The sequence below is a fragment of the Homalodisca vitripennis genome, chromosome 5 (genome assembly GCF_021130785.1).
Source record: "Homalodisca vitripennis isolate AUS2020 chromosome 5, UT_GWSS_2.1, whole genome shotgun sequence".
Classification (NCBI taxonomy): domain Eukaryota; kingdom Metazoa; phylum Arthropoda; class Insecta; order Hemiptera; family Cicadellidae; genus Homalodisca; species Homalodisca vitripennis.
Genome location: NC_060211.1, coordinates 27,574,081 through 27,635,028, shown reverse-complemented (window position 1 = coordinate 27,635,028; position 60,948 = coordinate 27,574,081). Strand labels below are relative to the sequence as shown.

The following is a 60,948-nucleotide window of genomic DNA, read 5'->3' as shown; positions in this document are numbered from 1 at the left end:
CTGATAAGGACTGGTTATACAATAAATTACATGTAACACAGGTATAATAAACATTCAGCCTGTGCTATGAAATCTTCCAATTAAGTTGCATTAAGCCAATAATTATTGCAATAAAGCTATAAGGCAGACTGAGAAGCAAGCTGAAATTTTTGTAGCCTCATGTTGTAGTTACTATACAAAAGTGGTTGCAAACATGTTCTTTTTTAATGGAAAGAATAATAAATGATTATTTATTGTATCTATTATAACTAATTATTATTTTACTTTACGTCCACTCCCCAGTGGATTAAAACTGTTTTAGGTTTATTTCATTAAGACTTTCATGTAAGATAATAAACCACAAGGCATATAAGGATTTGGTTTGGATTTCCAGCTTAGTAAAATAGACTTATCGTTATTTACTTAACAATTCAGCATAAAAAGTATAGCTTTAACAAAAAAAACATATTTGGTTAATAAAATAAAGTTTAAATTGTTTTTGGTTCAAATAATAAAAAAATATACTTCAAATTGTATTGTTTTATTTCAAATTCAGTTTACTGTTTGATAAATATGAACCAAAACTTTTTGAACCAGTTCTCAAACATACTTTTAAGAATTACAAATAAGACAATATTTTGAAAAAAACATCTTCTGAGTGTGTTTATTTTTGTGTGTTAAATTTCAATTTTTTTTAATATTGACTAAACCTAATTGGTTTAATAAGTTATAATAGTTTACTTAACATTTCTGAATATTCATAAAAAATTCAAATCTGCTGTCTATTTCTTCATAAAACACTGAGTCAGTTGACCGATTTGTGCTGGAAAACTGATGTTAGTCAACTCAACCGCCATTTTACAGTTTGTAGCAGAATGAAAATTTTTCAGGTTAACTTCACCAAATACCAGGTTATTATTGTGCAATATTTCTTTATGACTCTTCACTCTGATGGCAGTGGGGATAATAATAATTACTTAAACAAAGTACAAGCCTTAGGATCTATAATCAAGGGTATAAGTAATCAACCTATGAACAATCATGTTGTAATGACCTTTGTCAATATACTACTTCTCTAATAAATATCGTACATGATGGATAGACACATTTAATGTGTGGGGTTAAGAAATACAGTAATCGTATGAAACTTATTAAGTACTCATTCAGTAATTTGAAATAGTTTTACATTTTAAGTCTTAAAATGATTTATTTTAAAATTATATGTATTAACAAGAATGTAGTTTTTGTAGTTGGTAATAAATTATAATGTTTTTTTGTTTTGTTGGTTTGATGAAATTATAGTTAATACTATAATTTCCAAGGTCTTCCTCCATTTCCATATATAGGTGCAGCTAATCTATTTTCTTACTAAGGACATTAAATGCTTACTAGGGGTTAACTCCTATAGTGTACTATGATATATAGAAAGATTTAAGTAGAAAAGCAGCTATTATTTTAAATTAATAATTTTGTAGTTTGTTGAAGATATGAACAAATATTAAACAAAAGTATAGTGTAGACCACTATAAGTTAATTGACCTTTTTAATTAACATTAGTAACAAAATCAAAAACTAGTAGAATCAAAAACAGTTTAAAATTCACAAAACAAATTTTGCACACAGTGAGTGAGAGTGTTGTTTAAATTTGTTATTTTTTGACTAAAATTCGTCAACTTTAATTAATTAGTATATTAATTAGTAATTAATTTAATTAGTCAACTTTAAATATCATCTTTAAAGTTAATAGTAACAGTTTTCATTGAATTTTGAGATGGAAAAAGGTTGGGTGTTTTAAAATTCAACATTATTTTATTAAATTGTTTGTGATCCTCAATTTGAAATTTGTAATAAACACCACATGTGGACTCCTTGTGTTGTGTCTCTTTAACCTTGATTGTTCTCATATTTGGAACAAAGGATGAGAGGTTTATTGTTTTGGTTGAGTTGACAAAAATTGCTGGAATAGCTGAAGACTTGGGGGTGGTATTCTGCAGACGTAGCACTTGATCGGTGTCAGTTGTCAGCTTGACAAGTCGGTCAGTGGGTGGTTCTCACGTCCAGAGCCTGTGGGATAGTTTTAGTCTCCTTGTGATTATGTATTTACTGTTTATAAAATCTTCTTGCTACTTATGAGTTAAAAGGTAAAGTATTTTTTTGTTTCAAAAATGTCATTCCTTCAGTGTGGAAACAATTTAAGATTGATGTTAGTTTATATTAAAAATTACTAATGAGGTTATTTCTTATACTACCTTTAAAAAGCTTAAGCTTTAAAAAATTAAAATGTTTTACTGACAGTCTATTATTGATATGTATAATGTTCTTTGCCCAGTTCCTTTTAACTGAGTGCTAAGCTAAACATTATTACCTCTCTGATAAATTTTTAAATGTTTATTTACAGAAGAATTTAATGTTAATAGAAATTTATGTTTATACTTTGACTTCAAACCAATTTATTTACTCACATTGTCTATAATGAAAAAACCCATTTTCTGTTAAATTATCGATCTGTTTACTAAAAAAATTATACATTTTTCTTTGTAGTAAGAAAATCTGTTCTCAAATTTGTATTCTAATTCTCTATTGTAAAAAGACTCTGCCATTGGATTATAATAAGAATAAGAACTTTTTATTGTCTCTTAACGATTATAAATAATTGTAATCGACATTGTAAATTTACAAGATAACTTAATTCTAAAGTAGGCATGTTATATCAGTGGTAATTTAGTAAATTTGAGGTCAGATGTCAAAGAAATAAATGTATAAAACAAGTATATACAGATATACACAGATACATATTAATAGTTAAACTAGGTACTGATGTATACAATATATCTTTACAATTAGAACGCTTGACACAACAGCCACTCATGCAGTGAACTTTTCAATTTATCTTTAGACAGGGTCTTAAAACTTTCAGGTAGTAAATTAAAAAACATCAAGCTAATTTGTGTAGTGATTTTGATTTTTGTATAGTCTGACATGGAGAATATTTAATTCATTTTTAGTTTTGTTAGAGTGAATCTTATCTCTAGTTGTACAGTCATTTAAGTTGTCTAAAGTTTGGCATTTTAAAATGTACATACTAGGAATTGTTAACACGGACAGGTCAACAAAATGTGATTTCCAAGACGTGAGTCTTTTTTTCGCCCCAGGATGGTTCTAATTACACGTTTTTGCAGTATAAGAACTTGTTTGCACTTGAATTGCCCCATAAAATGACTCCATAGTTGATGTGAGAACAAGCATAGTGCAATGTTAATAATTAAAAAGTCCTGATCTTCTGCAACATAAAAATCACTCTGGATAGTTTTTCCTTTTTATATTTTTACAAATAGAGTTTGTGTGATGTTTCCAACTTAGCTTATTGTCAAGAGTTACTCCAAGGGGAGTAACACAATCTGAATTTGTTTGTTCACAAGATTGAACAAATATTAATTTTAAGAGAATTTCCAAAGAATCAATTAGTTGAGGCCCCATTCATTGATACTGATATAGTTTAAAGCTCTTGGGCATTTTTATTTAATTTTAATAAAGTAGTGTTATATGGATTTGAAAGGGAGTGCTTTTGGCAGATCAATTATGTAAACAATGAACTTAAAATGGTTAAGACTGATCCTAGAGGGATGCCATTTGAACCCATAACTGATCTTTTGTTGTTGAATCTCCTATAATATATTTGAGAGGAAGTCAGTAAAAGTATTTAAAATACAAGTTGTTTCAAATCAGGTTATCTTTTAGATTACAATAGCTTACATAAATTCAAATGCAAATTGAAAATGCCTCAATTTAAAATAAAAGTGTCCTGTAAGAATTGCAAATTTATTATTTTTGTCACCCCTTGGTTGAATAATTGTCATAATACTTTCAAACAAGTATTTCAGGGAGTCACAAGTTTCTTTGGGCCTATAAATATATCAACTTAGACAGATTGTTGGCCAGCTGAATATGCTATTTAGTTTCAATATGGCATCCTTCTTACAGAGTTTGTCAACATGTGTGGTCCATTTGAAGTCTTTGTCAATTGTAATACACAGGTACTTAGCTTCATTCAAAGTTTCAAGGTATGGTAGCAATCATACCTCTTCTTTTGTGCATTTCACGACAAGCTACTTAAATTTGGTTTACAACGAGGTTGTTGCTTTGGCAGTACCAAACCGCCACCTCTGTTGCACTGTGACTTGAAAGTTCCAGGGTATTAGGTGTGCTGTCACTGAGAATTAGAGCTGTATCGTCTGCATACATGATGGTCATTGCATATTCATCTAAATAAGTGAGCATGCCATTTGTAAATAAGTTAAAAAGAACAGGGCCCAGCACAGATCCCTGTTGTACACCTACAATTGGAAGAGGTCTGGACCTCATATATCAAACTAATCCTTTTTCTGCATGTAGCAGTTTATCCACCTGTTGCTTGTCTGACAGATAACTCAAACCATCTGGCTGTAATTCCTCTGATACCAACTGCTTCCAATTTTACTAAAAGTTGAGCATGGTCCAGAGAATCAAATGCCTCTGTGAAATGCAATAGAATAGAAATGGTAGTTTTGCCAGCCTCTAGTTGATTGATTATAAACTTCATTACAGTTATAATAGCAGTAGTCGTGGGTTGGCCGTGCTGAATTTTTGTGAGAAAGTCGTTTTCAGACAATTAGTTCATGAAACTTACCAATTTTGATTACAGAACTTAAAATTCCATTCAGAATTTGAAAATTCTGCAGATAATGATGCATCCGGAATCATTTTCAAGTGATAAAGCAAATTTGGACTTTTACCAACCACATTATGAACACTTCACCAATCCTGGAGATAGTACAAGTAAGTTTGAAATAATTTATCATTTGCACACCTAAGCTATCGCCAATAAAGAATAACCCATATTAAGTGAGTAAGATAATGGAAGTACAAGTTCCCAGCTATTAGTAGGAATTCTCCAAGGATCTCCGTTAAGACCAATATTTTTCTAAATGTTATTGAGTTACCTTAATGTAATTTCTCTGCCTTCGTTACATTTCTTTTTACAGATTGCTTTCCTTATAAATCACCACAAAAATATGGATTATCTTTATTTTTTTTCTTACAGCAGCTAATAAAGGATGTTTGATGCAAATGATTTTTTTAAATAAAGCTAATGCCCAAAAGTTTATTTTATACAGTATTCATAAGAGCTAACAGTTTACAAGATAGTAAAAGTGTAGTTACTTTGTTTGTTAGTAATATAATTCTTTTTAGTCTATAATAAAAGAATTTATGATAAGAACGTATAAAATACTAACTACAATCATACAAAATACAAGTAAGGAAACTTAATGATAGGAAACCATGAGTAATTAGAGATAGCTTACTTCTAATGAGTATTGCTAGGTATTCGTTTAGTTTGAGTACAGTGTAATAAAAATCTTAAGGTATATAATGGTGTTTTACTAACAGAGTAATATATTAATACAGCCTGCACATTAAAATCATACATTTTCAGGTTGTCTTCAGCGGCTTTGTTGTTTCAAAATGCGATCACGGTTCTGTCCGAAATGTGGTACATATCACAAGAAGTCTGGAAAATACTGTTTGAGCCTCACAATAGCAGCACTCATGGCTCTTGTGTTCTTTGTTACTCTGACGGTTTCCTTAACCTACCACATCAACGGTGAGATATGTATGTATATTTAACTATTATTAGATTGGTCCTGGTGGATGTCATATACACCTGCATGGTGTTTTCTTAAATAGTAATATAATATGCAAGGTGATGATATAGGTTATATAAGAATTTAAGTAGCAGTCTTCTAGGAGATATATGTACTATACTGGTTTTTGGCAACTCCAGGCCATAGAAGTATCTACAGAGGCCAACGTCAAAGTAGACTTTATTAAGTATGATAAAGTGTAGGCGAAGAGTGTTAAATTGTTTATTAGATTTCATACACAGTCTCGTAAATTTAAAATTCAACTTAGTCAGCAGCATACGGTATTGTGTGTATAAAGGGAGATTCCCTCAAAATGTAACTGTTTATGGCTAAAATTAATTCTGCGCTACTGAAAATCAATAAGGCCACATATTTGTACAAGTTTTTTAAAATAAGATTTCAGTTTTTTTTGTATTATTACTTTTAAGAGTTTTCTAGCTCCAAATATAGTATATGTTTTGGAAAACAAACATTGTAATTCTTATTGTTATCTCTAAAGTAGACCTTAAAAGTTTGTCACTTGGGTCCATGCAATAACAGATTAAAAATTTAGGAAAAGGGTCTAAAATGTATTGAAACTGCTGCTATGCCAAAATACATAGAATTGTACCATTACACAGCAGATGGTTGGTACCATATCAGTTTAACAATCCCCTAATATTTGTAGAACATTATTGCATTAATCTAATAAGGGCTGGCTAAAAAGGTTTCATCCATAAATTAATCTAAGATATCCTGACTCTTTTGGTACGTATGTTGCATTTTCTCAGACTGACTATTTTGGCACTTGTGTTGTATTTTCTCCAACAAACGTGTAATCAATACTTTCCAAATTTTTCATATTTAGAGATAATTTAATAATTTGAATTAATTACTTTAGTGTAATGGTATTAAATTAATATAAACAAACATTTTTAACCCAGCCTTTATAAATGTATGTTTTGATCTTGATTAAAGATAACATAAACATTGTGACTAAAAGTAAATAGCTAAGACATTCAAAACTATACTTAAACAGTGTCTGTTTGGAACGGTGTAGTCTTGAAAGGAGTGTAATATTCAGATCTGCCAACTGGCTGATGTCACTTCCCTCCAGTGACTCCACACCTGCACAAGACCACACACTTGTTTTTTTACACCAAGCTTTTTATCAGTACTGTCAACTATGTATTGTAGGTACTCACCACACTTTTTGTCAGTACTGTCCACTTTATACTACAATTACCACACTTTTTGTCAGTTCTGACCACTATGTATTGTAGGTACTCACCACGCTTTTCATCAATACTGTCCACTATGTACTATAATTACCACACTTTTGTCAGTACTGTCCACTATGTATTGTAGGGACTCACCACACCTTTTGTCAGTACTGTCCACTATGTATTGTAGGGACTCACCACACTTTTTGTCAGTTCTGTCCACTATGTATTGTAGGTACTCACCACACCTTTTGTCAGTACTGTCCACTATGTATTGTAGGTACTCACCACACTTTTTGTCAGTACTGTCCACTATGTATTGTAGGTACTCACCACACTTTTTGTCAGTACTGTCCACTATGTATTGTAGGTACTCACCACACTTTTTGTCAGTTCTGTCAACTATGTATTGTAGGTACTCACCATACTTTTTGTCAGTTCTGTCCACTATGTATTGTAGGTACTCACCACGCTTTTCATCAATGCTGTCCACTATGTACTATAATTACCACACTTTTTGTCAGTCCTGTCCACTATGTACTATAATTACAACACTTTTTGTCAGTACTGTCCACTATGTACTGTAGGTACTCACCACGCTTTTTATCAGTACTGTCCACTATGTACTATAATTACAACACTTTTTGTCAGTACTATCCACCATTTACTATAATTACCATACTTTTTGTCAGTACTGTCCACTATGTATTGTAGGTACTCACCACACTTTTTGTTAGTTCTGTCCACTATGTATTGTAGGTACTCACCACACTTTTTCACAGTTCTGTCCACTATGTATTGTAGGTACTCACCACACCTTTTGTCAGTACTGTCCACTATGTATTGTAGGTACTCACCACACTTTTTGTCAGTACTGTCCACTATGTATTGTAGGTACTCACCACACTTTTTGTCAGTACTGTCCACTATGTATTGTAGGTACTCACCACACTTTTTGTCAGTTCTGTCAACTATGTATTGTAGGTACTCACCATACTTTTTGTCAGTTCTGTCCACTATGTACTATAAGTGTTGTATGATTACAACACTTTTTGTTAGTACTATCCACCATTTACTATAATTACCATACTTTTTGTCAGTACTGTCCACTATGTATTGTAGGTACTCACCACACTTTTTGTCAGTACTGTCCACTATGTATTGTAGGTACTCACCACACTTTTTGTCAGTACTGTCCACTATGTATTGTAGGTACTCACCACACCTTTTGTCAGTACTGTCCACTATGTATTGTAGGTACTCACCACACTTTTTGTCAGTTCTGTCAACTATGTATTGTAGGTACTCACCATACTTTTTGTCAGTTCTGTCCACTATGTATTGTAGGTACTCACCACGCTTTTCATCAATGCTGTCCACTATGTACTATAATTTCAACACTTTTTATCAGTACTGTCTTCTATGTAGGGTACTCACCATGCTCTATATCAGTACTGTTCACTATGTACTGTACTCACAATGCTTTTTATCAGTACTGTCTACTATGTAGTGCACTCATCATGCTCTATATCAGTACAGCATGCTACAAATCACTATAAATAAATAAACAGTTGATTAACAGGCAAGTATAATTCAGTAAGAAAAATATATAATAAACAATTAACATCAAATCTACTCTCTGCTATGTACTGTATTTGCCATACTTTTTATCAGTACTGTCTACTATGTACTGTACTAATTATACTAACTCTTCCTCTTAAATATGCTTGTTAAGTTGCCTGTAGAGATCTATAAATAGTCATAGGGGAATGGGCAGATTACGATAGGCTCCCCCTTTTGTGGAAAAGAATGAAGAGAGTCACTGCTAAACTTTTATTCCATGACAAAAAATTAATTTTTACTGAAATTGTCACTTGAAACATGTTTGAAGGTCCAATTGCATGTAATAAATATATGTTATAATAAAAGTAGCAACACTACAAAGACTATGTGTATATATAGACTTCTCACTTCAGCCAGTAATCACGACTAGTCAAGACATTCAGTAACGCTGTGTATTACAATTTCAACAATAGTAATATTAAAATTTATTGGTAATTTGATAGCAGTATGACGTTGCCTCTGAGACGTATTTATTTTTGTCTTTAAAGACATGTAGAAGTTAGTTGAATATAACTTGTTGTTTCTGTGTTTATTAATATTGTAGGATAAGACTTTTTGAATAAATCTGATTTTTTTCTTTCCAGACTTCAAAAGTGGGTCTGAAGCACTCCAGCATTTCCTTTCTCTAATTAATTTCGGTAAAGAAATAAAAAATCCAGCCAACTACAATACTTCACAATTTTCAGTGTTTATAAACAATACAAATAATACAAGTGTTGACTCAAACTTAGTATTGAGTGACATAGTTGAGGATATGATGAGCTCTGAATATTCAAATTTCCAGAACTTTGAGGATGAATTGACAATCTACCCTGGAGATATCCATAACAGAATAAAGAGAAGTATTAATTCATCAGAATCCAAACATGAACACATAAATAATCTTTCTAATGCAGAGATTGACTGCTCAACAATTTTATCCCAAAATTATGCAAACAAATTCTTACCAAAACAAAATTCTCTAACCCTAACTAATCAAGTACAATTCAATAAAATTTATGATAATTGCCAAAGAAAGCTAGTAAGAAAAGATGTTACAGAAGTAAAAAATAATAAAGTGACTCTCTACAATTTGTCTAAATCTGAGTTAATGCTTGAACCTAACATGAAACAAATCACACATTCAGATCCCACAAGGAAATCACAAGTATCAAAAAGTACACAAAAAATTACCCTTGAAGACTTTGATGATTTGGAAGAAGATAAGTATACAAGGAAACGCAGTCCCGATTATGGGAATATTCCTCAGTATGATTTTTTGCATTACAATCCCAATTATTTGAAGCCAACTGACCATGAAGAGGAAGACCGTTTTTCTTCAAAAACTACAAGTCACATTTTAAGTGAGAGTGAACCTGTCAGGAAAAAGTTGTCGTATCCTCCTACAGGCCCAGACGGTTCAAACTTTGCGGAAAGTGTCAAGACAAGTCAACAACTTACGGTTGCCAATAACCGGATTTGGAAACCTGTTTGTTTCCAAACACATAACACTGGTTCACATGTCCCTCCTGGATTTGTGTGTCTACCAATCCCAGTACTTCAGAGTCTCACTGGCCATAACCCTGCCTTCTATGACTCCAGAGGAGATAAAGGAGTGGATACAAAACCACCCTTACCAACAGTGATCACACCTAATGATGACACTCCTAGTTTGGCGCCCACTGCTGCTGAACGAATATTATCACCTACAAAATCACCAAGCATACACGTTCCAACTGCTATATCTTCACCCAACCCGTATTTTTTCCCAACATTCAACGGTGCACCAATAATGTCACAATTTCCTTACGATTCTCGTCAGCTACCTCCATTTACTCCTGGTTGGCCTCACAGAGACGGACTTTCCAATTTCCACGGCATTCCCCCTCCTGTTCGAACTTATCCCCCGTACTTTGGACAATCACAAATACAAAGTGTTTCCCCCATATTATTTCCTCAACAAAATTCCCCAGCCTTTCCACCCCAACCCCTGTATAACTACCATAACCCTCATAATCCCGTGCTCTGCATGTATGTTCCAACTCAGACCCACCAGTTTCCGGTGGTTCATGGCGTAACTGAAGCAAGAAATATAAAGATTGGAGGTGACTCTGGAAATCTGAACCCACCATCTATTTATCATACCAACAGCTCGGGTGGAGCACAGTTTAAATCAGGTATTAGAAAAACTTTATTATTACAGTAATATCTATACTATTTTAAAATATATTGCAGAAATGCTTTTATAAGAAAAAACTAGTCAATGTTTTACTCATCACAAGTGAAAAATTATTTCTTTATTTGATTGGAAATGTTGTAATTTGAATTTCGTATCAATTCAGTTTTTATGAATACAAATTTTATACACTCCTGGAGGCAAAATGTATGACATTTACTGATAAACAGCAGAATATGTTAAAAGAAAAAGTACAATTAGTGTGTTTAAAAAAAATGTTATTTAGATACAATATGCTGTTATTTCTAAGTTAATTTTTCGGGTGACCCGTTATGTATAATGTTTAATAAGTTAAAAAAAAAAACTATTACTCTTGTATTCAAAAAGTACTTAGGTTTTATGCATATTGTTTTAGAAAGTTACATGAATTACATAAGTACATTGTGAAAGTAATTTAACAATTTAAAAGGAACTGAATATTTCTTGAATATTTATTGTATTAATTTATTGTTATTTTGTGACCAATGATTATTAGGATAGTAGCAATAAGTACATACTACAAAATCATTTTTTGGAAGAAAGAAAACTATATTTTTACTACAGCTAATCTGTAGCTAATCTGTGTTGTCATGTTCACAACAACGTCTTATTTCCTGACTTTTATTTGCCCTCAAATTTTTCAATAATAATTGTAAACCGTAATCGTATATTTACGTTAAACGTCTAAGTATAACGAGAAATGTATGTAGGCTTCGCAGTTTTGCACACAAAAAATGATTTAAGTTTTTTTTTTATCAATGTTTCTCCGTGTACCCCAAGGGGTATTTAAAAAATTAATTTACCTTAAAAATTAAGCAATTGTGCACCTGACAGGGTACACAACAGTCTGAGGTACTTATTAAAGTACAGGGTCATATTTAGCAAATCACCAAGACAGGCAAACAATAAAAATGCAATAAAGAAGTGCATAGCAACATGTACCCCATCAGATGCATGTTGCGCTTTATGAAAGCACGGTGCGTACCCTATCAGGCAGTTGTAAAAGATTGTGTGTACCCATTGGGGTACTTGTTGTCGTAAAAATGTTAACCAGTTTTGCTGTCAAGTGTACCTACATTTTATGATATTTAATTATTGAAATAAATCCACTTATTCTGATTCAGGTGTAATAAGACATCGTTATTTTTGGATTTAATACAAAATATTCTTCACGATCAGCTGTTTTGTGTGTTGAAACCAAGCAACTTGTTTCAGACGAGAACAGTTGCGATGCTGATGAGTTTGCCTGCTTAAAACCTGAAGCTTGTATCCCCTTAAGCTCTTGGTGTGATGGTAAAGTTGACTGTCTGGATGCCAGCGATGAGACACTATGTTCCTGCAAACACAGAGTTGATGAACACCGTCTCTGCGATGGTTTCTTTGACTGTCCTTCAGGAGAAGACGAACTTGGATGCTTTGGTGATTATTTATTGCTATAAAATCATTTCTTCAGAATCGTCTAAATAATTTTTGAAACATTGTATTTTTTGTGTTAAAATTTAAAAAAAATTTAAACATTTTAAAGATGAATAAAATGTTTTGTAAAACATCCACGGATAACTGTGTGCCAAATGTGGTTGAAATTGGCCCTTCAGTTTGGTTATGGTCTTTATTTTTTTATGTGAGGAAAGAGTCTAGGCTCTACACTTAGTCCTAAAACGACCTCTCATTTGGTCAATATTTACTTAAACACACACTTTAGTAAACAATGTTTTTAACCTAAAGTTACATTTTTGGACTATGATATGTTTCGTCTTATGTTTTGTACTGCAGAAAAAGTCTCAATAAAGTTGACATTTTAATGTTAAAATTACTTGAAATTATATAATTGAAATCTAATAATATTTGTAACTCCATTTAAATTTATAGTCATAGTCATACACAAACCACTTTATTCCACAATGTGTACAAGGTACAAAGAATAGCGTCACTACAATAAAACTAAATACTAATATTAATGTAAAAATATAGATTTAAAAAAATGGCAGCATTAGTTCATTTAAATGATAAAACTTATATTTTATCAATTTATCTTCAGTTCTTCTTAAAATGAATTAATTGGTTTTTTGTATTGAAATATTCCTCAAAAGAATATAGAGAGAAATTAGTTAAATAATCCTTTACTTCTTTTTTAAATTTTAACAGATCTGTTTCCATTATAAATTTTGTTGGTAAATTATGTAAATATCTTACACCTATGAAAGAAAATATGTTTTCTTTTTGTAAAATTTCGAGATTGTGTTGATCGATATGTCTATTAAAATGATTATTATATGTATGTTCATTAGTTTTTAGTATAGAATCAAAAAATTGTATTTACATAAATTATTGATTCAAATATGTGTAAACCATATACTGTCAGAATTCCAAGTTAAATGTTTCATGACACTCAAAGATTAGTTTTGTAGGACCAATAGCCTATCTAAATTGCTTATCATCGTTGCTCCATAAATGCTTATTCCGTAAGCTAAATATGAGTGGATCAATGAGAAATATATATAAATTTCAATGTATTTAAATTACTAAGTTTTGCTGTTTGTCGCAATTTTTCATCACCTAGAGACCTTATTCAAAAAGAAATTGTGATCCAAAGCGCATTGTAAATGTAACTCAATCTGTTCTCAGGATGTGAAGCTGATTCATTCAACTGTTTTGATGTGAGTGGAGACAATGGGAAGTCTACTTGTGTTCCTCTGTCCAAGAGATGTGACAACGTTGTGGACTGCCAGAATCAAAGAGACGAAGACGAATGTGCCCTACTTGCCGATTCCATCTCTTCCCACAAGGTGAGCTATATACAGGGTGTTTTAGAACTCTTGTCGGATATTGTAGGGCATCATTCTTATGTTTATTGTAAACTCCTTTATATAATTATAGTTGAGTTTTTAACCCTTTACAAGACGGTAATATCATCCATTGATTTCCCTATAACGCCTAGACATCTAAAAAATATGTATATTTTTCTTTAAGTTCAAAGCTAGTTTTTACTAAAAATAATTTTTTAGATATAATGAAAGTAACACATTCTTGCTAGTCTATACTGAGTGAGTTTGAGTATTCAGCATTTCTATGCCTGACGAAGTGCATCCGTCACACGTGATAACGAAACCCCTGCTTAATTTAATTCACTGTTAAATTTTCTCCCTTATCAACTGATCTGGAATTTTTATTGTTTAGTAAAGGTAATGTTTTGAGCAACTTCACACCTTGTTAACCCTTTGAGTGCCAAGTGTTTATTGAGTGGGTGTACTGAAAAGTGCCAGGTATTTTTCTAGTGGGTGCACCTAAAAGTGCCAGCACTTTTAAAGGCATTTTGCAAGGCTTCAGTAAAAAATTCACAGCTTGATTATTTAATAAGCTATCAACATAATTTTGATTTTAATTTTTCTCTGAAAACTCTGCCTAATTAACATAAAATAACAAAGTTACCATAAAATTAAATTTAGGAATATCAAAAATGGACTTACGTAAAAATATTCCAGAATTTATTTAAATTTTATTTTTCAACCTAATTATCATTACCAAAATATTCATATCCTTTGCTTTGTCCGTATAACTGGAAAGGGTATTAAATTGTCTATAAATCTTAACAAATTTATATCATTATCTTCAATAATGAGTAAGTTATACAACATTTTAAGAAACTAATGTCACATTGTTTCCAATAGCCATGTAAACAAAAAATGGTTATATGTGAGTTCTAGATTGATTTTTGTTAAAGTCAGTTGAACGGAAGTGTACTATAAAATTTATTTTTAAAAGAACATTTCTTCACGAACAATTTAATATGATATTAGTTTTAAAATATAAAGTTTTCGATTTTTAGTGATTTTTTTTCCTGAATGTCCGGTAAAATCGGACGTTGGCACTTTTCGGCCGACTTTTGACATCCACTACAATTGGACGTTAGCATTCAAAAAGTAACTTTTCCCCCAATATATTTGTATTTTATCCCTAGGTCAATATTACTCATAGATTTGGTTAATTGCCATTAAGAGCCTTGGATGGTAGTTCTCAGCCAGCCATGAGGTGATATGAGCTGATTTCTCCTCAGTTCTTAACAAGTTAAGTATCATCAAACATTAGATACCAAAAGTGTTTAAAATGTGGTTTTATCTGTTGACAGACCCATTTTGTGTCATATACGAAGGGTCTACTTCACCGCAACTGGCAAGGACGCTGGTATCCAGCCTGCACTGGCACCGTTGTTACAGAATGGGCCCAGCAGGCTTGTCTCGCAGATGTGGGAATGTTGCTCAGGTCAGTCCTTTGTTGTCTCTAGAGGAAAATCATTCCGTTTTTCTAAGATTTTATCTCAAAAACTTTGTTTGCTGGAAAACAAAGTATATTGATGATTAACAAGTACGAATATTTCTTATTTGTACTGTTTTATAGTGATAAAAATACCAAAATGTACCAAAGTTTTAAAGAATTATTTTGTACTAGAGACATAACTTATTAAACTATTATTACCTGACTATTAAAGTTCTTGGGTTTGGAAAGTTTTTCTTGAATATTGGGTTTGGAAAATATATTTTAATCTTAAATCATACCTATACACAAAAGATAGGGGATAGTTCAGGGAAACAAAAAATGTTGAAATTTTTGTATTACTACATGTAAAATTTCAGGCACTTAACGAAGGAAATTTTGCCGATTTTGTAGTTAGGTCCAAATAAAAATAACTATTGAAGAAAAATGTGAAATGTTTCCAGAAATTGCACATGAGTTATGGGTTCAGAGATTGATGTGTTTTTAATTTATAAGGAAATTATATTTTTTAATTGAATATATTTGTAAAAATTACATGTTAAAAATTGTTTTTCTTAACAAAATTAAGTTTGTTTATAAATAAAAAAACATTCAACTCCCTATAGCTATAAGTAATGTGCACGCTCTGAATCTATTTTATCTTCAACCGTTTTGATTTGGGCCTGTCATTTATTGAAGCTATTTATATAGTAAATTTAATTTTTTCAGCGAACCTTACATAGAGATGATACCAACGGATTATCCTGGACCATTCATAATCCCTAATGGACCAGACAAGTACACTCTGAGCCAAATGTGTCAGGAGGAGAAGGTGGTCACCCACGTCACTTGTTCCCCCGTTGTATGTGGGACGAGACTGTTAAGATCCATAGACAACCCTGCGGTAATCACTCAGAGAGTACGTCTCCACAACTTGAGCATAATGACAAATCAAAGGAAGTCTGATTATTTGCCCGAAAATAATGAACGTCACAATGAAGAAGATATAAACTCTTACCCTGAAAATGATCAAACAGGGCAGAAGGAAGACTCTTATCCTCTGAAGGCTGTTAATGAGATTAATGATGAGGAGGGTGAAGACTACGTGCAGCGGGCAAGCAACTTGGAAGAGTTTCAAACACAATATGAACCTTTAAAGAATGACTATCTAGACCAGGTTTGGCATTAAACCTTCTCTATCCTCATATTTATATTATTAGTTAATAAGGATGATGACAGTAATTATAAACAGGATGATAGTAAAATATTATCCTGTGCCACAAGCACAGGACTTATGTGAATAGAAACTTACTTAAGTATGTTCTGAAGTATGATATGCCCAAACGTAGTTGGCAAAAACTTGTCTGCCGTCTTCGGTTGTTAGTTCAATTTGTAATAGCCGCTCTATAAACATTGCAGTTTAGTCCCTCAAACTATAGTACTTTTTTTTTCTTTTATTATATGCGTACGATGTACAGTAGTTACAGGCAGCAATATTAGAATTTTCATATGTGGTAGTGAGAAACTAAATATGAAATAAATATACTAAATTAAATAATGCAATTATTTATAAATTTGAAAGTAAATGCAATGATGGGTTTAAAATCCCTTATTTTAAGGTTAATGATTTGAAAGTGCTAACATTGTACTGAAAAAGCTTTATTTGCTTATCGTCACCATAGTTTGCATCAGCGATGAATTAAGAAAACACCACTCTTACTTAGTATTTCTGTGAAATCTCATAAAATTCTTAATTAATGCTGTAGAATTTTGCATGAACGTAACGTCATAGATGTTCACTAAGAAATCGGTTCACTGTCCGAATTCTGTTTCCTCAAAGGTATCTAGACTCTCAGTTGAAAATAGTAAAATAAAATTTGAGAAAGATAATAAATAAATAATAATCTAAAATAAAATAAAATTTTAAACAAGAATGCAATTAGTGGCTCAGGTTGTATTAATATAATGTGTGATTATTTAGACAGTGCCCGGCGGGCTGCAGTGGACCTTAGAGAACAAGAAGGTGGTGGGTGGTGGGGAGAGTGTACCGGGGTCCTGGCCTTGGGTTGTGGCGGTCTACCAGGACGGTACATTCCACTGTGGTGGCGTCATTCTTAACCAGCTTTGGGTCATGACTGCTGCACACTGTGTTGAGAAGTAAGTACTTACTATAGTATAAGGTTTGTGGTAGAGTGCTTTTTTTAAAAATCTTTATTTTGAAGAACTGTATGAAACTATAGATGGGTCGCTTTGAAAGCGACCTGTTAAGTGAAAAGTGCAGGGGGGAGTGCGAGAGCGATGTTAGGAGGGAGAAGAAGCGCGGACTCACTTCTCCCTCCATATTCCTTATCAACCACTCTTCAGTCGCCACTTTAACACTCGTTGAGTATGTGTTACAGAACAACTGTTTTACAAACCCAGTAATAATAACAACAGCTGTTAACAATAAACATTTGTTAAACTACTTCTTAATTTTACTAACATATTAAATAGATGCAATGGACTATTCTTAACATGAATAATAATATTTGTTGTTCCATAACAACGAGAATAACATAACATAGCGTGATGCTGCAAAACACCAACGCAGAGAAGCAAAGCACTCGGTTCCCACTTGTGTCTTGTAAAGGAAATAGACCATGCAGTGATAGAGGGGGTGGCGGTAGGTGTGGTCAAGCTCCTGCTCCTCCCTCCCCTTATGACCAAGAAATCTTCAGGCAGGTCTCTTTCAAAGCGGCTCATCTGTAGTTGCGATCTTGTGTGTGCTATATTATGTCTATTTCTTGTTATATAGTTATGTATGTCACTTAACTTTAGTTGTGCTTTGCAAGTTCTCCTTTACAAAAAACATACATAGGCGCGCTATCGAGTAAGGATACCTAGCCTAACAAAAAATGGTTTGCAGTGAGCCTGCCAGTCCGCACCACAGATAAGACGGACAGCTTTTTTTTGTAACACAAATAATTTGTGAGCATAAGAACAAAATTTGTGTTCCTTTACTTAAAGAATTATTTTTGTGAAATCTATACCTAAAAACAATATCTTATTTTATTGTATTGTTAATATATTTTTAAATTTAAATAAATAATAGATACCTGTAATACAATTTTAGTGTTCAGTACATTTGTTGCACCATTTAAAACATTTTAAAATTGTTGCAACACTTATATTGTTTAGGTTTTTGGGTGGTTTAGGTATCTTATAATCTGAAATGATGACACATTGTTGTGTGGTTGCAGTTACATGCACCACTACTACGAGGTGCAGGCGGGGATGTTGCGGCGGCTGTCATTCTCCCCGCAAGAGCAAACCCGGCAGGTAACTCACGTGGTGCTCCACAGTCTGTACAACCGCGTGGACATGCACAACGATCTAGCCTTGCTACGGCTCCAGCGCCACCTACAGTACAACCGCTGGGTGCGGCCCGTGTGTCTGCCTGACCAGTACGGCCCGTCGCCCGGCACTGTGTGTACAGCTGTCGGCTGGGGCGCTACGGTGGAACATGGACCTGACCGTGAGTCTGACTCTCTCCTCCATTTTTTTTTATCTTCGCTTTTTCAAATACCTGAACCTCTTAAAAATTGAAATGAAATGAGATGTTTATTCTCTCTTAGAATTATTAATTTTAAATAACCCCACTGATCCTTGCAGGAAGCTTTTTCAGGATTCAAAAATCATAACTTTATTGAGTTTATACCTGTATAAGTTATGCAAATATTACAAAAAACATTAAAAATAATTTTTCACGTGATAAAACACCAATAAACATAATGCCAGATATAATTTTATACAAATAAAACAACATGGCTCTTCCAAATTTGAAAAATCCATAAATTACATCATTTGTAAAATAATAAATAAAATATTGAAATGCAACAAAGAATTGGTGTACAGCAAAAGGTTTTTAAAGGAAATAAATAACACTTTGTTAATGAAAGCATACTATTCGGTAAATTAATTTTTTATGACCCTTTCATATAAAATAGGGTATTTTATTATTTAAAATTGTCATAGTAGTTTTAGATTATGATAGTTTATAGTCAACAATGTTTTAAACTTCTTACTGAATCTTTATATTAAGAACTGATTAACTTTGTGTTATCTAAAAAAATGTTTAGTGATGACCTTATGACTTTATATTAAATCTATGGCGATTCTCTATGTACACTATGTATTGGCTGAGAAATACAAATTTATTGTCAATTGTCTATTGTCTTAACAGTTTCTGAGACCTAACAACTTTGGAGACCGACAGCTGTTATGCTCGCTCTGTCATTGGCCCATTTTAAATTGCTCTTTGTATTTGAAAAGTTGAACATTTTCTTATAAATTTTGTCAGCAAATTAGGCTATTAAATTATGTGGCCAAGTTCAGCATTTTATTGAAAGATTGCATTTGCATACTCTTCTTGAATTTTACACAATTCAAATTAGCTGTAGTTAATAAATGTTGGTTGATTATTTAAACACAATTTTTTTTATTGTAATGAATACTAGGCAAAATTAAATATTGATGTATAGGTTGAGTTAGATCACACACACACACACATGTCAACAATTAATTGTTAAGAATCTTTAAAAATGATAAATAATTATCTGACAACTATGAACCTTGTGGTGTTCCAGCCGACCACCTGCAGGAGGTGGATGTGCCCATCCTGCCCTACTGCAAGCGTAAGGTGGACCAGGTGGGGGATGAGATCTGTGCAGGCTACATTGAAGGTGGTCATGACACTTGTCAAGGTGACAGTGGCGGTCCTCTGCTCTGCAAGTATGTCTCAACTTCAGCAGTCTTGAACAACCTCAAAAAAGTCATACCAATGCTAATTAATTCTAAAAGAGCTAAATTTTTTTGGAACAAGCTAAATTCATAATTCTACATACAACCATAGTTTGTTAAAGACTTACAATTTTCTAAATAAAAATTGTATTTAGATTCATGTCAATTACCAAGATTGTTATCTGTGCACAATAAACTTAATACACAATTATTAGAATATGGCATTTTGTTAATAAATGGTTCTACTATATCAAAGAAAATAAATTTACAAAAGAACTCTTGTTTCAGGATCATTTCAGTAAATTAGGTAAAATATATTTTTTCAATTCTGATAGAACTGTCCATTTTTTCAATGTTGAATTCTAGTTCAGTCATATATATGATCTTAACTGTATAATTCTTTTCTTTCTGTGTTTATTGTACTCTACAGAACCTTGGTTTTATCGTCAGCATTTAAAACAAGATGTGCATCTGAATTCTTCTGGTGGATCCTGAAGTTTTCTGTCTTATTCTCTCTTTATTTTTTTTCTTACAACTTTTTCTGTTAATGTGTAATTTCAAATTTGTTTAGGATCTCCAAATGAGCATTTTTGAGCTCATCGGCCTTGTTATCATAACATAGCTTTGTTCTTTTACTCCTAATTTTGATTTTCTCCATAGGCTGTGTAATATATAGGTGGTTATTTGTGTTGCTCCTTGTAAGTTACAACATGTCCTTGTGTACCAGGGCCCTGGGAAAGAAGGAAAGATGGTATGTGGCCGGTGTCGTGAGCCATGGAGAGGGTTGTGCCAGACCTGATGAACCTGGTGTGTATACACGTGTCTTCCTCTTCGTGGACTGGATCAGAAGCATCATCAATGAACAAGGTATCTCCAACTGTGTTCTTGTTAAATGTTTCACTTTGGTTGACAGATTTATAACTATGTAAATAATTAACAAATTTCACTATTTACAGTTACTATTTGTCATATGATTCTGACCAAATCACAGATTAATTGACCTTCCATCAGTTACCTGCCACTTAGAATCAACTAATCAATCTTCATTCAAAAGGAAATAGGTTGAATCCTCTTTTAGGCCATCATAAGTAACTTCACTAATAGCATAATGACAGCCATAAAATAAAATATAAGTTACTGGAAGAAGCTCAAGATGTTTCTAATAAATGTGGCCAATTTTTCAAGTTATCATGTGACCTATTCAAAACATCACCTACAAATTTTAACAGTTTATTTACCAATCAGCTTAGTGGCCAAATCAAAACAGTTACAAATTCCTGATACTGGTAAATGTTGACTTCATTTAGGACCAAGTTGTTTGGAACACAGTATTTCTATACCATAAGACAGTCAACTGTAACAAGTAACATCTAGTCAAAACCCAGCAGGGATCACTTCTGGCTGGTTTATACCAACCAGTTGAACCTACCACTGGGCATAGCAAAAACCGATTATGTGTCACTTAAATCTGGGCAACCTTATGAATTTCCAGGAGCGGCACATCACTAACTGCAAATGTCGAGATTCTGGGGTTCAAGGGCAATTTGATAGGTCTAGTCTACTGTGGGAGATGACTGTTGGAGTTGGTGGGGTTCGTTCCCTAAGTATCAGAGGTTCTTGCTAGCCTCAACAAGGGTGTGCCACCCCCTGCCTACTTTGACTGGAGAGAATTTTTCAGAGCTGGCCTCCCCTTCTTCCGGGGAGACATGACTTTGAGATTTAGTGCCCTAATTCTTCCTCATGGATCTCGATAAGAGGCAGCCCCTACTCCCTAACCTTCCCATCCTGAATGTCCTGTCACTCCAGATGCAGCACTAAGGTTCTTATAGGACTAAGTGCAATTTATAAGCTTCTTGTCCTAAGAGAACAAAAAAAAAACATCTAGTCAACTTATATGTACACAATAAGATGTTATGTGTGTTCAGACAAAACCTAAGATACATTTTGAGCATAACCTGAAAACAAATTTATAGAAAAAATTATCTAAAGATTAAAACATTTTTTGTGTGAATTATTTTACAACTTTGTTTTTGAAAGTGAGGTCTCAATATTATTGTAATGTGATTGCAATTTTTTTTAGTTTACTCCTTCTCACTGAGACAGATGCCAAAGCAAGAGTGCCCAGGTCGTCAGTGCAGCTCAGAGAGACATTGTGTACCTCTTACCAGACTGTGTGATATTCGAATCGACTGTTTGAATGCTGAAGATGAAACATCCTGCAAGGAACAATACCTTGGAAGGCCTCATTTTGCACCTCATACATTCAATAGCTCAGAAAATCATGAATATGTTGATGAAGAAAACAATGAAAATACTTCATCTCGAGGGGAAGAAGGTTCAAATGTATTTGAAGAAACCACAGATGTTACTGAATTTACTAGTATGAGAAATTTAATTGAATACAATAATGAACAAGAAACACAATTTAAGAGTGAACATTTCAAGAATTTGGATGAACATCCTAAAACAACTTCTAAGTCATATGAGAATGAAATAACAGACAGTACAACTGAACTTGCTCCTCACTTCACTGATGACACTACCTATAATGATAGGTTTACAACTGATGATCCTTCAGTGAGCACTATCATCACCACTAGTTCACAAATAGTTGAAGAAATTACTACTACTAATTTAATCACTGATGGAATAAAAATTATCAGTGATATGGATAATCAATCCAAAATCAATGTTCCTAATGAAGGGGATGATATAGTTACAACTGATTCTTTAATGAGCACCACTATTTCTTATTCACAAGACACTCAAGAAATCACTAATGTTGATTCATTTAAAGATGAAATACATATAATCCATGAGTACATACCTGACCATCATATTGTTGAGAATGTATCAGATACAACATCCCATGAGGTTCATAATGTAAATATTCCAACTTACTTAGTCAACATTCTGTTTAAAGATGGTATTAATTCAAGCAGCAATGCTTCATCCCATAGCAAACAAATAGAGGAGACAGTTGTTGACAATAAAAGCACAACTGAGCAAGGCATTTCACATGATTATGATTCTAAAGGTAAAACTGATAATGATTCAAAATCAGAACATAGTGGCCTAGAGAGAGATGACCCTACTGAAGTTCCTTTTATGGACAAAGGAAAAGGAATTAGTGGTGAAGGAACTAAACTTGTAAACAGCTCTGAAGAATATCACCATGAAAATCAAAGTACAAATTTAGAAACATCAGATAAACAAAACAAAATAAAAATAATAAAACTTGATGGAAACACAACCCACAAGAGTATTAACTTTATTGAAAATATTACTGTAGTCGAACCCTCGTATACAAAGGCAAAGAATTATTCAGTATATTTTCTTGATCATATTACTAATCAAAATGGTAACGCTAATTCTAGAATTATCAATGAAAATGAGGCTTCAACAGTTTCTCAAATTAATTCTACCAATTTCAACGCTGAAATTGAGCGAGTAACAGAATCAACAAAAATTACAACTCAAAGAGGGCAAAATGTTCATAAGAATCCTTTCATAATAGACGATGTCTCCAAAACTGAAAAACAGTTCTATAAAAATTTTTGTAAACATTTTATGAACAGTAAAGAGGATTTATCTGAACAAACAGAACAAAACAATAAAACTAATGTCAGCCCATCCAGTGATAACAATGAGAAGAGTACTGGTCAGAAGGCAACAACAGAACTCAGTATTTCAACAGAGAGTTCTACTGTCATAAATCCTATACATGGAAAAAGAAAAAATAACACATCAAAAATTAAAACTCCTCATAATCTAATCTTTGTCTGCAAGAGGTAAGTCCGTTTTCATTAAAACTATGGAATAAGATTTTTTAAATAAATAATTATTTATTTCTATCCATTATTAAGAACCCAGCAGGCCCTTCTTAAAATGTTGTCTATATAAAAGTTTGTCTATATCTCTAAATGGTAAGGGTTGAGAGACTTGCCACGTAGTACATTGTTTGGGGTTGGCCCAAGAAAGAACTATATTGGTATTAGAGTCAATAGGTTAATGAGGAGGAAAGTTATAGTCAGTTTGGAAAAGTTAGATTAGTTGATACATGCAACTACTACTGGTCAATGGGGAACTTATAGAACAAGTTAGATTAGTTGAAACATGCAACTACTACTGGTCAATGGGGAACAAAGTTATAGTCAGTTTGGCACAAGTTAGATAAGTTGAAACATGCAACTACTACTGGTCAATGGGCACAAAGTTATAGTCAGTTTGGCACAAGTTAGATTAGTCAGAACATGCAACTACTACTGGTCAATGGGCAGCAAGTTATAGTTAGTTTGGCATAAGTTAGATAAGTCGGAACATGAAACTACCACTGCCAACCTCAGTTGACCTCATGCTTTTGTACTCCTTTCATGGACATAACCTGAACTTTCTACCTGAAATAAGCATGAAATACAAAACATTGTGAGTTATCAATCAATTTTCACTGATTCGAGAAAAAGTTCTAATCAGTTCGGTAAAGACTCATTACGTTGTCTTGAAACCTTTGATATTCTGTTGTATTATCGATTTATTATATATGAAAATTATATAAGTTATAAATGGCAATCGTTATTACAGTAATGTATTAAATTTTAGAAATTAATGTTTTTGCATATGTGTGTCGTTTGGGTGGTTATGATAAGGGGTTATGTGATAGATAGTTTTAGGTTTGTATTTCTAAAAATATTTTGTCTTTACAAATGTATTGTTTTAATTGTTAGATATTAAATGGTTAATATAGGCACTAGAGCATGTGCATATTTTTTTATTGTTTTGTAGCATTTGTTGTTGAGAATAGCATTGATTACTCTTAAACTAAAAAATAATAGCTTGATAATTTGTAGTGAACTTACTTTTTCTAGGCGATCTGTTTTTTTTCTAAGGTACGTTTTATTTATTTTGGTAATTAGAGAACATTACGACACCACTAAATATATTTATATTTGTACTGTGTAAAGACGAAAATAAGTATTTTAAACTTTACCACTCAAAACATTTTCAGTTCTTTATTTAAGTAATAAATTGTAGAATGTTTCATTTTTACTATGTTACTTTACAGATATGAACAGCCATTGTTGATGACTAGAAGATGTGACGGGTTTGTTGACTGTGAGGATGGAACTGATGAAATGAACTGTTCCTGCAAAGAAAGACTCGTTCACCTCAACCCAAACCTGATCTGTGATGGTCAGATCCATTGCTTCGATCGGAGTGATGAAGCACATTGTAAACGTAAGAGATTTAATAACAAGTAATATTATTGACTTTATATTTATTTAAGACTTTTTTATTTATGATGTTACTGCATTTAAATTTCTCCAGTAGAATTGTAATTTTTAATATCTCTTTAATGGGATGAGTGTTTGGTTTTCATCACAAATAAATTTACATTTAGCTTTACTTTGAAATCTTATTAAGCCTTTTGAGTGTTAAAAGTCCTACTAGTTTATTAATTCTTTCTAAGGATCAGTCAGAATTTGGCTATTTACAAGAGTTCAAAGAACACACCTCTTAACTATTCTAAACATATCTTCTCTCAAAACAGAAAAGTATGTAAGGAAAGAAGAATATATCATAATAATCAAATTTAAATAAAGATCTCAGTAGTATAGGTCTGTTTGTCATGAAAAGATTTTAAATTTAGGTAGGGATCTAAATTTAAAATATTAAGGTGGATTTGAGGGCATATGGTGTCAACCACTTTACCAACCCTCTTCTTCTTCAGAATCAGTAAAATTATGATGATGAACATGGAAAAATATGTTAATAGTTTGTTACTGCAACAGTTCAAAAACTGGGCTAAAATGAGATTAAAGTAGAATTAAAAAATAATCTATTTTCCAGACGTTTAAAAATGAAATGATCAAACTTTCATATTTAAAATCTGAACATTTATGTTTTAATACAATTTTACTTGATTGCTATTGCCTATCCACCAAACATATCAATATTTTGGAATAGTAAATTGGTAGTAAAATGGAAGTTAAAATATTATTACTATCTGACCTATCAAAACCTAATCAGCTCAATTGTAGCTGACAACTTAAAAATATACCAGAAATGTCCAACATCATAGTTGAAAATTACTCAGCATGGACTTAAACAGTTTAAGAAAACATTTTGATTTACGATTTTTGTTGTGCATAGGATTAAGTTGATAAGAGGACATGAGATTTCAAAATCTACATATTGTGCCGTGGTAGAATTGTATGTAATGTACAATCTGGGAGGCGGGCATCACAATAAAATCTTATATGATATTTTTAATCCTGAAAAAGTTATTAGACATTGTTAACCTTACTGCAACCAAAAGCTGTACAAAGGTAGTGAAATCTGTAAACTCATGTCAGCATTGCTCTCTGCCCATCTCAGGTAGCTATCTTCCTTAGTTTACTAGAAGGAAAATGTTCAGTCATGGAACACGTAAAGAGCAAAAAGTTAAATTCTTTTGTCATATCAAATCAAATCTTTAATTGCTCGTAACAATTTCACATTTTATGGCAAATGTCATAATTTATTATAAATTTTCAACCCACTTCCAGCGCTAGAGTCAGTCATTGAATTGGGTAGTCTCCCTGTTAAACGATAGAAACTCGTCAACACTGTAGAATGCATTTAACATCAGAAAGCGCTTCAAACAAGCTTTTGATGCCTTGGGCGTTTGGGCGTTTTTCATAGAATTTGGCAATCTGTTGGTGAAATGAACACCTGCCAGTGAAGACAAGTGCTCATAAACCAGCATTCTGTGTCTTCCAGTACAGTAGTTATGTCATACAAGTCTGTACAAATTACCTTCAAAAGTTGGTCAGGAAATTTCCATCGCAATTCCATGATCAGACTCTTAGGTCTTTAAAAGATAATAATTAAACTGATACCTTCAAGAATAGTTGACGGAGTGACCATTTTAGTCAAGGAATGATTATTTTAAAGCAAGACATTGTACAGCAAGACAATAAATCCTGCTCTGTCAATTTATATAATGATGTCCTTATTAAATTATGTGGATTATCTATATTATGATGCAATTTATTACTGTATTATTAAATATTTCTGTGTGAAATTAATATATTGTAAGTATATACATTAATTTTACAACAATCTAGCTGTCACTATGTATTAATTAAGGTAACCACAATTTAAGTTATCTGATTTATATACATTTCTAGGGAAATGCAAGAAAAAAGAATTCTTTTGTCCTAAGAGTAAAAAGTGTATTCCTCAAGCTTCACGGTGCAATGGGAGATATGACTGTTCAAAGGGTGATGATGAAGAGGATTGTTGTAAGTAATTCAATATTTATTTAAGTTGAACTTTGGTATAATGTTTAAGGGAGTGGTACTGTTGATATCAGTTGAAAATATCATGTGTCTATCCAATATAAATAAAAAGAGTGCCAAAGACAAAACTTAAAATTATCTCCCTATATCAGTGATTCCAATAGTATCAAAATTATTTAAAATTTTAGTTTTTGATCAGATTAGTTGTTTTTATTTTTTTTTTTTATAAATAGTTTCCTTAGTCCTCACAATTTGGTTTCAGAAGTAGTATATCAACAGAAAAATGCAATAGACAAACAATTGAGATAAATTAAACAGGCTTTCAAAAATACATGTTTTGCCCAGGTCACTTTCTGTGACCTAAGTAAGGCTTTTGATTGTTTCAACCTTACTAAAACTATTAACTAAATTTTCGTATTACTGTTGAATTAATGCATGCCTCAAGTTTTTCAAGTCATATCTAAATAACAGAAAACAAACAGTTTTTTTAAAGATGAGTGATCCGAAGAAATTATAGTTTCAAATGGAGTTCCAAAAGGCTCTTTACTTGGGCCTTTTTTATAATTTGTATTAATAATCTTCTTTTTTCTGTCTCCTCATCTGTTCTATATTGAAATGACATTACTACTTAAAATATTAGCAAAAATTTTGATGATGTAAAACAGATAGCTCAAGATACACTTCTGGATGCTTCTGATTGGTTTGGTGTAAACGGTTTTCTTTTGAATCAGAGCAAAACAAAATATTTTATTCTGTATCAGAAATACACACCAGACAACAGATATTCATCTGTTTTTAGATATTCTGGTATTGTTAAATTTCTTGGCATTTTTCTGGATACTCACCTGACATTGGACTCTCACATTGACATTGTCAATACTGTTCTTGTTCAATACCAATAAACTGATCGATTGGTTATAACTTTTTTTTCAAGAATACAAAGTTTTTAATATATATTCTCAAAGTGTATGTTGTAAGAATTTATGCATAGTGATCTTTAAACAATTAGGAGTCCATTAACTCCTCTTATTGTGATTAAAACTTGAATTGTATTGTCAAATCTGCATGCAATTCAGTTCTTAGTTCAGTATTCATTAATTTAGTTATAAAATGAACTTTGTATTGGCACTTACAGATGCTCTAGTGGATCCAGAGTCTCGCCAGTCAAGATTCGCCGATGAAGGGCTGGTGGCTGTCAACTACAAGAGCAAGGGATGGCAGCCCTTGTGCGTGTCTCCCCAGGACAATCAGGGCATAGCCTTTACTGCTTGTGCCTCTTTAGGATTTCGGTTAGTTCTTGTTTCATACATAACATGTTTATAAAATAGGTGAATTTCACAAAGTTCTTAAAGAAACAAGTATTGTATAAAACTTGTGTAAAAACAGTGGTTTTTATACTTATCTTGATTTTGCATATTTATTTAGTGCACATTTTAGGCTATTACATACATTTATTGCACAATAAGATTATTATTGTGTTGCTTATTCCATTTATAAGAAGTTAAATGTCAACTCTTTTTTAGATTTCAAGATGTGTCCAATAAAATTATTAGCAGCAAAGACTATATCAATTTGACAATTCCCAACATTCAAAATAATATTAAATCTAATTAATAAATCTGTTTATCAAAACAGTTTTCTGTAAAATACACACACACACATTCTATTATTATTATGCTTATATAATACTGTTAATTGATTTTTCACATCTTTATACAATGGGCACTCTCAAAGTTTTTAGATACTGGCAGGCAATGCATACTGCAATGATCTTATTGCATTCTTATCTTATCTGATTATCCAAGTACCTATCAATACCTGACAGCAACTTAGGTTCATCAATATACTTGTGTCATCTGTTTGGTAAGATCAATTTTGTGAAGTCATGGAGTCATATTATTTTAAAGTCAGTTTGTCTCAAGAATTTGTAGAACATCTCGGAATTGGCTTTGTTTCTGAAGCACCATCCCATGTGTTAATTTTCAAGAGAAGAGAACTTGTGACCAGATATTTCTGGTTTTGAACCACTAAATAAAACGTAAATGATATCAAAATGAATAAGGAACCTTTTTGCAGTGGATATGAATATGCCCGGGGAGAAGCTGTGACAGATGTGTCAGTAGCTGTGCCTGCATGCACCAATCTGAGGGTGAAATGCTTGACATGGAAGGAAGGGACTCCATGGTTGGGATCAGTGCTGGTAGAAGGAGAACTGAGAGCTTCAGCAGCATTGATTGATCAAAGTTGGCTCATAATCAACATACCCTTCTGCAGAATGGTCAAGTAAGTCTGAACATAATACTCATGCTTCTGTATGATTTTAAAATTTATCTCCACAGCTTCTATTCAAACTGGCATCATCCTATACCGTTTTTAGCACATAAATATTTAGGCCGATCTATGCTAACCATTTAGTTACATTGTACTCAATTACATATTTGAATAGCATCTTATATTTTTTACTTGAACTAAAAAGCCAGGCACAATGCAAAATCATACAATTTACCAACATTGAATATATTAAATAAATGTCAAAAAATAAAACAACAATTTCAAATTTAATTATCGTTATCACACATGTCATGCATATTATTCTCAATGTCTAAGTTTAAAAGCTTTTTGCACAGCTTAAATAAAGAAAATTGAAATATTCTTACATAACCACAAAGTTAAAAATAAACCAAAAATGGGTCAAATTTATAAAAACTAACTAAAATACAATATTTGTTTATTTTCTAGTAATTATAAATATTAAAATAAATAATGTTAAACTAGACATTTCTAAATCCATTATTGAATCAGCGTATTTTTGCTTCAGAACATTATTTTTTTTTTTCATGCACATGCAGTAAGATTGGAAAGACTGAACTGGATATGGTAACATCTAAAATTCCTTTTTCTATAATAAAAAAATTATTTCTCGAAAAATAACACACCCTGATGCAAGATGTGTGTTGAGTGTTCTCACATGTCATCATGGTACATGCACAGGCCTCTAAGAGACAGCAATAGATTTGTACCTTGCATCAAGGTGATCCTCTTCTTAAAAAGTTGTGACCTACGTACACCTGAAATCACCCGATGAAGTGATGACTGGAGCACAGCAACATGACTACAACACTCGGCATGCTGCAAACTACCATCTTCCAGCTCACCGCCTAGCTTCCACGGAGAAGAAGCCAACGTATGTCGGAGCAAAGCTGTGGAATGCCCTCCCACTAGAACTGAAGAGGAGAGACCGGCTGCAGTTTGGACACAAACTAAAACTCTGGCTTCAAGACCATCCATTTTACACGATAAATGAATTTTTAAACAGAACTTTCTAACCTGATGTAACAAAATAAAATCTGATGATTGTACTGTTCTCTAAGAATATGTTCAATAAAGAATATAAAACATATCAAAGATAAAAGTTTTGCTAGCAGTCACTTTTTATAGTAGACAGTTGCTACCAAATTAAACCTTTTGAAATTTTCTTTTTCTCTAGTGTATTCCTAATTTTTGACATATTTCGTTTTGCTGATAATAGATTAGTTTTACTACTGCGAAAATCTTTTAGTATGAAATTTATAAAATACTGTTCGTACTTGATAAATTTTAATACCCTAGTAACTGTTTATTTGTAAATGCTTGCATCATTTTTCATTTTAGTGATACAACAATAAGGTTTGAATTATTAGGGTTAGAAGTTAGGATTATTTTTAGTGGATAGGAAAATCAGCAAGCTTGCATTTTAAACTTCCTTCTAGAGTCCACTGATTACAAAAAAAAACATAAAAGACACATATTCAGAAATTTTTTTATCGTGCTGCAATCTTTTTCAACCAGATGGCATGTAAAGCTAGCTATATAACTCTGTAGTTTCATTGGTAGTTTTATAGTCTTACCAGTGTTTACACAGCTATAAATACACACATATCCTAATATTCTTCAATATTGTAAACCTTTGAAATTTAAGGTGATTTCATCACTTGCATTTCTTTACTGGGTACACCTTTGATACATGTAATAAGCTATAGGAAAACACTATAAATTCCAGCTAACTTGCACTTTTTTATTATATTTAAAGAATAATTAATTATTACAAATTTTTAAAACGAAAGTTCTTTTTAAATCAATCAAATAGGACCACTTTTTGTATATATGAAAAATAATTGATCTTTTATCTACAAGGAATTGAAAAAAGATAGACATTAATAGATAGATAGAGATTAATCAGAGAATTTCTGACATACATTTTGTTATTGTTATAGTTTGAAAACCCAATACACCGAAGTGTCATTTGGGCACAGCGAGGTGTCCAAATTTGGAATTCGAGGGCTGAACGAACAGACTAGAAGGGTTGACAACTTTGTTGTTGTTGGGGATTCCAGTGTGTGCCTTATACACCTGGAGTCACCAGTTCAATTCAATTATCACGCCCAACCTCTACAAATTAGGTAAGTGTTCTTGTTATGTACATACAATTACAACATTATTGGCAGTTTTGAGTGAGCTGACATTGCAAATACTTTACTCGCTGTAAAAGATAAATTAAGTTTAAAAATTGTATTTATTACAATATTAAACAATTATTCTAATATTTATCCCACTATTGATAACTATCATCATAACGGGGACCAATAGTAATAGTTTACCTAAAGTTAAACAAAGACTGCGTTTTAATTTTATAAATAAGCTAAAAGGTTCCTCTAACATTTAACTTATTAGAATAGAGAAACAAAAGCCTTTTCGCTTGTTTAGTTGTTTTAACTGAATGATCAATAATGAAGGAAACTTATGTTGATTATTAATTTAAAAACAAAGAAATTTGTATTGTTAGATATAATTTTTTGTAACATTAATTGAGGAAAAGTGGACAGTTTTAAAAATATTTCTTAATAAAAAATAAAAATTTCTCTCTTTACAATTATATATAAAAACATATAACACTGTGACTATTGATCATTAATCTTACAGTCTTTAATGTGTTTTGAAATAATTAATGTTACTTTCAATAAATTGACTCATATAATCACTATCCAATCAATTTGTGAAGTGCCTGATGATGGAATCTTTGATTCAGAAAGGCCTTGCACAAAATAAAAATTATATTGGAAAATGTTGTATTCGTTTATACTAGTGATAGTACACTATCCAATCAGTTTTATCACAAAACAACAGATCAAGCTAGGTGTTTGATCGATTTGAATTTTGAGTGCTTTTCACAAGTAGACAAGTTGGTTTTAATTTTCTTGCAGTGGTGGCTTATTTAACAATAATGTGCGTGTTATCTTTCTACAGCAATCAAGACATAGAAGGGAAACACAGTATTTTTGGTGTGTTTTTAAGTAGAAGGATCACCTTTTAAGTTAAATCTCACAGACTCGAATAAGCATTGTGATGAAGACAGCATTTGCTTCATTGTGCCGAGACCACCAAATGAGTGTTACGTAAGTAGCAACAATATTTTATATAAGCCATTAAAATCTGTATACAACCTACATGTTTAGTTTGTGGTTATAATGTGGACAAAACCTTTGGGGATAGTGTAAATTTATTTTAATGTTTTCAAAGTTTATTATGTTCTATACTCAATAACTGAGGAGTGGAGGCAAGAGTTGATCTGGAAGCAATAGTATCTGTTTCACTGTTACAACAGTTTTAGTTGTCTTATCAGGTCTGAAAGTCTGATAAATTCTAGTTCTAATCATTATTATATCCAGGATTTGAATGAGGATGGTTCAAATCCATTGCCTCTATTTAATTGTGAGTTGAGAGAGGAAAATTTTGGAAATTACAGTTCAAAAACTTTGAGAAACTGTAAAATGGTGTTAGATTAAATAAAAAGTGTTGAGTGCCTTACTTTCATAACTTCATGTTGTCTGAACATTGTCCAGTTTCTTTTTTTAGGGTTCATTTACTTGTCTGGTATTTTATTGATTTTTTAGTTTAAGTTTGCTTTTGACGATGGAAGTTAAAAGGGTATTTTGAACATTTGTCATCAGTCAGTTATACAAGAAAAGCAATGACACTATTAAGTGTTGTATTGTTTAATCTTTAGTTTGTCTGTTTTGTCTTAGCCTTCTAGTAGTTGAGTCCAATCTTTCCTAATAGTATTTGACTCTTTTGGATTTGCTAAGATGGCCCATATTGCTTCATTAAAAACCATCTCTATCTACTATGTGGTAGAAACTAAACCTGAAAAATTTTCATTTTTACTCTCACTACTATACTCTGGTAGTTACTTATTTTATATGAGCAACACCCTTCTTCAGGTTTAATAAAAAGTCATAGACTTCAACAAATCCAAACATATATTAAGGAACCAGGCACTGAATTTGAACAGGTTTGAGTTAACACTAGTTTAATTTCTACATCTGTACACGATATGCTGATTAATGCATTAATAATAACAAGAAAAATGGTATTGACTGAAGAACTAAATTTATAAACATACATTATGATTACTGTGATACAAGTAGGATAATCTGATATTTCAGACTACATGGCACCCATCACTCAACCAGTCACAATCATTTCGGTAACTTTCGTCGTATTCTTATATTAATAAATTATAAATCTACCTTCTCATGCTTCCTTAATGTTTTGACGTATCAATATTATGCCATCTTCACTTATCCATGCATTTCGTTGTAGGTTAAAATAAACCGTACAGGACACAATGTCACGTAAATAAATTAACACACACATATTTAAAACATAAACGATTGCTATGACACAGTGGCCACATGTTCGTGCATGCAAAATGTTAAGATTAAGAAACCTTCAGAAGATTTATAATTTAATAATGTTAATAAGGCTCCATAACACATGCATGCCGATGTGGCGCCCTAGAGCCTCCCTTACTCTTAAAACCCGGCATGGGGGTTTAGAGACCCATGCCTTACAATTACCTCTGCCTGGTATGAGACTCTAGAGACCCATGCTTTACCATTATCAGCCTGGTATGAGACTCTAGAGACCCATGCTTTACCATTATCATCAGCCTGGTATGAGACTCTAGAGACCCATGCTTTTACCATTATCAGCCTGGTGTGGGTCTCTAGAGGCCCATGCCTTACCATTATCTCAGCCCGGTGTGGGGCTCTGGAGGCCCATGTCTTACCATAACCTCTGCCTGGTATGAGACTCTAGAGACCCACGCTTTACCATTATCTCAGCCTGGTGTGGGGCTCTAGAGACCCATGCCTTACCATTATCAGCCTGGTGTGGGTCTCTAGAAGCCCATGCCTTACCATTATCTCAGCCTGGTATGAGACTCTAGAGACCCATGCTTTACCATTATCAGCCTGGTGTGGGTCTCTAGAGGCCCATGCCTTACCATTATCTCAGCCCGGTGTGGGGGCTCTGGAGGCCCATGTCTTACCATAACCTCTGCCTGGTATGAGACTCTAGAGACCCATGCTTTACCATTATCTCAGCCTGGTGTGGGGCTCTAGAGACCCACACTTTACCATTATCTCAGCCTGGTGTGGGGCTCTAGAGACCCATGCCTTTACCATTATCAGCCTGGTGTGGGTCTCTAGAAGCCCATGCCTTACCATTATCTCAGCCTGGTATGAGACTCTAGAGACCCATGCTTTACCATTATCAGCCTGGTGTGGGTCTCTAGAGGCCCATGCCTTACCATTATCTCAGCCCGGTGTGGGGCTCTGGAGGCCCATGTCTTACCATAACCTCTGCCTGGTATGAGACTCTAGAGACCCACGCTTTACCATTATCTCAGCCTGGTGTGAGGCTCTAGAGACCCATGCCTTACAATTACCTCTGCCCGGTATGGGACTCTAGAGACCCATGCTTTACTATTACCTCAGCTTGGTGTAGGCTCTAGAATTCCTAAAATAATAATTTTTAAAATATTTTTAAAAGAGGGCTTATTAAAATATAATTAATATAACTCTTCTAGTGTACATGGATTTGGATTTCATATGTTGACTTCCATTTCTTATTTAAAACACATTTTTCCTTAGCATCTAGAGTGCCAACATCTCTCGCTACTTGACGTTCTCACAGTCCATACGAGACTGGTATTGTAAGGGTTAACAATGCATAGTATAGTCAGTTGACTATCACTGTATGATTCATTTTCCACCCCATTCTTTTTATCCTGTTTTTTTTTTAAGTGCCAGTACAGAGGAAGTGACTTACAGTATAAGGTTTCAAGAGCAAGTTACAGACTGAATATATTAGTTTCAAAAGAATTAAAGATAAAAATGTACTTGTAAGAAGTTAATGGTGAAAGTGTAGACACGTAAATAAACAATATGAAAGAATGTCATTGGTAATGGCTCTTGGTTGATAGTTAAGTATTGTCGGCCATCTTGATTTGAGGCTCATAAGAACAATGTAAAATTTCAAACACATCCACGGCCTTATTTTAAGTCATCAAATAATTAGAAATGTTTTTTGACACCTTGCTTTTGCTCCCACTCACTTAAATGTTAAATGTCTTTGTCTTTAATTTACAATGTTTAATGGTTAGTACACTCTAAACATTTTCCATTTGCCAGCTTTCTTTATTTTTATTTTAATTTAGGCCTAGATAGATCTTACTCTTAGTTGTTTGTTTGCATGATTCAGTTTTATACAAATTTATAATTGAAATGACTAGTTGTTGTTTTAAAATTTTAACTTTTCCATATAAGGAATATTAGAAATTACACTTTTTTCAGTATAATATGAAAGTAAGATACCCTGGTATTCTTGATGGTCTTATTATAATTTCAGATTGGCGATGGAATGTCAGAGAACGGATTCGTCATAGTGGAAACTCTGTCCAGTACAGCATTGATTGCCATGTTTTCTTCTTATAAAATATTTTGTGGTGATGCCAATGAAATAATCTCCTTGAAGAAATTATCACCACTCAAGGCTTCAATTTCAGTAGTAACAGGTGCAGCTTACAATTCCATTTAAAACTCTGTTTAAAATAGAATTAACTAAATGTTATGTAAAAAAAGTACTGTATATTTCAAACTTGTAGTTTTCAATCATTCCATTAAGTTGTTATAACGGAATACAAATTGGAACTCTTACTGAGGTTCTTTCGTTTCATGATACTCAGGTGGGCAAGCTAGAAGCAGTTTTGTGTATGACCACATGTACTTGTAGACTACAACTCTAAAACTTAGTAATAATTCTTCTTAGTTAACATGGAATACCAGACAAAACATGGAATAGTTATGGTATGTTTACTTAAAATTAATACAAACCAAGTGGAGCAACCGAGCCTTTTACACATAATGTAGCTATGATAGGAAGAGTTAATTCAATTTTGAATGTTGATTTTAGCTAGATAAAGGTTTGTTTTGAGCTTCTTCGATCATGTCAGAACATTATAAGGTACTCAATTGTGCTCCTATGAGACAATGAGACTGCTACTTCATCTACTCTGATAGGTTTCTCTGATTTTAAAACAATGTAAAAGTTCGTTTTGAGCTTCTTTGTCACCGACTTTCTTTGATCTCTTCAGACGAACATGACTCCAGATTCCAGGAGTCAAGTCTGAGACAGTGTCAGATACCAAACGCTGCAATAAAAAGGAAGGTGAACTGGAGCTAAATTCAACATTCAAAATTGCCAGGAGTATCTTAACCGGCTGTGTAGCAATTTTGATGCATTTCACTTTCAAAGAGTGGTTGTCCTATGCAGCTGAGTTGTAAGGACCAAACGTACCAAAAATTCAGTACTTTGATTTCAGTAGGTTCAACACCAAGTGATCATGATGTCAAAAGAAGGATGTGCTAGATTCAAAATTGCACTTTTTGAGATAAGTTCAGTCTCACTTTCTGGTTATTTTGGTGTACGGCCACCGCCTTCACAATATGTAAACTGCTCAGTAATACGTCTTGTAAGTTATCCATTGTTTTTTTGCAGACCACTTTGAGCATATAACATCCTTAATCGGTATTGAACAGGTGCTTCTTTGCTACAGTATCACCTAAGTCAGACAAAGCCACCATTTTAACAGACACGTCTGGCTAATAAAAACAAGAAAATTCAAAAGGAAAAACCTAAGACGTTGTTACTGTTTAGATATGGAAGTGCAGATGGCCGAGCGGTCTAAGACATTGGACTTTGGGTCTGAGTTAAATATAGCACAGGTTCAAATCCTGTCTGTGACTGTTGCACTTTTTATCAGTACCATCGATCTTGTACTGTATTGACTCTCCCCCTTATTCTGTTTGATAAGATCCTCGCACAGGCCAGTGGCTCATGAGGACGGACAGAATAAGGCTTAAAAGGGCAATTCTCCTTTTTTTGACAAATAAATAAAAAATAAATATTGCTATGAGATATAGAAATAGACCAAAATGGCCTTGCTTCGTTAAAATACATATTCACCTATTTTTTTCCAGAGGAGAACGGTAAGATACCATCTGTACCTGCCCCTGCCTGCGATGGTGTGAGATGTGGAAAATGTGTGAGTTGGGCCAAGGTTGGAGATGGAGCACAAGACTGTGTGAACTACACCGATGAATCCTCTCGAGCCGTCAGAGACAAAGAGCGAGCTTGTCAAAGGAACACCAGTGTGTGCAGTAAGTCGCAACTGTAACATTTCTGTTTGATAACAATTTTTGTTTTCAATAAAGTCAATTGATTTAACTATTTGTATTTTAAAATTACATTTTTATCTTACTTTTTTTCAGACCACTCCAAAGCAAAACTTTTAAAATTCCAATTTTAGAGCCGACAATAAAGTTATATTATTATTTTGCTGGATATTTTCACTTGTCATTATCTAGCTAAATTTACTTTTAAACTTAATTGAGTGAGCATGAGTTTTTATTACATTGTAATCGTGTATTGACACAGTATCGTATAGCCACGGGCGTTTGTTGTACAGGATGCAGAAGAGACCAGCTGAGGTGCGGTGATGGCCAGTGTGTGGACAAGGGCCTGTACTGCAACGGTCACCGAGACTGCGCAGATGGCAGCGATGAGCCAGCGCAGTGTGAGAACAGCTGTTTACAATACTTACGGCTGACTGACGCTGGGAAAATTTGTGATGGAGTGAGGAACTGCTTTGACAAGTCAGACGAGATCTGGTCACAGTGTCACAACACAGCTTGCCACTTGGATGGTGCCTATAGATGTGCAGGGTTAGTATGTTACTCTGCTGCAATGCTCTTGAGTATTTGCTTTATAAAATTGACTTTTTTCTCTATTATTTTTGGCCACAAAATTTTATCGTTGAGGTTTTTGAAAAATTTGAATAATTTTTCATGATTAAGAGTTTCTATTTTTATAATTGATAGTTTTTGTTGTAAAATTTGAGAAAAAACAAAAGGCATTCAATACATATAGGCTGTGTTTTAAACATTGGGCATTTCACAAAGCTCAAAACCCAAAAATAATCAAGTAAAATGGTTATAGTTTATAATATTCAATAATACTCATTTATTTGTGGTAAAGATTTCATGGCAATTTGTCATACATTGTCACATTGAAAACACATCATTGTACACTTCAATTTTAAGATCAATGATGCAATCCTCCAAATCTTTAAATGAAGCAATACATTAAATAAATAAAAATTAATTAAAACAAATCAATGAATTAATTAAAAACTAATTACCACATAGATAAAAGAATTTATCATTGTTCTTGTGAAATACAAAACCAAGAAGGCCGCCAGAACAATCAGCTCAGAATATGTTTAGGAATTAATTTTATCATTATCTCTATACTCAGTACCATCAGAAGAGCAGCTGTAAGAAAGCACAAATTTGAGAATCAATCCTGTAGACTTTTTCCTAAGAAAAATATGGGTGAAAAAATAGCGCTAAAAACAAAACAAACACATTTTACGTAAGTAACTGTCTGTTTCAAGGTTGGAGTTCCCAAAGGGTTATTTTACTGAATGCCAAAATGATGTATTTAGTATAAAAATATATTCTCTTATGATATTATGGGAGAAAAAAGCGAACATAGTAAAATGATTATGACTTCAGGTCTTGTAGTTCCCCTCGCCTATATATGAATATTACTTATGAATATTTATATCTGGATTTCACCCATTAGAATATTTGGTGTATTAAGAATTAACACTATAAATTCAGAAAGGATGAAACTATTTAACAATATTTTGTTATCATTTCAGAACCAGTACATGTATACCTCAAGAATTTGTTTGTGACAATGATGTAGACTGTCCAAATGGTGATGATGAACAACATTGTGTCGCAATTCAATGGACCTATCCTCAAAGGTGAGTAATTAAAAAACAATATAATAAGACGGAGAAATGTTGATTTTTTTCAAGATCTTAAGAAAAAGGCAAAGTTAAATCCTTCCACTATTTCCTCTTGTTCATTTGACAGTCTTCTGGATTATTTTTTAAAGTTATGAAGTTTTTACTTTCTTTTATGACAAAAAAACTGTTTCAATATATAAAAATACTTTTTTTTATCGAAATAAAAACTATGCATTTTATTCTTTGTTTGTAATGCCATAATAAATTTGGTTTTAATTAGGAAACCGACAAAAATAAAATTGCATAATACAGAGAAAACAATATGTGTAAAATTATGTAAAAAAATAATAAGTTGTACATTTAGGTTTTGCAAAACAAGTAGATTCCAAAATATAAAATTGTTAACTGTTAAAATACTGCCATATGCCATGTTCCTTTCACTAAGAAAATTACATCGCTTTAGATAAATTTTATTTTAAAACAATTCCTCAAGATTTTATTTTTGTACCTAAACGTTATATTTGTTTGTTCTGGTGCTTGTATCAGAGTGGAAGGACTGTTGGCAGAACGCCGCTTTGGTACTTGGACTCCTAAGTGTTTGAACACCACAACTACAGACTTTACTGCAGTCTGTAAAGAGGTTGGCTTCAATAAGGCTGAACACCACGAGCTGACAGCGCCCAACAGTACTGTTGCCGTAGCTGACAGTTTTAGCCCTGTAAGGCTGAACAATAGGACAACTATTCTGCTCAGACAAGGAAGACCTATGCTTGAAGTTGACAAAAACAAAGAGTGTAAATATGTGTATATAACTTGTACGTAATTTTTTAACATAAATATAATAATATTTTTATTATTCAGTTGCAAAGTTATTATGCTACAAAACCTTTAATGACATACCCATCTTTTGTACCCCTTTTTTGACATCAAATTTTTATTTTTGGCCTATATTCTCAATCAAATTGTATATATTTTTTTATTTACAGAAGTAATTCAAATGAAATACTAACTGTAACTGTACAATCTATCAAAAACAAATTGAAGCAACTGAAATGTGATTTTGTAAATTTTATGCAGGCGCCTGTCACATATTTGAGAAAAACACTTTTGATACCTCCTGCTTTGGCTTCAAACAAAATTAGAATGGCTCACGAACAATTTTTTTGTTAAGACAAAAGCCTTAAGATAAATTGTAAGAAACCTCGTATGTTATTATACAGTGCAAATAGGCTGGACACATAAATATTGTCCGACAACTAGTCTAAAATGTTTGATCTGTATATGGTTAGTTTACGGTGATTTAACGTGTTTTTTAGTGGAGACAAATTTTTCAGGCGTATTTTATAGTCGTATAAAATTTAAAGAATGAATGTCAAAGAACTAGAAGAATGGCCATCAGTACGGGATGGTGTCCGATGTTTACCTTTTATACAGTTTTCAGTATCTTAACATTTGATTATGTTCGGCTATACTAAATCCCTCCTAGTTCTTTTACAGTACACGAAGCATCTCTTCAGATAGTACATGCAGAGTAAACTATTTAAATTCCAAAGGGAATCTCAAATGCCTCCAGCTTTCAAAGTTTACTCTGCTGGTAATATAAGAAATACTTCCTCTAGAAAGGTGTATCGATCACGGTATATCAAAAGTCCTAAGGATCTCACCACGAATGATTAGCTCAAAGGTAAACAAGGCAATTGTTTCAAAGGTAAATATTATAAAGTCCTTCCCCGCATTTGGACAGCTATCCTTTCCTTATTTGAACATCAATTCTCACATTTAGGCAGAAAACATCCGTAAGAAAGAAATACTTTCCCACCAAACACAAAACAAATAACCATTCCTTAAAAAGCGCTTTCAAACAGAAAAAATTGAGTTTATACATAAAAATGTTAACTCAAGATTTGGTTAGTAAAATTGAAATGATTTTAATTTTATTTCAAGATTTACAAAGAATTAATATAAACTCTTAGTAAATTGTGCCATTTGACATCATATTTGCGGCATTGTAAATTCTACCGGAGAATTTCATGTTTACTAATAAACGCTCTTTTTAATTTTTCTTGTTGCTTTTCTAGAGCCGTTCCCTGATATGATGAAAAATTATATATTTGTATAAAAAGTATATACAGGGTGGAGCGCGGAAATTTGCTGATTTGGAAATGAAATAAAAAAAATTTTAACCTTAGACAAAATTATTTTTTATTTTAATTATATTGAACAGTAAGGGGATTTTTAAATTACATGGGTTTAAATAATGTATCTGGCAAATCTCGACCTTCGGCATCCACACACTGCTGCATACGTTTTCTGAAGTTTTCATTAACTCTAACAAGCATGTCTACTGGTATTCTGCCAATTTCAGCCTCAATATTGTTCCTTAGGTCTTCCAAGGTGTTGGGACGGTTGATATACACCTTCGACTTCAGTGAACCCCAAAGGAAAAAATCGCATGGGGCTAAGTCTGGTGAGCGTGCCGGCCAGTTCACATCACCCCTCAAAGAGATAAGCCGTCCAGGAAACATTTGCCTTGTTTGAGGTAATTCATGGTAACCCTCGCTGTGTGTGCAGTGGCACCATCCTGTTGGAACCATGTATCCTCTAATTGCATTGCCTCAAGAGCCGGCTGAAAAAAATCCTGTATCATAGTCAAGTACCGTTCGGAGTTCACAGTTATGGCACGACGGTTATCCTGAAAAAAGTAAGGGCCAATGATGCCTACTCGTGATATGGCGCACCACACAGTGACGCGGTCCAAATGCAGAGGACTCTGGTGGACTTCTTTGGGGTTTGTTTCACTCCAGTAGTGCATGTTTTGCTTGTTGACACACCCACTGAGGTGAAAATGTGCCTCATCAGAAAAGAACACAATTGCGTCACGCGGTATAGTTGCAAGCATGTCTTCACAAGAAGTACGCCGTGTCAAATAGTCCCGTGCTGACAATTGATGGACCACGCACATTTTATACGGGTGAAATCTCAGTTAATCATGAAGAATCCGGTGGAGAGAACATCTTGAAATGTCAAGAGCAAGTGATTGCTTCTGAGCAGAGCGTTTTGGAAATTGCAGTACTGCTGCTCTAACTCAATCGATGTTTTCCGGTGTTGTAATCCTTCTCTGAGTTCCCCTTCGTACACATGACACATTCCCTGCTGTTCTGAATGCAGTTACCCAATTTACAATTGATTGCCGACCAGGAACACGTCCGCGTGGGGGAACAGCAAATCGTAAACGAAAAGCACGCTGCACTGCAATGATCGAGTGGATATTTGAAAAATACGCTTCAACACAAAACGACCTCTCCTCTCGTGTCCACTGCATGATGGCAACTGGAACGCGGAGGAATACAAATCTCCCGTCAGCCACTATTAGCCACGCCCACTCTCCCCTGTCTTCGACCAACAGTGCCGCCACAGCCTGCAGTGCAAAAAAGCAAATTACCGCGCTCCACCCTGTAGGTATTTGTGTATAGCATCGATGTATAAAGTTTTGATATTTTATCTGTGATTGTTGAAGATTATAAAGCCCCCATACAATCTATAAGCCGACATTGGTTATTGACTATATATTTGACAATTATTTTGTCAATTTAATAATTAATTATTAAATTATTTTTATAATAATAATCATTAAATAATTAAACATTATTTTGTGATAATTATTTTTGTAAACACAACTTATAATGATTTTAAACACGTTAGAACGTGTTGTTTTTAAAACCTTTAAGCTGCGTTTACACTATGTAACTTGTTTTCATAAACCTTTGTTTGTTGAACATCTTCAACAAAAATCTTGTTGTATAAACTTTAAACTTTTGTTCATTGAACTTCTTTATATACGGGTCTTAAACAAATGGCTTCAATTTGCAACATGTTTAAATTTTAGTTTTCACCTCTACTTTCAATGATGGCGTTAAACAATGAGGACATGATGATCGCTGACACCGCTTGTTTGGTTATATGCTGTCCAAAGAATGTAAAGACCAAAAGATAGTTTGGGTTCGTCCTTCATTGGGAGCAAGACAGAATATAGTGATAGTGATTTAATATTCGATTTGTAAAGTTAAGACAGAGACTCTTTGGGGGGGGGGGGGGGGATTGAGAACTAAAGAAGGTTTTAAAAATGTCTAAGAGTGACAAGTTCAGACCTTGAGTAATTAATTCTGCGTATTTAAGGACAAATTTTAAAGAAAACTGCATAATTTAGGGATGCAATTCCGGAAAAAAGAAAGACTATAGCATCGCTTAGCCTAAGATTTTTTTTGTTTCTGGTGAGTCTTACGAGAGTTTGTTCTATAGGTTTAAAAGTTCAGAACCAAGCATTTGTAAAATTGTACAAGATGTTATCGCACCGCTCTATTGGACAAGTTAAAAGAATGTATAAAGGCGAGTGTACAAATGTTCATATTAAATCAGTCATAAAAAACGGCAGCATTTTGGCATCAAATTATTTTAAATACTTATAATTCAATTTTTCAATTGAGTAAATAAAAAAAAACTAAATCGTATGTTAAAAAATTACTTTAAAACTACTAATTATGACATAATGGAATTAAATTTATAGGAGGGAATGGCATGTCCAAGCAATTGGGTATTTGATTACATAAACTTGTTGCTTTGTTTTTGTAAAAACAAAATGCAAGAATGCAGCCAACTCAAGGAGGTGTTCTTCTTTCAAAAGGAAAATGTATTTTGATGTAAATATTTACACCATTTCACAAATTACATAATTGTTTGGCAAGAACTGACTTTGACTAGTTGAAAATCTAACAGTTGAAAATCTAATTGTGTATCATAATTTTCCAATATAGACTGTGATTGTTTGATATTCTTCAATTGTTGTATAAAGTTCACTAAAGGGCTGCATACTTAAGGAGAGTGATACACTGGATCGTCTGAAGTTGAATTCGAGAATGAGAAGGAGAAGAAAAGGTTGCTGCACTACAAGGCCTGGAGGAGATGTACTGACCCATCTCTGCACTTTTTCGAACTTAGCAATAGCACAACCTCAGATATGTTGTTGAGCTTTCTCAGAGTCATTGCAACACTTTATTAATTTTTTATATTGTTTTGAAGCCGTTTCAGGAGCACGTACGCCTCTTCTGCAATTGCATTATTTTTTCTTGTATGAGCTCTGGCTATAAATAAAGACAGTTTCTCGATTGCGACTGATATATTTTCTTGTTCTGTGTGGTTTTGAAGAGAGACTGATTTTATCATCATCTATCTGATTTGTTTCCACCACCTGAAAACCCCTTTGTCTCAATGAGCATAACCCAATCAGCGTTGGTGAATGGCTTGATATACTAATCAATTTTGAAAGGAAATGTAATTTTCTACGCTGTTTGGGATATATTGATGGGAAACATATCGAGCTACAAGCTCCTATTGGAAGTTCTAATGACTATTTCAATTACAAGGGGGTGCCATTGCTTTATGCTGCTGGCAGTTGTAGACTCTCATTACTTACTTTAACGTGGGAAGTCAAAGACGACTGTCTGATGGTGTTTTTGCAAATTTATATCTAATAAAAGGTTTAGTCCAGGTAAATTTTATTCAGAGATCTTGTCTGGTACGAACATTCTCACACCCTTTGTGTTCCTAGCTGATTATGCGTTTCTTAAGAACCTTACATCATGAAGCCGTACCCTGATGTCCACCAAAAAGGGTAAACAAAAAGAGCTTTCAACAGAAGATTAAGCATAATTGTCGAGAATGTTTTTGGTATTTTATCTGTTGTGTTTCAAATAATCAGAAGACATATGTTTTTGGAACCAGAAAAAGCATCATCCAAAGTAGTGCTCTTGTGCCGCTTGCTCCATAATTTCATGAGGAAAAGTGATTCAGCAGATTTGTACAACCCACAAAGGACCTATGATAATATAAGGACTTAGGAATAGTGAATCCTGGAGCATGAGGAGTTGAAGGATTTCCGAGGGACAAATTTCTTAGATTGAAGAAAGTGGCCAGAAAACCAAGTACTTTGGGGAAAAACTATCAGAAACAATTTGCTGAATACTTTGTCAGTGATATTCGGAAACTCCCCTGGCAAAACAAGTACTTAGTACATCATGACAGCATTATCTACCTACATATTTGTTAAATTGTTTTTAGAAGTGTGGTAGGCATTAAGTTATACTATACAGTATACACAATACTCCATGGCATTATTCTTAATATAATAAATTTTTAAATAGCGTTTTAGTTGTACAGGGTTTAGCTAAATGCAATGATAGTAACGCATTGGCATTATTTATTAAATTTCTGCTAGTGGCTTACCTGGCTTCCTACTCCACCCACAGCATCGTTTTTGAATACTCCACCCACGGCGAGTTTGTTTTTGTCCTTTATAAACATAAAATACTTGAAATATACCCATTTCCCACTATCTCCAGCCCCATTTCTGTGGTTTAAAACCCTTTTCCACTCGTGGTTAAATTTGCTTAAATTTCTGCATTTTCTTCTCACTTTTACCAGCATCAACACATAACTGTTCATCCTATTCAACCCAAGCGTTGTGCCATTTGTTTCTGTATTTAAAATTATTCAACGTATGGTTCCACAGAAGTTTCCTATCATTGTAACCATGAATTAACTTAAAACGTCTGCCTGACGCCACTCCATTAGCACAATTATCACAAAAACCAGAAACAGCGCACACATTAATCAGTGTTTAGTAGAGGACAGCCGGACACACTGACCAGCTGTATAAACAAGATGCTCTGGGCAAACTGATTTTAATCATGTTTGATGAGCAAATGATGAAACAAAGACTTTCTTTGATGTTTACTGACTCAGGCCATGAAGGCTGAAACTTGTTCAAAAACACGATCTTCGGTTGTACACAATTATACAACTTTCTATATTGCATTTTTGAACTTGTACAACTCGTTTGTAAAACACAAGTTTATTAAACAAGTTACATTCTGTAAATGCAGCTTTAGGGCTTTAGTAGGCTGTAGTTCCTAAACGAATAAGCTGAAAGAAAATTGTTAAGAAAATAAAAACGTTTTGAATGTTGTTTAAATTCAAAATTGTAAGAAAATATAGGGTAATCCCGAAGAAATCTTAAATTTCACCGCTAAGTTAGACAATTCTGACCAAATTAAGACATTATAAATTTACATTTTTATCTGTAACTAAATAGTAGTTGAAGTCCTCAAATCTAAACTTTCATGCAAATTTAGTTGCTTTTTAGAAACCAATGGTGGCACAGTTAATACAATCACTAAAACTGCCATAAAACCTTGCTAGAAAAATTAGAATCATATAGTATTGAGGATAAAGAATTAAGATGGCATCAGTCATATCTGGAAGGGCGACAGCAGTGTGTTAGTATTAAATATCTAGGTAATAATGAAATAAGAAATATTAATTCAAGAATAGAAAACATACAATATTCTGTACCACAAGGTTCAGTATTGGGCCCATTTTTGTTCTTATGCTACTTGGGAGGTATGCCACAGATTTTAAAAAATTTATCAAATAAAAATCATTTATGTTTGTTTGCAGATGATATAAGTATGTCAGTTTCTGGAAAAGATTTACAAAGTGTAATAAATACAACAGAATATTCAATGTCACAACTAAAATGTTACTTGAATGATAGAAATTTATTACTAAATTCTGATAAAACAATTCTAATGAAATTTAAATGTAAACAATCAAATGAGATAAATACAATTGGAAATAAATTTGTAAAAGATACAAAATTCTTGGGTCTGGCTCTAAAGTAATACATTAAGTTGGACAAAACAAGTAGAAAAAATTTGTCATAAAATGAGTTCTGGAATATTTGCAATCAGGCGGTTATCCTTCTTCCTAGAAATAAATGCACTGAAATCTGTTTACTATGCCTTGATACATCCACACATTTCATATGGCATTGAAATTTATGGTGGAACCAGTGCAAATAACTTAAACAAAAATATTACATTTACAAAAAGTGGCAATAAGACATATTCTACACCTTAAAAATAATGATAGTTGTAAAGACCACTTTATTAACCTAAGAATAATGACAGTATATAGTTTATATATTTATAAAACTATATTACATGTCAAGACAAATGCAGAGTCTATACCAAGGCAACAAGATTATCATAATTATAATACAAGAAATAGAGAAAATTTTGTAGTAAAGAAACATAATAAAGAAAAATATAAACAGTGTCCGTCATACATAGGAATAAAATTTATAAATGACCTTCCAGGCTGTATTAAGAATGAGAATTCTTTTAATAATTTTAAGAAAATGTTGAAACAATTTTGTACAGATCATTCATTCATTCTACTCTCTTGAAGAGTTTTTTACACTGTGACTTGAAAGTAATTTTGTTTGTATTTGCCTACCATTACAAAACATATTAACACTATGGACATAAATATTTAAAATATTATATGTATTATTATACTGTATTAAATATAAAGTATGAATACTCTAACCTGAGTTTTATGTTTTATATTGTAGTAAAGGTAATTGACGCAATTCATGTACATTATGTATAAAAAGAATAAAGGAATTTTGAATTTGAATTTGAATTTGAATTTGAACTATGTTTAAGACTATAGTTAAAATAAGAAATGTTTGTTCTAATAATAATTTTGCTAATATATTTATAATTTGCTGAAGGGTAAAATCCTTGTGAAATATAAACATACCGTAGAGAATTGTACTAGTTCTTAAGCTTTTGCAAGGGGTTTACTATTTCCATGTACATTAAAGAATAACATTAAATGAGATTAACAATCTATTTTATATTCAAAACCATTCCAGCCCTTGGCTTAAAAATTAAAAAATACAGTACTATACATTTATCGCGGGCAGTTCTACTCCGAATCCGGATCGGTGATGTACCAAATCTTGTATCGGTGATAGGTCTTTTACACTACGAATCGTTGACTCAACGAACCTTTCTGAGAAAACAACAAATAAGACAGGGTCATTTAGTCTACAGGTCGTTGAGACAACGACCCTATTTTGATATTTAAGATTTTCTGTGACAAGTCTGAAGTTGACATAATAAATACGTATAGTTATTTAATATCATAAAAGGGGGGAGCTCTTTTACTCTACGATTCGTTGTCTCAACGACCCTATTTTTATATTTGCAATATTAGTGTTGGGTCTTTTACACTACTAATCATTGACTCTACGACCCTTTTTGAAAAAATAACAAATAACAGAGGGTCTTTTACTCTACGAAGCGTTGTGACAACGACCTGATTTACTAAGAAAACTAAAAGTTCAATCAAAAGGTTCTTTGTCACATCGACCCATATAAAGAATATACGGATAGAACTACAATTAATTTACAAACCCAGTTGAGTAATTGACCCTCTTCAATAAATTTAGTGGGTTGTTGTAACAACGAACCTACGTAGAAAATCTTAAATATCAAAATAGGGTCGTTGTCTCAATGACCTGTAGACTAAATGACCCTGTCTTATTTGTTGTTTTCTCAGAAAGGTTCGTTGAGTCAACGATTTGTAGTGTAAAAGACCTATCACCCTTAATTTATATTTGGGCCGTTGATATAAAGATCCATAGTGTAAACGGCCCAATTGAATGATTTAGATAAAAATATGGAAAAAGGGTCGTTGTGTCAACAAACCCATTTGTAGTTCTATCCGTGTATTCTTTATATGGGTCGATGTGACAAAGAACCTTTTGATTGAACTTTTAGTTTTCTTAGTAAATCGGGTCGTTGTCACAACGCTTTGTAGAGTAAAAGACCCTCTGTTATTTGTTATTTGTTCAAAAAGGGTCGTTGAGTCAACGATTAGTAGGTAGTGCAAAAGACCCAACACTAATATTGCAAATATAAAAATAGGGTCGTTGAGACAACGAATCGTAGAGTAAAAGAGCTGCCCCCCTTTTATGATGTTAAATAACTATACGTATTTATATGTCAACTTCAGACTTATACAATGTATATGATGTTTTATTACGCACGCTTAAGAATGTTAATACTAGTTATGTTGGAAATTGTCTAATTTTCGAGAACCCATCTCCTCCTTATAACCAATAATGATTTTAAATGTTGAAAATAACCATCAATGTTAAACATTCTTATGACTTATGAAAGTGGCTCTTAAATCTGTTTGGATGGTATATTCATAAGATTTCCATCTCAGTCAAGATTATAAATTTGCTGTGTCGGAGATCTTATTATCCTTGGAACTAGAGGTACTCAATTAATACAATAAAATCATTCTACCTAAATCTTTCCTACACATTTTGGGCTAAATCCAAGAATACATAAAATTGTCAAGCTAGCTCTGTATTAGGTAGTACTTGTCTTATACAGTTACTTGCATCATTTGTGATTACAGTAAGAATAGTTACATCATTGATTAATTTAATATTTAAATGGTGCGTTCTTTATATTTTAAATAAATTATTTCCAAAAGATTAAAACAACCTATGATTTTTTTTAACAATACTAAATGATGCTGGTTTAATATATTTACAACCAATAGATATTGTTAATTTAAATAGGAGTAAAGTAATATAAATATTAGAAATGTTTCAAAAAAAATCTACTCACACTTCTAAAAATTATCATGCCAAATATTTTCAAAATACATTAATTTTAATTGACTTCCATGTTTGTAATTTCCTGAAGTTTTAGTTCATTGATGCTGGAGAACAAAACCTCTTTCGAAATTCAACGTAAAATTGCATTGTATTCTGGTTCGATTAATTTTGAGTTCATAATACTGCTAAGCTGATACAAAGATTTAACAACGATATACCTAATTATGTCACGAAATATGCTTTGAAGGATAAATTTAAATATTCCTGAACATTGAACCTCGAATAGTTCGAAGAATCAATATTTACGTAATATGTTGAATATATTCTTTACATAGGTTCATCGGCATTTTCTTATTTCAATCTTTTTATCAGATTTCCTTCTAGATTTACGATAAGTGATCATTAATTAAAATTGAGCTAATAGTGAATATTAAGAGCTAATTAAGTAGCATGTGGTTGGCTGCAGCTTTGAAAAGTTTTTAACGCCTTCTTCCTCAAGCTGTATTGAATGTATTTCATTACCTTATTGCCGTCTTTATCAACGATCAATTCTACGACAATGGATTACTTGTTTATCTAGGACCATGCCATGCACTGAATAAGTTTCATTATTTCAACTTATAAAAAAGGAGAAGCCGATCCCCTTTTAAGCCTTATTCTGCCTGTCCTCATGGGCCACTGGCCTTTGTGAGGAGCTTATCAACAGAATAAGGGGGAGAGTCGATACAGTACAAGGTCGATGGTACTGATAAAAAGTGCAAGGGTCACAGACATGATTCGAACCTGCGCTTTCTCTAACTCAGATTCCAACGTCTTAGACCGCTAGGCCATCGGCACTCCCAATTACTATCCTATATGTATTTACCTACAAGTCTTGTATTTCTTATGTATGCTTGATATTAATATAAAGCTCCTGACTCGTGCCTTTGGAAATACAACCGGCTCTGATCCATGGTATTTCACAGTTCCTATGTTAATCTTAAGAAAGTATTTAGTTTTAAGCAGCTGATTACTAAAACACGTGTTACTCAGCACAATATCAATTTATATTTTTATTGTGGTTTACATTGGAACTTAATTACACTAAGCTGCTGAATCACTAAACGATAAATTTTTTTGTCTAACATCCCCTAGACTGAATTTATTGAGGGTCATCATGAATCCTTTAACGAGATTTTGCGTTTAATGAGACACATGTTGATTATTTAGAAGCATAACAGACCAGCTGTGTTGGGCAGGATGGGCTGGGTATAAACTAATATTCTTTCTTCATTAAGTTAGCCAAAAAATTCAATTAATTTTAAATGGTATTAACTAATTGAAATGTAATTACATTATACCAAACCCCACTGTGATAATATGTACCTTAAAAGTGGCATTAAATCTGCAGTTTATATTTTTAGTAAAAGGCTAGTGTTATTTCTGGTTCTCATGTGAAAGCCGGAACTCTCAAGTATGCGTGGACGTGATGAACATGGAAAAATTGTCTGTAATCATACTAATGTTATACCACTCGTGTATTTATTTTTATCGTACATCAAGAACTTTCAGTTTTTGTAAACCTTGCTCAATGTTCAATTCACAGGTAAAATTGTATTTCTTCTTGTCAAGGCAAATGTATAATAAATATTAAAGTAATGTTATCAAACTTCTTTTGTGACTTGAAAATGTTTTTTTTTTCAGACCTTTCTTGCCATACTTCTTGTGGCTAGCGCCACTGCTGCTCCATCCACCCTCCTCGCCAGCCCTGTAGCCTACGCCCCTGGGGTAGTCACAGCCTCTAGCTCCCAGGTAATAGCCCGTAGTGTAGCTCCCATAGTCCCGGCAGCTCCGTATGTTGCTGCTCCCTACGTGGCGTCTGCTGCTTCCTACTTCGCCGCTGCTCCCTACACCCCATACGTTGCCGCCCCATCCGCAGCCTCTTACGTGTGGTAGATGATTCACCACATTCAGGCTGTGTACAGCCAATCACAATTAATAAATATTTTCATCTACCAACTGAGTTTTGCCTGTTGTTTACTAAAAATATTCTCTGCTGAGTGCTTAACATTGATAAAACAACGAGTTAAGTGTTATTATAATAAGATTAAGACAAATCTTGAAATTATGTCGAAAATTTATTACAAACGTTGTATATTTAGCTTGTCCTTTAATACCTATATAGATGTGTTTGTGTGATAACACAATCTTACTACGTAGACCTCCCATAATAATAATAATTTATTTATTAGTGTCTAAAGAATGTTGAAATCACAATTATTCTCATCTGGACTATCGCATTTGTCAATATTTGCACAGTTACAATATTGAATTTTGTAAACAAAATTCAATTTTGTAACTGTGTGTTTAAAAACTAGAAACTTAGTTTTGTACTTAAATATTCTCTTCTAAATGCACTGATAAAACAAGTAGAGTGTTATTATTATAGCATTAAGATAAATCTTGACGTTATATTTGTAAATTATTACAATCGTATATTTAGCTTGTCTTTTAATTCCTATACAGAATGGTTTATATAATAATTGTCTTACTACAAGGATCTGGGATATCGATGATAATAATAATTATTTATTTATTAGCAGATAAGGAGTTTTGAAATCTGAATTCTTGTGTCAGCTCAACTGTCCAGTTTTGTGTGTCGAACATCTCAATATCAGTGGACTATGATTCCCCAGGAACCCTATCAGTTCCTATCAGTTCTGGTTACACTTTCAGTTCACCACTATAAGATTGCGCACTGTAAGAGTAAGGAGGTATTTAGCTATCCGATGCCGAGGTCCCCATTCAAGTTATTCCACGTTGCCACCGATGCCATGGGGAAGGCGTCTTTCTATAACTTCAGATTTTTTATATAAATTGTTATCCTTTCATAGATATTAATTCTGTTATCTTTTTTTTTTTCTTCTCTAAATATTTTATTTTTCATTTGTTGTTGACTGGTAACTTACGGATGTTTGCTTTGATATCAATTAATTATGTGCTTGTTTGTAAGTAATACGTAGCTCCTAGTCATTCATTAGTTTATGCATGTTAGCCACCACTTGTAAATTTTTCATTGTATATTTTTTGATGTATTGGGTTTCTCCCGTTGAAATAAATAAATAAATAAACGCTTTGAAGTGTACGTGACGTGTAGGCTGTGGCTTTATATCTTGTTGATTGGATTTAGATTAGTTAAGACTGCTCGATACTGGAGGATATCGTGACCTAAGTTTGATATAGCATATAAAGATATAGTCAATAAGTTATTGGTATAGAGTTGGTAGTTGAGTTTATGTTTGTCAGTGGTTTATATGTTTTTTAATTGTCCTACAATCGCGTTAATTTATGAATAGCCGAAACCAGAAACATTTTTTACAAATCGCATGGTTATTCGCCGCACAATTTTATAGTCCCAGACTCTAAAGTCAGTTAAGTTAGTTTAGCTCTAATATCTCGGCTACTAAGAGACATCAGCACTATGGTATCGCCAAGTAGAGATTGCGTCTGAATGGCCAAGTAGTCGCCTCGCTTGCAAAAATGCCCAAACTCGCAGAGGATTGTGGGCAGCCAGCCACCCGCCGCTTATTACTATCCAGTAACGTCAAATCAATTCGATTATTTTCTCGTTACAATTAACATTGCATGGCAAGCATAATTTTTAATTCTAAGATTTGGACGTTCACAACGCAATCCTACAACATTCAAACTTACAAAAAATGCATACTCTTAAGTCCCTTTTGTTCATCTCCAATTGCAAACCAGAGCTGGAGTCAGTCATCGAATTAAGCGGTCTCCCAGTTAAATGCCAGAAACTTGTCAACGCTGTAAAATGCGTTTGACGCTAGGAGGCGTTTTCCAAAGAGTTTTTGACACCTTGGGTGTAGGGGCGTTTTTTTTTTATTAAATCGGGCAATCTGTTGATGAATTGAACACCTGCCTGCGAAGCAAGTGCTCATGCACTACCGTTCTGTGTTTTCCAGTACGGTAGTTGTCTCTCCTTCTTGTCTCATACCCATATATGTCCAGGCCCCTGACTAGGGCAGATTTAGGCATACAGAATAAAGTTGTTTCCGAAATGTAGAGACTGGGCAGAGTCAACATTTGCAAACTTTTAAATGCTATCCTGACGACTCTCTGAAGTTCAACTTGGCGACTACGTGAATCGCTTTATTTGCAATCTGAACACCCTCAGGAAAGGACTGCTTGCACAAGCTCTACAAAAAACCACCCCGTAAGAAAGGTGGGTGTAAATAAAGCCAAAACACATAATACATGTGATCTTAAAAAATCTTAAAGTTTTAGGTATGTTATTACAAATGTTCTATATGTCCACCAGCAGCAGCACGAACAATATCCAGACGATAGCTAAATTCCTCATAAACCTTACACAACGTATCTGCGTTCACAGACCTTATTGCGACAGTTATTCTGTTCTTTAGTTCTTCTATGTCATGAGTTAGAGGGGGAACAAACACTTTTTCCTTCACATATCCCCATAAGAAAAAGTCGCATGGGGTCAAGTCTGGTGATCTTGGAGGCCAAGAATGAAGGGCATTGTCTCGAGGTCCCGTGCGCCCTATCCAGCGGTGGGGCAGAGTGTTGTTGAGAAGCTGCCGAACATTGTTGTGCCAGTGAGGCGGAGCTCCATCCTGTTGGAAAATGAACCTAAAACTTTAAAATTTTGTGAGTATTTTGCAATAAATATTATTTTTGTAGTACATTTTTAGCAATAGATATTGAGTTTTAAAATCAGGTCATTAATTTTGATACACATTTTGGAGTTGGTGGGGTTTGTTCCCTTACCTCAGAGGTTCTTGTTAACCTCAACAAGGGTGTGCCACCCCCTGCCTACTTTGACTGGAGAGGCTGGTTCAGAGCTAGCCTCCCCTTCTTCCGGGATGACTTTGAGATGTAGTGCCCTAATTCTTCCTCATGGATCTCGATAGGAGGCGGCCCCTACTCCCTAACCTTACCCATCCTGAATATCCTATCACTCCGGAAGCAGCGCAAAGGTCCTTACAGGACTAAGTGCAATTTATAAGCTTCTTGTCCTAAGAGAACAAAAAAAAAAACCCCTATTTGCTAATACTATAGGATTCTCCCACACTCCAGTATGAACAAGTAGTATGAGGAATGAGTGAAACTCAAGAACTACCAGGGCTGTTTACCTAATGGGGTTCACTAAAACTAAAACAGTATCAGTGTTATGGTCATTTCTATCCTTACCAATTGATTTTACTCACCTTCTTTATTAAAATACCTCCGTTTATATTAGTGAGATAATAACACCCGTTAAGCTATGCAATCACATAAGGCATTTTACTGCCATTCAGTCACACAAGGAATATATCTGAGCTGTAACCTGTTTTCAGTAACCTGTTAATACAGCTGGCTGCCAATACAACACGTTCCTTATACAGCAGTGTGTATAAATCCAAAGGTTGCCTTTTAATGTATCAACTTGTCAATACAGAAGCTAATTAATACAGCAGGCTTCAATACAACAGTTAGGCTCATTTTCCTGTTAAAACTCGTATTTAGGTGTAATCAGTACTTTCTTGCATTTACCATTGCCTATGTGATTCATAATACTTGTTACCGACATCCAACCCAGTTCTCATACATTTAGATTTGAAGTATTAGCATCCTGGCATCCTTTATTTATAATTTAGGTAATTTTATATATTATTAAAGAAAAGAACAATTCTCCCCAATTATTTTCAATATGATTTATTTGATGTCAAGAAAACACGATGTGAAGAACACGAAAATTAGAAATTTTTGTATATTACAGTGTTATCTGATAGATTAAAGGTACTCATCGTGACAGCTAGATGATTTTTATCATCAAAGAAATTTCAAAGATATCTTTAACATATAAAGAGAGTAAAACATAAAGCAATTAAAACTGTCCGGGCAAGCTGGCTTGGTAGTGCCTGGTTTTCTTAATCACACTAACATCGTAACTTTTTTGGATTCGAATCCTTATCATCCCGGTTAGAGAAGCTCATCCTTACCCTTATACCGTGTATGGAGGATATCTTTTTAAATGAAAATTTGTGTTTTATTTATTTCCTATTTTTATGTGGCTTATATCTGTGTCTATTGTAATTTGTTACATAACATAACATAAAATTATTTGAACTTTTCGTCCGATTTTTGACATGAAATTTGACACTGTTATATACAATAGTATCAGTCTACGTACATTTGTTAATTTCAATATTGATTGTATAAATTTTTAAATTTAGAATACTTATTTAGTTTTATTACCACTAAAACTGTTTTAATAAATTTAACATTTAAAATATTTAATAACATTTTAATAAAAGTACTTCCCAATCAATAGCTTAAATTCCGTCACTGGATAACTGCATTGAGAGATAACGCTTTTTGGAAAAAGCTTGTAGGCTAACGGGGGTAGACACAATCCTTACGATATCGGAAGACGAAGGAGTAATTTCAAATGCTATTAAGTGCAACCGAGGAATTTTAATACTCTCAATGACTTTCCACAGCATTAGAGGCAAAATTATAAAATATAATTGCATCATAAAATTTTAAACGCTGCAAGGCGAACCTCTAAATACCCACAATATCGAAAAATAGCTTAATAATGTTGAACTTAGACAATCGATATCTTGATTTCTGACAACTGTACATGTCTTACAATGATATTTAATTTAGCTTTCACTGTATAGTCGTGGAAAATACAGATGTCGTACGGTAGACAGTGTTAAGACTCTGGCTTGTGTTCAACATATGTAAGTTAAGTTAATATCAGTATTATTTATCAATATATGTATCAGTACTGGGGTGTTTTTCGTTTAAGGGCCAGCCCAAAAGACCCTAGCTTGCCTATTAAAAACTCAGATCACGCGATTCTTGCCCGCTGCGCAGCGCTTTGCGCTGCTTGCTCTTTTAGACAAAAAATTAACTCGAGCTTGCAAAGCCCAAGCCCATTTCAACTCACGACTGCTTAGGCCCCCCATCCACTTACAGTTCTAAACTGCAGTCCTGGACTGAGACAGTCCGGGACTGCAGTTAGAACTGTAAGTGGATGGGGAAATCCGGCAGGCGAATCGTTGGACTGTCAACTGTCGCACGGTGCGACAGTTCAACGATCGGACTGCAGGCGGAACTGCTAGTTAGTGGAGGCTCCCGTGACAGGCCACAGTCGACAGTCCAAGCTGCGAGATATGCGCATGCGCTAGCTCAGCTGCTCCGTGTCGGCCTCATGCGTCATTGAGTGGTGAGCGTTTGGTGGTTGCGCATTGTTTTGTTTGTGACGCGGCAATCATGGCCAGTTGGTCGAAGGATAATCTTTTTACAGTTTATAGAGGAGTTTAGGAAACATGAATGTGTATGGAAGGTTTAAGTCAAAAGACTATCACAATAGGGAAAAGAAGGAAGCAGCCCACCGTAGTTTACTATTAGTAGTGAAAGGGTTTGACAGTACTGCAACAAAAAGCGATGTGTTGAAGAAGATAAACAATATCAGAAGTGCATTTCGTAAGGAACAAAGAAAGGTAACCAGCCTCTCAACGTTCTGGCAGTGGTACAGACGATATATATGTACCAAAGCTGTGGTACTACAGAGAACTTTTGTTTCTTATTGACCAGGAAGAATGTCTAGGAGGGACTTCCAACTTAGGAGAAGGAAAGAGTCAGTGAAGACGAGGTAAGAGAATTAAATTACTAGTTTTGCGGTTAAATAATGTATTCACAATGCTACAACTAACTTACAGTTTGTCATCGGAGGTATTTTTGTTTTCAAATAATCATTATAAAACTAAGAGATGTATCTGTCTTGCCATTCCACTTTTCCTTTGTTGCTAAAAATAATGAACAAATTTTTTTCTTACTTCTTTTGCACTAGCCATTGGGCGATCGGTTTTGTCTTACTTGTAATGCCATGTGATCGCTGGTTCTTGGTCCAGGCTTAGACACACCAACTTCGTCGTCATCTAAATCCAACCAGTCTTTAGGTGAGTACCTTTGAGGGATTGTCCTACGCAAATAGTTGTGCAGGTAGCAGCACGCAACAACAACACTATTCACTTTCTTCAAGTCAATGAAGGTGATTGGTTTTTGTAGAACCTGAAATCTCTCAGCGAGAATCCCAAAAACACTTTCGACCATTCGGCGTGCTCTTGAGAGTCGGTAGTTATATACCTTTCTAGGTTTGTTTGCAAACCCTATAGGAAAAGGGTTTCATTATGACCTCAGTTAGGGGAAGGCGTCATCTGCAATGAATACGTATGGAAGAGCTTCGCCGTCTACAAATGCCCTCTTCAGGTAAATTGAGGCTTTTATCTGTTAGTTTCTTGTTGAAGTCTGTCTCTTTCAGAACTCCTCCATCAGATACCCGGCCATTAACACCAAAATGAAAATAAATTATTTCATAGTTTGCACTAGCAATGCAGAAAAGTACCTGACTATGGAAACCCTTATAGTTATAGAAGTAAGAACCACTTCCAGGTGGTGGTGTTATGGCTATATGCTTTCCATCCATGCTGCCTAGGCAGTTGGGGAAATTCCATTTTTCCCCGTACTCCTGTGCAATTTGTTTCCACTCCCTCCCTCGGCTGTATTCGGTACCTGAAAAACAATTCATAAACTGTCAGCTGTCATATTTCAGACCAGCGTTTTGTACGGAACAAATTTTAATGAAATCAAACCCATCGAGAACCGTATCACCCCTCGTTTTCCGTTCGCCACCCCCCTCTGTAATTTTTTCAATATAATATTTTGAGAAAGTAATAAATAAGTAGTTAAGAATGTACTGTGGTGATAACTGAATCATTATTGATATTGTGGTTCATTATTAAGTAATGACAGGGTGTCTACCGGGCACGGAAATAAAGGAAATCCGCGAAAAGTCACGGATTTTGACATTTTTTTCAAACATTTTTTTTTTTACAGGAGATGCTGGACGATTCACAAAAAGAACCATTAGATGCTGAGGAAAATGTACCAGCGCCCCAATCTCTACAGAATCCTCCTCAAGTTGCTCGAACCGCTTCCAATATTACCTCTGCAACACCTGAACCTAAAGATTCTTTTTAAACGGCAAAAAAAATTGTCCCCGTGTGATCAAGTCTTGGTTAATATTGGACAACGACTGGCAACAACAAAAGAAAGAAGATCACTACGACGCCTTTGGGAAGAACGTTTGCTCAAAAGCTGAGATTGCTGAACAATGAGCAAAGGATTTATGCGCAGAAATCATTAATGATGCCCTGTTTGAAGCAGAAACTAGGTGGACTAACACGATTTGCTACAGTTTAACCCAGGTATTCTTTACTCAAGTTCCACAACACCATCGGCAGCTAGTGTTACCCCAAGTTCAGGAGGTAGATCAACCTATGAACCAATGTATGATGATACAGCAATGTCTGGCTTCAGTGTCAACTATACAAATTCTAAATTAAGTGTTCTATTATTAACAAGTAGGCTTAAACCTGTAAACTTTTCACAACCCAAGCTGTGCGGTTTTTTAGTAGGCCTACTCCAGTAGTTGAGTACATTGAGAGTTATATGTTGAACAAATTACATTTATTATTTTTTTTTTGTTTGTGGTGAAAATATTTTGCACTCAATTAAATTACACTTTAATCTTTATTCATATGCGGTACTGTTGTGAGCTGCCATGTGTTTGTAATACTAGATTGCAATGTTATGTTTGACAGTGTCATAGTTTTTATAATTATTACTTTACTCATTTGTGGTTAAAACATACACCATAGGTACGTATTACTTTTTATCTTTATACTTACATTAATTAAATTGATTTTTTACTTTTTTCTTCCTTAGTTATAAAAAGTAAATGTGTTGTTTTGTACAACGCAACAAATACAAGTATGGATAATATAATGTTTACAATAATTTTTGTATGAGTTTCATTACCTTTTACTACTTTATAAAAATGGTTTAAATGTTGTGTGCACACAGAAATGAACTCGTAATCGTTAGAGATACTGGAGTTGTAATTTAAAATTAGCAAAAAGTAGTGACATAATACAATGTGTAGGCTATGTACCTTAACAAATCCATAAGCAGATTAAAAATATTGTAATTTCTTAACAGTATGTTGGCATTCGAAAACAACAAAGACCTACTTTATTTCTTTTTCTAACTTTTATCTGGTTTCATATTTTGGATTTTTCAAAACTACTTGAAACACACATTAGGCTACTAACCTTGCAATAGTCATTCAAGGCCTTGACAATAGCTGAGCAGGTCTCTGGAATTATTCTTCCTAATGTTTGGGGGGAAATTCTCGTTGAAAACTTTTAAATCTTCCATTGTTCTGCCAGTGCTTAGATACCGCAATGTCGCAGTCAGTTTTTCATGTGGTGTAATGGCTTCCCTCATTTTTGTATCTTGTTTGGTAATCAATGGTGTTACTATACGTAATAAATCAAAGTACGTTTTCTCGTCCCATTCTTAAGTAGTTTTTTCCAGTCTCTAGGATATGCTTCAAGCTCCCTAAGAAGGTGAACGTGGTTAAATCTCTTCCTCTGAAGCCATTCTTTTTTCCACATTTGATGCCTTCGTTTCTTGCGTTTTTTAATAGCTACCGCTATTACAGCGTATGCTGCCAAATCTTCAAACGTAGACATTGCACTTTAACTTCACATACGATAAGAACTTAGAATGCACTTTTCCTACAGCCACAAAACGAATAATATAACTAAAAATATAATAAATAATATAACGAATAATAACTACAAAGTACACACCTACGGCAAAAACACCGGAAAGACTGACCACGACAACCACGCCACCGAACGGACTGCGGTCCGCGACTGCAGTCCGTACTGACGTGAACATTTTTCAACAGTCCACAGTCCACCGTTCACAGTTCTGACTGCAGTCAAGAACTGCAGTTCGAACTGTAAGTGGATGGGGGGCCTTACACACACAAAACTCAGACAGAACTAACGCAGGTTTCATTACAGGCAAAAGATAAGCGGCGCGCGTTTATCACTGATAAGATAAGACGAATTTATACTAGAAGTAGTACCTGGACTACTGCCCTACAAACTAATAACACAAAAAAAAACGATTAAATGCACTGTCAGTCAGGTATAGTATGTTTGTAAGGTGCTGGCCCTTAAACGAAAAAGACCCCAGTACTGTACTGACCCTCCATCTTATTCCCTATAATCAGGTTCTAGTGCACGCCTGTGCCACACGAGTGTTGACAAATAATACTAAAATGAGCACCATAAT

General features: G+C 33.7%; 1 protein-coding gene across 1 annotated transcript; it reads left to right on the top strand.

Moving 5' to 3' along the window:
- The first annotated feature begins 2,042 nt into the window (after nt 1-2,042).
- Nucleotides 2,043-40,048, top strand: LOC124363395 (serine protease nudel). The gene is made up of 24 exons (XM_046818646.1): nt 2,043-2,120; nt 4,661-4,794; nt 5,453-5,620; nt 9,070-10,641; nt 11,895-12,098; nt 13,305-13,465; nt 14,806-14,939; nt 15,660-16,107; nt 16,912-17,087; nt 18,170-18,444; nt 19,556-19,700; nt 20,437-20,576; nt 21,790-23,500; nt 24,772-24,944; nt 26,879-26,992; nt 28,125-28,278; nt 29,066-29,272; nt 31,243-31,428; nt 34,414-34,678; nt 35,720-35,885; nt 37,351-37,530; nt 37,839-38,094; nt 39,096-39,203; nt 39,735-40,048. The coding sequence occupies exons 2-24, from the start codon at nt 4,701-4,703 to the stop codon at nt 40,009-40,011; spliced, it is 7,314 nt and encodes a 2,437-aa protein (XP_046674602.1). The 5' UTR covers nt 2,043-2,120; nt 4,661-4,700; the 3' UTR covers nt 40,012-40,048.
- Nucleotides 40,049-60,948: the final 20,900 nt, after the last annotated feature.

What these genes read in the sequence shown, in the direction of transcription:
- LOC124363395 (XM_046818646.1), top strand. Translation starts at nt 4,701, where the DNA reads ATGATGCATCCGGAATCATTTTCAAGTGATAAAGCAAATTTGGACTTT. An exon ending in GATGTGGGAATGTTGCTCAG is followed by an intron (nt 14,940 to 15,659) that starts GTCAGTCCTTTG and finishes TAATTTTTTCAG; the next exon opens with CGAACCTTACATAGAGATGA. An exon ending in AAGCATCATCAATGAACAAG is followed by an intron (nt 20,577 to 21,789) that starts GTATCTCCAACT and finishes AATTTTTTTTAG; the next exon opens with TTTACTCCTTCTCACTGAGA.